The sequence below is a fragment of the Heteronotia binoei genome, chromosome 9 (genome assembly GCF_032191835.1).
Source record: "Heteronotia binoei isolate CCM8104 ecotype False Entrance Well chromosome 9, APGP_CSIRO_Hbin_v1, whole genome shotgun sequence".
Taxonomy (NCBI): domain Eukaryota; kingdom Metazoa; phylum Chordata; class Lepidosauria; order Squamata; family Gekkonidae; genus Heteronotia; species Heteronotia binoei.
In genome coordinates, this window is record NC_083231.1 from 85,606,769 (window position 1) to 85,678,857 (window position 72,089).

Consider the following 72,089-nt stretch of genomic DNA (forward strand, 5'->3'; position numbering starts at 1 on the left):
TGGGGATCAATCTCTAAAGCATATAATGGAGTGCCCAGCAGACATTTCTCCCCGCCCCCCGCTTCTGCTAACCATGAAGCTGGGGAAGGACCTCCAAACAGGGGGAACCCCTGCCCTCAACTGGGGGTTGGCAACCGTACTTGCTAGTGAAGTTTGTCTGACACATCCAAAGGTAGTATGATTTATGTTGTGTTGGATGGAAATGCCAAATGTAAGTGTCAAGCTTAATATTGCTCTTTGCTAGGCAAGAGGGATCAAAACCAAAGAAATCATATAAAGACAAACAGGTGAATGCTGGGAAGGCAAAGACCTTTCACTGTAGCATCCAGTGCTACTTCCCACCTTATGATTTTCAATCATAGGAAAACATAGTCCAAAATATATATGCAGAGCTGAGCCAGATTTTTGGCTGCAATTTTCTTGTGCATTATTTAAATACATTAATATATATTTAATTTATTTATAGTCCATCTTTCTCATTGAGACGCAAGGAGTCAAAAAAGAGGAGAAAGTGCAAGTATATATGAACATATGAAACTGCCTTATACTGAATCAGACCTTTGGTCCATCAAAGTTAGTATTGTCTTCTCAGACTGGCAGCGGTTCTCCAGGGTCTCAAGCTGAGGTTTTTCACACTTATTTGCCTGGACCCATTTTTGGAGATGCCAGGGATTGAACCTGGGACCTTCTGCTTACCAAGCAGATGCTCTACCACTGAGCCACCGTCCCTCCCCAATATATAGCTTAAGACATCCAATGAACAGGGCTAGGAAATGTAGGCAAGCAACAATTTGAACAGCAAAGTGTAAGTGCAAAAAGTAGGATTACAAAAGCAAGATGATACCTACAATGATTGATAATGCCTACAATAATAACTGCAGAGGAATTACAGATGTATTCACATATGAATGTGCCCTTCTGAACCGTTCTACCTTACTATAGCTCTAACTCCATTACAAGAATGTGCTCCTGAACATCTCTGTTTTGCACATGTTGTTGACTGACAGAACTGTGGAAGCCATCCTGACTTTCTCAGGCAGTCCTTTCTGCAAGGTGGGAACCACCACAGAGACCAGGCAGTTGCTGATCTTACCCAATTGCATGAATGAACCTTCATAAGGCTTTTCTCAGATGCATAAAGCTGTCGTGGTAGATGTAGCAGGAAAGGTGCTTCCACAGCTATGAAAGTCCCAGACTATCAAAGGCTTTGTAGATGATAACCAGTGCCTTGAATTGAACCCAGCAACTGATTGGTAGCTAGTACAGTGACTGCAGGATGGGAGGCCTGTGGCTGAAACAATAAAATACTTTGACACTTTGATTGCAGGATGGGTGTGGTATGTCCAATTTAGCACCTGCAAATTGGGCTGCTGTGTTCTGTATCAACTTGAATGTCCACATTATTTGCCCCCATGAAATACATGCTATATCTAAAGACTTGAACCACAGTTATGATTAGTTCAGATGTCACTCAAAACCATGGTTTGTTTAAATTGATTATGGTTATTTGAATGTGAGACATGCTTCTACTTATGGATTCCAATCCATTAAACTAGGATCTAAATCCATGATTTTAAACTGGTGGACTAACCATGGTTAGTCTTAACTATGGTTTCATGTGACATATGATCATGGACATCTTGGCTTAGGGTTGGATTCTAGACTAACGTTTCCATAGGTGTAAAGATTTCTACCCATGGAGCATGATCCTGTTTCTTTCTTTCTATGGCAGCCCCTCTCCCCCAGTCTTGGTCCTGGAGGTACTCTTTCCCACAAGGACAGTATTTCAGGGAGCATTTTTGGCAGCTGAGGGAGTGGGAAAGGGGGAAATCATGCTCTGTGAGCAGAAGCCCTCACTCCCACAAAAACATCTAGTTTGGATCTATGCTTATTCCATGTTTACATATCCCAGACCTATAGAGACGTCCGGTCACAGTAGATCAAAATGCAAGCCCATCTCACTTTTCACTGCCCCTCATTTACAGTCTTCCTGAGAGATTAAATTGGCATTTGTTGATGAAAAGCAGTGTTATGTGATCGTCTGTATTATGAATCCTTGTCTCATAAACTAATCATAGTGAATTGTGGTTTTGCATATCTGAACCAGGGTTAACCATGTAATCTGATGTGGGGTGGTTGTCAAGACAATCCTCAACATCCACTGGAGTGACTTTGTGACCAACACTGAAGTCCTCAAGAGGGCGGAGGTTACAAGCATCAAAGCACTGCTGTTGAAGATGCAGCTGTGCTGGGCAGGGCATATTTCTAGGATGGATAACCACCGCCTTCCCAAGATTGCTCTGTATGGCGAACTTTCCACCGGCCATTGAAATAGAGGGGCACCAAAGAAGAGGTACAAGGACTCCTTGAAGAAATCCCTTGGCACCTGTCGCATCAACCATCACCAGTGGTCTGACCTAGCCTCAGATCGCAAAGCATGGAGGCACACCATCCACCATGCTGTCTCTTCCTTTGAGAACGCACGCATAGCTGGTCTTGAGGACAAAAGGAGATTGAGGAAGAATCTCACTGCTACAGCATCAACCCCAAATCAGACTTTTCCCTGCAGCCACTGTGGCCGGATCTGCCTGTCCTGCATTGGTCTTGTCAGCCACCAGCGAGCCTGCAGCAGACGTGGACTACTGCACCCTTCCTAAATCTTCATTCACGAAGTCAAGCCGAGAGAGAGAGAGGGGGGGGGGGTAGCAGAGAGAAAGTTAGGTTAAATCACAAAGATTTGGGTTGCACATAAGTGTGAGCTTTGCCCAGTCTATCTCACAAGATTGTGTTGAGGATAAAATGAGATAAACCACTTGTGGACCACTTTGTTCTTAAAAGGATAGGCTAGTGGAAGATGGGGCTATGGTAGTAGGAAGGGGAATTTAGGAACATTGCTTTGTATCCACCAACAAGGAACCAAATATCAGTGTTGCTGGCAATGCTCCTGCTTCTGCTTTCCTGTATCTGTTTTTTCCCCAACCTACTGCCATGGAGCTAAAGCACCTGTTTGCTTTGGATCACCACCCTGAAACACCTTGAAATGCTCCCAGTTACATTAAAATCCCAAGAAAAGTCGCATCCTTATAAACTCATTACATTCAAACTTTAACGATCTAGAACATCTGCTTTTGATGAGCTATGGAATATTACATGACAGCTCTGATTTTTTTTAGATTACAACTTATATCTTCAGACACTGCTGGGACCTGATCAGAGTCCTATGACAAGTTCAAGAACAACAAAGGTATTTGTGCAGGCTCTTTCCATCTTGGCCTTGATATTGAATGCAAAGGCTTATTTCCTGCAGGCAAGACTTCCACTCACCCTAACAAGACCCAGAACAGAAACTTCTTTTAAAGGTTAGCTATCCATCATACAGTTTAATCGATGCAGTGCTTTTCAGCAAAGCGCAGTACAATTATATGATAGCAGTTAAGTGGTTGTATTTTACCCTGATCAATTCCACTCAAATTGTAAACACATACAAATATATAACATTTAACCTCTAAAATAATAAAGGTTGTTAATTATTGCAGAGTTAAGGGTGCAATTCAACAAAAAAAACAATGCTGCTTCTAAGATAACAAATGTAGGAAAACATAAAACTAAATCTCTGTGTGCACTGATTACATCATACTTGATAGCACTATCCAAGATGCTATTGTTTGCCCTTTAGATAACTGTCTCAGTCAATAGATGCACATAGACAAAAGAAGAGCAATTGAAAAAAATGCATATGCTAGGAAACTGCAAAGTAACTGTTGGATGCAAATCAGTTTTGCATTGGCACAAACCACTCTCAGAAGCATTTGCAGTGCATTGCAATCAATTGATCTGAACATTCTGCCTTGTGAATATGGCAGATATAATGGCCTTGCTTAGCAGGTGATAAGGGTTATAAAGTTAGCTAAGATATGACATTGCAAACAAAATATTTTAGATTGTCAATGCCATTTTTGACCTGAAACACATCAGCCTGAACGTAGTGGGCAAAGATGGCCCGTATTGTTGGCAAAAACAGAAGAAAAGACATCAGTCCATGGCTAAGAAACATGACAATGAGGGGAAATGGAATTCTTTAGTCTTGATTGAAGTAATACATAATGACCTTCTTTAATATGAAATTCAAATAACAGACCACTCCCAAGTTTCTCTGAGGTTCAAGCTGGAACTCCTGACAATATCATCATTCCTGGAGCAGCTCAGTTATGGACAGTCAGGACCCCTGAGGTTGAAGAAAAAGGGTGTTGTTTCTCTGGCTGCAGATATGCCCCCTAGGGCAACTTTTTTTGGGGGGGGGGTTGGCACCAGGGCCAAAATACCCATTACATGCTGTAATGAGTCAGGTCTAGTATCTCCAGATCCAAATTGCTTTCCTTACCACTGCAGGGGAATGGCATTTTAAATGTCTTCAAGGACCTAATTTGTCTTGGGATTGAAGCATAGGGGGAGGAGGGACTCCTAGCTTCCGCCATGCCATTTTCCCAAGCCAAAGAGACTCTGGAGAGAATTATTTGCTTCATTCTGGAGCTGCATATGTACAATATTTTATAATGTGTAGTTTGGTCCTCAGTTGGACTGGTTAACAACTCAATGTTTTATTGTGGGTCTTTTTTTGAAGGTGGTGGCAAGCAGTTGCCTGAAAATGCAATGGGAGAGTAATCCTTGCCAGGCCAAAAGTAGCAATCTGGGTATCACATCTCACATTGCAGTTGTCCTTAAAAGCAAGATGTGATAGTTACCTTAATGTTTTTTTTTTTCACAAGGAGGAGTTACTACCAGGTCAGAAGCACCATCTTCAATACTGTGAGGAAGGATAGGGGACACACATAGGCATAACCACCTTGGGTGGCGGATGTGCTGCAAAATATTTTAAAATAATGTTAGAGTTGGATGTAGTTGGTATGAAGGATGGCCCAGACAGAGTCATTGTCTGTGCACATGTGGTAGCTTCCTGATAACCTTCTTTGCTAAAATACTAAAATTGTTGAAAATGTCAAACTTGAGAATCAAAATTGTACAAAAAGTCTAATCTTATTGCATAATTACATCTACAACCCCTTCCCTCTTCATACAGAATTTGAGTTTACTTGATGCACAGCTAGGGCTTTGTTTCCTGGAAGACTGTCATGTTTAGTACCAGAAATATTGCACAGTATTTTTTGAACTCATTGACTCTTCAGAAAGAAATTTTCTGAAGAAATAAGAGCCAATGAGGAAGGTTAGTAACATACTTAACATCTGAACAGTAAGGCTGAATATTGGAGAGACCCATAGCATTGTTGGTCTTTTAAATGGTCTGTTTGAGAGCAACAGAACAGAAACATCTGACTAGAAGTTGGCTTGTAATGTTTCAGCATTTGTGTGTAGCTTTGTCAGAGCCAGGCAGTACAGGGATACTGTACATCTTCAGCCCTTGAATTGTACAGTGATAAGACAGACGCATGGGATTAACAGCCCTGTCAAGGGGAACCTCTGAAGTGCTTATTTGTTTAGATGAAGAATTTCATTCATCATTAGGGGAGTGATAGAATGGAAGCTCTCCAACACAATATCCAAAGCCTACCTGGATGTATGTTGAGAGTGAGGCAGATAAAAACCTCTCCCTTCTGGTTCCAAAAAGAGCATTTTTAAAAGAAATGCATTACTTGGTGTTAAAAACGTCAAGCGTCTGAACTATTTGCTTTCTTTTTTTCATGAAAATATTTGTTCCATTTGAAAGAACAAGGGGTTTACATAGACAGCAAGATAATAAATGGTGTTACAATTTTAAGTACCATATTAAAGTCATAAACTAAGATAAAAATACAGCTTTATATATGATACAGGGTTTTTTTGTTAGTTTAAACAATTCTAATGAAGCAGTTTTTAATTGATAAAACTGGCATTTTAAATTTAGAATTTAAACATAGAAAATATTTTTATACACTACATATGGCCAGTAAACTACCGTAAATCACTGTACACACACACACAAACATTTAAAAAATAAACTCAGGATGCAAAGTATTATTCAAATCTGTTATATGGGTTTAAATCAATTGCTTAAAGTGTTAGGATAGTGGGATGTGATGCTCTACTTTGAAGTTATTTTGAGCCATTTGGATTATTTAATTCTGAAATAAAAGCTGCAGCAAACATAGTTTAATTAGGTGGGACAAATTATCTTGATCTCCCTTTGTTTATACATGTTATTCTGTGTTTGCAGTGTGTGTAAAATGGCATGAAGGGTAACGGCAGCAAGAGACTGAACAAATTCTAAAATGATGCAGAGGGTAAAAAAGGGGGTTTCATTTCTACTGTGTTGGTGGTCTCCCAGATATTGGACCTAATTGGATGTTAAGAAATTAAGGTCATATCCCTATATCTTTTGACAATGTGTGCAGTGAAGCATGTTAATGATCTTGGTTTTTCCAGCAGAAATAAAGTAACTGTGCTGCTCATTCTTGTGTGTCTCTGAATGGTAAAACAATGGCTGGAATGTCCATTTTGGATACTTGTCAGTTCACTATTTAATATTTTTGACATTGGTATTTTTAAAATCAGTACTAAAGCGGAATGTGACCTTAGGGCTACTTGAAGTGCACTTAAACTATTGCATTTAACAACTCTGGTTTTATTTATTTATTTATTTGCATTGATTTATATCCAGCGTCTCCTGTGAACGGCTTGGGGCATCTATAAAGACATTCATTTTGAAGACACATACATGGAAAACAAGATTCTGCTCAAGACACTTTTGGGGTCATAATGACTACTTGAAGAGGTGTAAGTGCAGTGCACCTGAACTTCCTATATAACACCACACAGATGACTGGCAATGATCATCCGTTTGGGGTAAAGAATGCAAGCAGCCCTTATTCAGCAACAGTGAAGAAGGGGTCTTTACTGCTAGGTCTCATTCTCTGTTTTGATGGCATGAGGGTCACCTGCTCAAGGAGAGATGCAAAATGTGCTGTGGAATAAAGAACATGCAGAATTGCTCTGATTTGGGTAGCCCAAGCAAGCCCTATCTCATTAGATTTCATAAGCTAAGCAGGATCGACTCTGGTAAGTACTTGGATAGGAGAACTCCTTGGAATACCAGAGTTGGGAGGCAGGGGCAGACTTTATTCAGCCACCGCTCTGAATATCCTCCATGCCCCCAGTAGGGGTCAGTCACCAAAGGTCGGCATGACTTCCAGGTGCACACACACATAAAAAAAGAACTTGCAGAATCAGTGCAGACTGATATGCAACTCTTATACTTGTGGTCTTTGTCCCCAAGAGCAAAGTCACTGAGAGAAGGATATTAGAGGTACAATAGTCTTGGGAGAGGATTTGGTTTGGGGTCTCAGGAATCAGGAATAGATATGACTGTCAACCCACAGTACATTCTTGCCAATACCATCTTCCCAACGCTCTTCACCATCATTCCATGTGATAGCACATATCAGGAGGACCCTCCTTAGCCTTCACTTGTCTTAAATGTCCTTTTATAGTAGCAGGGACACCTGCAAACAGCAGCCAAACAGCCACTGAAATTAGGGTCCTGCTCTCTAAACAATTATGAATCTATTTGTGCTCACAGAAGGTTATTTGATTCCTATGATGAATTTGTGGGTGTGAAGGAGACTCAGAGTGAGGTTTTGGGTGCAAATGTTGTGGTGTTGGCAGCTTCGGTATGATAGCACCCCAGACTAGACACTGACACATGCCCCCACCCCCCCCACTGGCAGAGCTTATAAAAATGAATTGATGATACATCGTCTCTGCGACACTATAGCGTAAATTGGAATCTGTTTTAAATCCTGCTGTGAGTTTTGCTTTCCCCCCACCTGCATTATTTTACAACTGATTACCGCTGACTGCTCAACACCCAGCTCCCTTAGAAAGTGCTAATTAAGACACCAAAGAAGCTCATCTAATATTTATACTGGTGGTGTTGCAGTAGATCATTTTGCAGTGCATGAACAGCGTCATGAAGAAGGAATTAGAAGCGGTATAGCTCTGAGCCCTAGATAATCCTTCACTGATTAGTGAGATTCTCATTGCCACCTATTCTGAATGCACTCCTCTCAGGATGTTGATAAAGCCTTTCAGTATCGCAAGATGGACTACCAAGCACAGCTCCAGCTTTTCTACCCAATCAAAGTGAAGCCCTTGGTTCACCTGGTTAAGCTATCCTAATCCTAAATCGGCTTTTAGATTGTCACTTAACAACTCTGAGGTACTCCAGAAGGATCCAGCACAAATCCAGCAGTAAATGAGGCCTAGGCTGAGTGAAAATGAACAAACAAAAAGCTTTGAGGAGAAAAAAAAAGATATATTTTTTCTAAGTTTTTTTTTAAAAAAAACACACAATTCTTTTCAATGAGAATTAAAATGTCAAAACCAAATGGTTCTGTGAAGTTGACCTTTAAGCAAAGATGATGGACTTTCTGTTTTCAGATGATACATCAATGGATCTTAAAACCAACAAAATAATGTTTTGGTATTTTTGTCATGTTTAGATGGAGGAACGACTGATAATACAGCACCGAAGAATTTAAAAGTGCAATTATTCTGTGCATATTTGTTGATGACCACAACCCTCTGGGCAGCCTGCCTTATTATTGATTAGATCCATATCCTAGAGGGGTTTTTTTTTGCTTCTAATTAACCTTTATGCTAAGAGAATCTTTTTGTGGTAATGAGATCTTATTGCCTTATAGGAAATGGTACATTTAAAAGTATATACTTGAGATACGTTATATGTGATATAACACTAATTTCTGTACCCTTTATTAGTAAAAACAATTTTGACAGATTGGAGTGGTGCTGCTAGATTATTCTGCCTTTTGTAATTAAAGAGGAAGAAAGGGAGCCAAGTTAAGCACAATGGCATAAAGGCTTAACGTAGACATGCAGTGATGTTGTCGTGGTTGCTTGGTAACCACTAGACTTCAAGAGATTCTTGCATGGATGAACAGAAATGTTGGCAGTAGTTTCAAGTTGGGTTTACAATCCGTTTGACTCCTCTGCTTAAATAGCAATGTTAAAAAAGAGCTCCCCTGCACACATCAAGCTTTGAAGTCTGGTGCATTATTGGGGAAAATTAAGATAACCTTGTTCAGTAACTTGAAAGCTTCTGTTCCATTGAAACTGAGAGCTCTGGAGCCTGCTGACTGCAGTTGGATGCTGAAAGAATGAAATTTCTGGCTGACTGGTGGTGCATTTGGGATTGGCAGCATGCATCTGGTATTATTATGAATTCCAGCAACAAATATATGGGACATAATCCAGCCAGTTATGGACTTTCTGGTTCCACTGACTTTGAGAGACTTAAACACATGGTTAGATCTCTCACATTAAAATAATTTAGCTCAAATAGTCTGTATTTTGTGCCCATAATGTTTATATTGGATACATCTCAACAGATGTTGCCATATTAGTAATGAGACCAGAAGTTTCTAAAATAGTTTTCTGTCTCTGTTTTTATTTGAGTCCAAGGAGTCCTCCTGCGGGTGACAAGCATACCTAAAACCATAATAGTTAGAAGGCTTTATACTTGTGACCACTTACCGGAAAGATAAGGATGTGTCAAGTTGGACTCAAATTCTAAGAATACATAAAACATTCCTCTAAATTCAAATATGTATAAACTGTCTAATTTTAGTGATATGTAAAATGCCCACGTTTTTATTAACAGGGAATTTGTGGCCTGATGATTCCATCCACAACAACGTATAAATGATGATGCATATGGTATTTATAATTTTGTACAACAAATTTCTAGTCTACATGATTTCAGAGATGTTTGAACAGATGGTAGCAAAAGTTCACAAGGAGTCCTCTCAGCTAAATAATAAGACTACTCTGCATTCATTTTTTTTTTAGATTTAAAAAACTGGTTTTTTATATAAAAGAAAATGTAAAAAGATGGTAGATGCTAAAGAATTTTAACTGAAGAAACTGAGTCTAAAACAGAAAAGTTTTTACCTATCATAAGTTTTAAGATAAGAATCCAGCATCATTTTCCTATTCTTTCTCCTCATTTCCCATTCATACAGTCTTTCTGTGGAATGAACAAAGGTTACCAATCACCTGGCCAGCAATACCAGGAAGAAACATGTGTTTCATGTAGACACATTAAGTATCCAGCCTCATTGATGCTAAATGAAACGAAACTAAATAGCTATCCTCCTTTCCTCCTTCCATAGAGATAGAAATTTATTATCTTTCATAGAGAAGTTGTTTAGAAATAATAAATTGAATACACAAACCCTATCTGATGGTGGTTTATTTTGTCTTGTGGGAAGTTTTAGCAGTACAAGGATTAGCTAGCTTTCCCCTTCTGTGAAGGGTGTGATGTAAACCCTTGTACCAAGAGCTTAAAGTCTTAAGGCTGTTAGAAATTTCCATCAGTCAAACAGTATGTTGGTGAATAAAAAGTTAGTTGCTGATCTGACCCGTTCATTGCTCCCTGGAAAGATGCCATCAAATGACAGGCATTCAGCAGAACGAAGAATGAGGCCAGTTGGTAACAGAAGCTTGTGGGGCTTTGGTCAAGAGACTTACATGTGTCTGTTTGAAATCACATGCATTCCTGTAGATGTGGGAATCCCTTGTCCATAAATATTAGCTGGTTTGGAAACACTATGAAATTTGAGGTTGCAGTTAAGATCCTGTATTTTTAAAATTATAATTAGTTTGCAAATCTACATGGGCACAGTGTGATCTATAAATGCTTACGACATTGAAGCTGTGTAGATAATTCTCATTTTGAAAAATGGGCATGCCTCCATGATCCTTTGGTTGCAAAAGATATGGATATCTCCTCTCCTAGTGGCACTATTGCTGCTGGAAACCTGTACTCGCCATTAAAGGGTGGCGTTTAAATGTGATCTTTCTCCAACGCTAAATATTCTAAAGAGCTCCAAATTGCCCCAATCAGCCTAAATCCTGTAAACACCAGTTACCCTGGACCTCAGCCATCAAGTATCCATCTGATCGCTTCTCCAGTTTGTCCCACTAGACTTCTAAGCCACATGGTCATTACCAGATATTAGCCTTTGTATGTCAATATTGCCTATGTAGAACACAGTTCTGTAGTCAGCTGTGAACCTGGGAGGGAGCTGGGATTCACACTGAAGATTTGAGAATTTGCTGTGAGTTTTTAAATGGTCTGTCTTCACCTGAAGTCTACAATGCATTTGAAGAACCAATATTTTTCTTTCATGTGATTTACAGCTTCTAGGATAATGGCCTTTCATTGAGAAATCTCCTCCAAACAGAGGTGGGCCTACATTTTTTGGATCCTGAAGCTTGAATTGTTATGGGGGCCCCTTCTCAACCAGCAACAATGGGGCAACATCCAACAAGGACCCCGAGGCCCAAATGGCAAAGGTGGGGTGAAGCTCTTGAAAATTAGTTGTAGAACTATTAAGCAGTGCACCAATGAAGGATTTGAGGATCCATCTGCCAAAATGTAGGCTGTGAATAGATTCTGATGAGCTCAGCAAGCACATATAGCTGGGGGTTTGAATGCTGCAAGCCCCTGTGAAAAATTTGAAATTTTACAAATGACAGGGACATTTTGAGACCATATGAAACAGGTGATTCTAAGGTCAATATTAAGTTCTTCAACCCACTGGCTTATGATTCTATCACTAAAATAGCCTTATTTTAATAACAAACACTTAAAAAAACTCCATCAATTTTGTTGGAGAATTCACTCATTTTTTTTAAAGGTGCTTCAGGGCCCTTCCTGGATTAGGGGCCCTGAGTCTTAAGCTTCATTAGTTTCAAAGTAGATCCACCCCTGCCCCCAAAGCCAGACCCACAGATGAGAAACCCTTGCTTCATTTCTTTTCCTAAGTGGTATTTAGAGGTTGGTGCTGAGTTCTGTTGACATGATCACATGTTGAAAGTCTGTGACAAAAGGGGCCAGGTCAAGGGTGCATCTCATTCCTTCTGTGTTTGTAGCCGAAACAAACAAGCCAATAAAAGTTAGTTTAGTTAATTTTTACAGCTCTATTAGCAAAATTCTGAGTTTATCATTGAGAAGGGAGGTAAAATCATGATAGATTTTCAAAAAACAAACAAACAGTGTACCCAGGCTGCACAAACACAAGTGAAGTGTGGGTCACCGACTAATCAAAGCTGACAGCAACAACAATGGGTTGGGAGTGACCAAAGGGCAGAGTTCAAGATATGGTAGAAAAACCAAGAAGTGTAAGTCAGCTTAAAGGCACATGCTTTGGCCCAACTGCATTGTGGATCTTGATGTAAAAATAGGGTTGCCAACTGAGTCTACAATGGCAGGGGAACACCTGCTGTTGCTTCCTGACCCCTGCCTTCCTCAAATGAGCAGCAGGGGAGAAATGCTAGACCCCTGCCATTCCTCATTGATGTCTCACTGTCACTTCTACCTACAATCTGGGAGAGATCTCATTGATATTATAGGCACTATGGGGCTTTAGTCACTTCTGGGTTTTAGCTGGAAGTGATGACAACACACCAATAGCATCCATGCACCACCCACCAATGTCTCCCAGGGAATCCAGCCATGCACCTGGCAACCCTATGTATGAAACGTAATTGTGGGTAGCCTTTGACTTCAGCCCAGATCCATTCCTGCCCCTCTTTGATGTATTGCTCATGTGCCTTAAACATTCTGAAACAATCTTAGGCAATTTCATATTGACAATTTAAGCACAATGAATTGCTTCTTTATGTGACCCAGCCAATCTACCTATAATGATAAGCATTTGGCTGATTTACTGTATAATTGTTGGTTTGCTACACCTTTTCAAGAGGAGCTCATGGTTCAGTGATATTTCTGCAAGCTTTTGTCAAAACACAGTGAATGCCATACTTCCCAACCTAGGATAAAGCAGAATATAAAGAAAGTGATTACACAAATGAATAAGAAACTATAGGGGAGCTTCCTACTCTCACCCATGGTAGAAAAGAGGCATCTCCCTTACCAAGTATACAAAACAATACATGGTGGGATTTCAGACTGAGGCTGATTCCACATTAGCCTTTGCTCCGGCTCCAGCACTGTGTTTTCCCCGGGGCAAATGTTGATTTCCACACATCTTGACCCAGGGCGGCAGTTTGACCTTCCTCCAAAGTGGTGTCGCCCCGAATTTAGGAGATTGGCAAAATGCAAGAAGTTTATTTTTTGATGTGGTTCCGGGGCTTGAAATTTATGTCCTGAACTCACACCAATGCGCTGTCAAACTACTTGCATTAGTAGAACACACCCACATAACTCCACGCCCATGATTCCGCCCAGTTATTTCATCATACTTCCTTAATTTTACTCCCTTTGAAAATTATCCAAATATTTTCCTGAAACAGAGTAATTTTTTTTAAACAACTCACGTTTCGCGTTACAACGCAAAAAATATATAACGATGTAACACAATTTTCTTTTACTGAATACATCCCTTGCTTCCACCCGCCCCCATTCTTTATGGCATTCCACGTGATCTTGATAATGTGTCATTGCATTGTGATTACTTTCTTCCCTTCTCCGATAAAAATCACTCCTATTATAAATTTTTTTTTCAAATAAGATTGTTACAATGCAACTAAATACATAGCGATGTTACACGGACTACTTTAAAGATGTGTGATTGCCACCTTTATTGACCCCCACCCCCGGTATGGCCTCAAATGGGAACGGGAATTTGATTATGTTTATAGGCTTATATTTTTGATAGGTTGAGGAAACTTTCTCCCTTAACCCCTCTGCATAAATCTCCCCCCCTCCCCACCTTCATGCATCTGTTCTTAATTTGTTATAGCTTTTAATGGAAAACTGTGTGCTTAACATTCAGCGTGTGTGGATAAAAATGGTGAATTGCCGTCTCAGATTTCCCGGGGCTTAGATAACCTGCCAATGGCAGGGCGAAAGGAAAACACGTGACTTTGCCAGTATTATGCCTCTGACATTATGTTGTAACGCAAACAAAGATGATTACGTTGTAACGCGAACACGCATGCGTGTTAAAAAAAAAAGGGAAATGTATGAAGGAGGGGGAAATTGCTATGGTTGTGGGGGAAACTCCGGGAGCAGCAGTAATGCAGAATCAGAACACATGGAACAGATTGGGAATTGAATCCGGGATAAATCCTCTAGTGTGGAATCAGGAAATCACACCCACATGGAACAACCTCGGAGCGAAAGGGAGGCAAACGCCAAATGCGGAATCAGCCTAAGATTCTGGAAGACTCAGGTTCTAACCCCCACTTTACCATGGATGCTCATTGACTCAGTCATATTTTTTGAACCCAGTCTAACTCACAGGATTGTTGTGAATAAATCAGGAGGGTGACAATGATATTCTAAGCTGCTCTGGGTGCCCTTGGGGAGGAAAGCATGATATAAATAAATAAATGCACATGCATGCATGCAGTCTGCACAACTAATCTGCTGAAAATACCTGTATTTGTGCAAGAGGTCTTCAGTTCAGTTTGTCTTGGGAGCAGGCACACACCCAGTCTTCTCTCTGATACCTTCCTGCCCCTTGTGCACAACCTTCAAACCAACATCATCTTTTCCTAGGAAAGAAAATGGTTGTAAGCAATCATCTATATTTTAGTTCAGTACTCGCTGTCATCACTAGATAGCATCCAGGGATTCAAACAACAACAACAGCAAGGCCCTGAGCTGCTGCGCTCCTTCCTCTCCCATCTGCTTCCGATCAAAATTCACATTTTTGCCATTAAGAGAAAGCAGCGATGCAGACTCTTTTGGTGATGTTCTTACATCCACAGACAATGTTGTCTTATTACATATACTGGAGTAAATTGAAGTTATCTCCTGCTAGATATTTATTTACCCCTCACTTCAACTATCTTCAAACACTGGTTAGCGATAGACTTACTGCTACTTCAGGGTATATGCAGCTGTTATTCTATGAGTGAACACTGAAGAGTAATGTGTGCACAATCTCTGTAGAATCTTGGCAAAATCTAGGCCAGAGGTCTTCATGTTTATCTGAATTATAATGTTTCTGAAAACTGCCAGTAGTACAGTTTAGGAGTGAGTCATTTTCCCCACTGTCCAAATGCCATCATCCCATCAGTAAATTTGGCATCAATACTTGCCAAAATAGTAAGGTTCAGGTTGTGCAAATGCTAAAAAATCACCCACACACAATGACATCATATCCAGGTCATGACAGAAGTGATGTCATTGCATCAGGGAGACAACCCCCCCCCCCAATATTTCTCCTGATGTTTGCCAGCCCTAGACAGCAGCTTTTTGAGATCTCAGGGAGAAGTCTTCTGCACCTGCTATCTGATCCTTCTCAGTAGAGATGCCACAGAGTGAGCCTGGGACATTCTGTATACCAAACAGATGCTTAACTATTAAGCTACATCCTCTCTGCAATGTGTCACTTTGAAAGCAGTGTCCTCTCCTATTAGGATAGTGTAGCCCATGAACTGTTAGACATAAAGTGCCTCATTCAATGTTCAGTTAAACCACAAACTCTCTGGCTGAGATTAGGCAAACTGGGATTTCAGACTCAGCTCCATATTGGCAAGAGAAAGATGATAATGGTCCAGCCAACAGGATGCTTTAAGTATGACTGATGGTCACAGTAGATGAGAACACTAGGAGCAGGGCTAGTGCCAGCATACCCTCAGGTAAGGCAGTTGCCAGGGCCTGGGGCTGCTGGTGGGGCGCACTCCTGCTGAACCTTTCTCCAGCTGCTCACTTGTGAATGCCCTCCCACCCATGTTCCAAGCTGCACACAATGCTCAGTGCCACCAGGGAAAGTGCTGCGGGCAGTGTAGATGGCTGTGAGCAAGGCACAGGAAGGATGCAGAAACAGGTAGTAAGACAAATGGGTAAACGGGCATGAAGGGAGCCTCTGCAAACTCTCTGCCTCCCCCACCAGAACCAGCCCTGACTAGAAGTTCTGTATTTGGACCTCCCTAAGCATTTTTTCTTTTAAAAATGGCAGCCTCATGGAAGCTGAATTTGGATTAGGACAGCAAGAATAGATTTTTTTTTAAACAACCCCTCCCACTGTATTATTGATCTGTCTTGTTGAACTCATATTTGCCTTGGTAGGACAAAGATACAATCAACAGAAAGAATGCCAGCATGCTTGGGGCAAATAACTGGAGCTTGTGGTCCTTTCCCCCAGGAAAACAGCACCATCCCCTAGGTCAGAGTCCCCATCTGAATCTGGTGACTACTTACACACAAAAAGATGTTTGTGAACTCCCGAATCTCTTTTGACTTTATCTTTAGATTATGAAAACTTTTAAGAAGGAGGAAAGCCCTTAAACAAGTTTGAAGAATTTTTGCATCCCATTGGAACAAAGCTATGCATATCCCAATGACATCAATAGTACTTTAGCATTTAACAACTGCATACCCATTTTATTACTAATAATATGTTGAAATATAGCAATGTCTGGGGAAGAAGAAGAAGAAGAGGAGGAGGAGGAGGAGAAAGACCATGCAGGGGGCAGCAAGCCCTAGATACACAGGATTGCTGAGACAGTATTTTCTTTCTGAAGGAACTTCTTCCGTGTTTGTGGAATGCTACTCCTAGCCTTTTCTTCTAGAATGGTTAGCAAGGAAGCAAGGCTTCTCTCTTCTTTTTCCAATTCAGTTTGTCAATTCTTAAATAAAGCTTTCTTTTCTGTCAGTTCAGTGGCCTGCTTGATGCATAGGCACTCTGTCAACAAAATATATAGAGATGGTAATGACAGAAGATATATTAACAAATATTTAGCACAGGTTTGGGCTGGGGAGAATTTGCTTGCGGTGGCTTGTTACCAATAATGAGAGGATTGACTTGGGGCAAATACCTGAAGCCTGTGGTCCTTTCCCCCCAGGAAAACAGCACCTTCCCCTGGGCCATGAAACCTGACTCTAGTGACTGTTTACACACAAAAAATACTTGTGAGCTCCAGAGTCTCTTTTAGCTTGATCTCAGATTATATATTAACAAATATTTAGTGCAGGTTTGGTCTGTGGGGAATTTGCTTGTGGCAGCTTGCCACCAATAATGACAGAATCAATTTGTTTTGCATATCAACTTTGAAACCAACATATTTTGATATAGTTTTAAAGAAATGTTCACAGGAGGGCTTCTTATCAGAAAAGTGAAGTATCCTCAAATAGGCAACAAATACGATTGCTGCCATAGTCCACACACTTTCCTCCCTGCTGTGTTCATTCAACTAGGATGCAACTCTAAATGCATTGGAAACACATATCTGTTAATCTCTAAAGATGTGAGTAGCTTTGCGGAAATCGATGTTCTGAATGTTTGTAAAGATTTGTGGATATAGAACTATTTGCAGGTCCAGGAAGTAAATGATAAACCACACAGCATTCAGTAGTTCATAATAAGTCATACTGGCTGTGCTCCAAGACTTGTTGCTGGTAATAGAGTTTGGGAGAAATCTATCTAAAAAGAAATTCCTTTTACCATTAAGATTTAGTGCATGGGCTCATCCTTTGAACAGAGCACGCTGTTTATTTATCTGTATGTGTGCATAATACATTGAGACAAGGTAAATCCCCTGCTTTTCTTTCTTGTCTTTCAGGTATTTTCCATGGTTTCTTTGTGTGTGCCTGTTTGATTTTAACAGGTCTCTATCTTTCAAAACCAATTGGGAAGTAAACAAAGCCCTTTTGCATTGTGGAAAAGGCAGTGGTCAAACAATGGACACAGCAAATAACACTAACTACATTTGGCACTTCTTGCTTTAAACACAGTAAATGATTCTTTGCATTTAAAAACAATCCTTGCCCCAGGCCCCCAAAACTATGAAAGGGCTTGAAGAATCCAAGAGTGCTCCATAAACACAGACCAAAAATATGAGAATCGGTTTCTTTTGTTTTCTTGTTTGGAAAAAAAAGTATGACAATTACCTAGTTGTGCTGAATGAATTGCGGATAAAGAGGCATTCCATCTATGAGTATCACTGCTACTGTGCTTGATTCCACAGATTCCTGCAGATGTTCCCTAGAAGAAGATGGGTAGCCATGTAAGTCTATCTGTAACAGTAGAAAAGAAAAAGTCCAGTAGCACTCATAAAAGACTAAGAAAATTTGTGGTAGAGTATGAGCATTCATAAGTCACTGGTGACTTCCAGTGAATTGTGAAAATCATACCCTATCACAAATTTTCTTAGTCTTTTAGGTGCTGCTAGACTCTTAATGTTTTCTACACCTAGAAGAAGACATTGAAAAGTAAAAAAGGGAAACCCTCTCACTGTTTTTCTCTAGATGGCAGCATCTACCCAATGGACTTGTTAAGAACTGATATTCAGGCACAAAAACTGATAACGGAACAGAACTCTCTGCATTTTGGATCAGTTTCAAATTATTGGCTCTGCATGGTTCAAGTACATCATTTGCAAAGTTTATTGCTCATTCTTAAATCCTCCAGCTGTCAAAATGTCCATCTAGCAACCTTTTCTGATTATTCCTTCCTCAAATACAATATCGTCATGCCCTTAGATGGCTATGGAGCAATAATCTTGCTATTGGAGGCCATACTGCTTGTTCACTCCTTTCTAAAAAGTCTGTAGGGAAGTGTAGTGATGGTTAGGGGTAGGCATGAACCACATTTTTGCAGTTCTGCTTGTGGCTGAACCACAAACAAAAACACGAACTCATGTGAACTGGGAGGTTGGTCTGTGAACCAACCTGGTTTGTATAAGTTCACGAGCCATTTAAAATTTAAATGCCAGCTCCCTGCAGCTGTTTGTGGGGACCAGAAAGCAGGGGTTTTCAAACAGTTGAGTATCAGGGACTGCCACTCAGCTGTTTGGTTTAAATTGCAGAAAGGAAATAAACAACAGGGAATAAAAAGAAAGAAAACCTGAAGTAGGGTTGCCAACTCTGGGTGAGAAAATACCTGGACATTTTTTTTGGGGGGGGGGGAGTGGAGCCTGGGGAGGGACCTCAGCAAAATAGAATGCCATAGTCCACAGCAGTCATTTTCTTCTGAGGAACTGATCCCTGTAGTCTGGAGATCACTTGAAATTCTGGGAGATCTCCAGACCCCACTTGGAGTTTGGCAACTGTACTCTGAAGGGAGAATGCCACATCAAGTTTAGACACTTGTTCTCCTGATCATCCAAAGGCGGTTGTTGCTATTGCATTCATGGAAAACACTTTCATCTGAATGAGGGCAGCCAAAACAAGCCCTATCTTAAAAACCCAGTAATACTAGCCAGGGAAGTATTGGTGGCTACCATGGTCCCCAGTTGGGGAACCTTGTTACACAGCATTGCATCAAGGTAGTTCCTGTGTATACTGTAGACATATGCAACATATTTTCATATATGTGTCCATTGTTTAATTGTGAATAATTTTGTAACAATGAATATGCTAGAATGTGTTTTCAATGTTACAATGTTTAGCTTGATATGCTGGTAGTCTTATTGACACTGAAGGAGACTGTTTCTGTCCAAAGTTTTAATTCTGCTTACTACATTTATTCTAATTTTAACTTTCAATTTTCTTACTTTTCAGATGGCAAAACTTAAAATATATTTGCTGAAGTAGCATGGGCTGCAGAGGTTTGCCATTAACTCTCAAACATAGGGACAGTTGCGATTTTAGAATTTTAGAATCATAAGAGTTGGAAGGGATCTCCAGGGTCATCTAGTCCAATCCCTTTTACACCTTTCAGTTCCATAAATATGTCAAACAGTATGATTTTATACAGTAAAGTACAAATTATGTTGTTAAACAAATAAAATAAGTTTAAGTTTGATAGGAAAGCATTGTGGGCCATAGTATTGGGGGCCTCCCAATGTTGTGCTGTCCCGCAGGGTTTGGGAAGGCCTGCCGGACTTGCCCAGGGGCCTCCCAATGTTGCGCTGTCTGGTGGGGCTTTATCTCTCTTTCTTTAAGCACTACACCATGCTGGCTCTGTAGTAGTGTGTTGGAATGTGACTTTTTTTCCTGGGATTGCTACATATTTATGGCTTTGTGTGTGTGTGTGTGTGTGTGTGTGTGTATATATGGCTATATATTTCTGTACTTTTTCCAATGCTAGAATATCTTTTTTGAGGTGTGATGACCAGAATTGTTACCACACTCCAAAAAAGACATTATACACTTTTGGTGATGTCAGAGGTGTGGCCTAGTATGCAAATGACGGTAATGTCAGAGGTATGACCTCGCATACTAATGAGTTCCTGCTGGGCTTTTTCTACAAAAAAAGCCCTGGATAGATAGATAGATAGATAGATAGATAGATAGATAGATAGATAGATAGATAGATAGATAGATATAAAACTTTGATTTTATTTGTTGTATTATACATATTATATACTTTTATAATGTTCTGTTTTTCATCGTTAGCTGCTTAGATGGCTCTGATTGGGCAGAAAGGTATGATATAAATTTTGTAAACAACAACTGTAATACAGCACACTAGATACAATACTTTTGGGATACCCTACTGGCCCTCAGTGTGTCTAAGCAATTCGTATAATGGACTCCCCAGGCACATGCTAGCTGAAGAGAAGAGAAGAGAAACAGAGGCTGTGTTATGCCTGACTCAGGACCAATTCAAATCACCTATGTGCTCTTGTGGGCCTCATTCCCACCCACATGGAAATGAATTTTTCCAGCCGAATGCCTCATGACCATGCAGAATGATGTGGTCACAGGATTTCAAAGGGCATAGAAGTGATGTGCAAGGAACAGAAGCCGGCAACCCAAATGCTAAGCAAATAATAGAGAAGGAGTAAATGTGCTGCTGAGTGTGAAAGATTGGGGGGGGGGGGGGGTAGGGTTAAAACCCAGAACTTAGAGCCAGGAAATAGTTGCGAAACACCAGACCCACTGGAATAACATTTGAAGATAATAAGAAATACCTGTATAAATGGGTTGTGACTCAACTCAGCCGTGCCGTTTATAACGTTAAAAGAGCAGTGAGCCTTTCTCAAGCCAAGAGGAACAGAGAGGTCATGTTTAATATAATAATCAAGTAATCCATAGGCATTAAAACAAATGGCATATTCCAGATACACTTTCAAAGGAGAGGCGAGCCGTCATATTGAAATCAGATGCCATGTACACCACACATAATTTCTTCCCGTGCTGTACTTCTGTCGTGCTCTGCTTCTTTCTAGCTCTGGAGATACATCTGTTTCTTCTCCCTCCATTGATATGATCCAGTTAAATCCAAGCTTTGGAGACATTTGCATGAAACATTAGTGATGGCTTGATTTTTCAGAACATAAATCTTGCAGTGAGCCTCACTATGTAGGGCTCTGTTATGAGGTAATTCTTCCTCGTGAAACTTTATTTTTGCCTTTGCAGCTATCTTGAGACTCCTACTAACATAACACTGTCAAAACTGATCTCCATATAACACACTAAACAATTGTTTCACCAGAATGCAGAGGAAGAGAGTGAAGAGGATTAGAAAAGAAAAGCTGCTAGCTGAGGCCCTTCTGTATATCAGCAAACAGCTCTGGCATAACTTGAGATCTCCAGAGAATACAGGCCCTTTAAAAAGGCTCAGAGGGCTTCACTCAAACAGAAATTCTCAAACAGTCAACTTCCTTTAAGTAAAACCTGGGCTACATGCAGAGCAGAATAAGATAGTAGCATTTTGATATGAGAAAAGTGAGCTGTATCATTTCAGGCTGTCAGGAGTGTAATGCTCCTTCATGTAAAAACTCATGTGAATAAACATAAAGGACATCTGGGATTGCCAACCTCCAGGTGGAGCCTGGAGTTCTTCTGGAATTAACAATTGATCCCAGACTATAGAGATCATTTTTCCTGGAGGAACCTGGGGGCATAGGAGAAATGGAAGGCCTAGTATGCCTAGAGAAAGTGGATTCCTCAGAATTTCCATCTCCAGAGAGTATGAGAAACTGTAGTAACTTGTAAGAAGCTAGAGTCTGGATGGAGATTGGGAGAGGAAGGGAAATGCTATTGGCTGGCATCTTCTTATGTCTTCAGATGGGATTTTTCGCCTGAACACTAAGAAAAACATAAGGTTGCCAGGTCTGTGTTGGAAAATACTTGGAGACTTTGGGGGTGGTGCTAGCAGAGGATGCAGTTAGTTATTTTCACTCTATTCGGCATTTGTGGCTTCGCATGTACAGAGCATGCTTCCTATGTCAACCACCAAGTTACCTGCCATCCTATTACCATCTAATAGTATCACCATCTAATTAGTTATCATCAGCTAATAGTACATTGAATCTGGCATTCTTGGTGTGTACTGCACTGTATTTTATTATGTAATATTGTATATTTTTATGTATTTTATTTTTATGTTCTATATATACACATGTTGCACACTACCCTGAATCTCACTTGTGTGAAATGAAGCAGGATAGAAATTAAATATATTATATATTATTACAAAAGATATGTAAACAGTCTTCAATAATAGCAACTAGAACATAGATTCACATGAAAGCTTATACCCAGAATTAAACTTTGTTGGTGTTTAAGGTGCCACTGGACTCAAACTTCACCAACTAGAACAGCATATATTAAAAATTAACAGTGTGAAAATTCTGACTAATCAGACTAAAGACCCAACTCAAAACTAAGAGTCCTGCTATGATTTTACAAGTTTCATTCTAAACTTTCTGTGCAGTGTTTTTTGTCAAATGGGATTTGTGCAGAAATAAGCTTACCAGGGAAGTGGGGAGAAATAGAGCTAGTAGTAATTTATAACATGGTATCTCAGCATAGCCTGCTTCTGAATAAACTGAATTAATTAGGTTAATGAAATTCAAACCTTGAAGGAAATTAGAGAAGCAGACAGAGGCAAGATTCTTCTTAGATTTCAGAAACATTTCTCTTCTTTTAATCTTACTCTTCTACTCCCTTTTATACTGACAGAAGGAAGTCATATTTAATCTCTCCTAAAAGCAAACAAAAGGTTATAATATTTTAGTATTCAAGCCTCCAGGATAATAGTTGCCAATTTTTCCTGATGCTCTGAGGATACTGATATATTTTTTTATGGGGTCAGTTTGCATGAAGCATATAGCAACATTGGGGTCAGTTTGCTTGAAGCATATAACAACATTGTTTCATCAATTGTTTCGGTTGTCTGTTTGCTCCCAGGCCCAATTCAAAGTACTGGTCAAGTACTTTGCAGCTTGGGACTCTGTTACCTCTGAAACTGGGAAGTACAATTTTCTGAGGCAAAGCTAATGATTTCAGAGAGAGAACACAGAGTATTTTTAACTTCGGTAATATAATAACTAGTGATATAGGTTTGTAACATAACTAGATCCCACGTTTCTCATCTTGGTGAGCGGGGCCGAGCAGGGCCAAGTGGTGAGCAGAGCATTGGGGTGCCGGCAGCAGTTGGTCGCCGGAGAATGTGGCTGGCTGTGGGGCATTGGACAGAAGGCATCAGTGGCGGCTGGGCTGCCAGACGAGGCATCGGGGAAGCAGTAGAGAGCTTCCAGACAGCTGTGAAGCAGCGCTTCTATCCGCTGCAAATTGATCAGCGTTCCTCCGGTGGTGGTGGCCGGCTGCGACTGTGGCTCCAACCCGGGCTGGGAATACCACAAATAGCCATCTGGGCGCTGGCTAGACCCACTGTTATCACTGCTGGTGGAGCTCTGGAGACCCTGACTGTGTGACGAGGAGGCATGAGGGGGGTCTTATCCCCCCAGGTCTACTGAGCTGTGCAGGGCGGTCGATGGGCCAAACATCCTATGCTGGAAAGGATGGAAGAACCGGGAACCCTGCTATGCACAATCACACTTTTGAGGACATTCCACATAACATCTGCACTAACAAGGCACAGCAGCACTTTATCTGTCACAACATCTACCTCCAAACTCTCTCCAACCTGCTAATTTATGATTGAACTGAACTGTTAAATTGATGGACTGTTTTAGTTAACTAAATTTGTAGATATATTTATTGATTAACTAATTAGCTATCTGATAAAACATAATATTTTTGGCAAATTAATTAAGGGGTTTATTTTGGAGGAGGGCTTTTGTAATTAATACGCCATTAGAATTAATTTAAATATTTTTAGCTAATTAATTTAAAAGGGAGATTGTGGGTTGGGCATCATTAGTTAACTTTGGATTTGGCAGATATTGATAAATGAAAGGGGATTTGGATTGGCAAGGATGGAGAGGGCTGGGGAGTTAATTAACCACGTGTGAGCTGTGCCCTTCTACATTTGGTCTGAGGCTGAAGCAGAGAGCAGTGGGAGATGACTGGCCTGGGGATTCCAGTACTCCTGCGGAAGGGAAGGTATGATGGTGGGAACAGACGTCGATATAAGGGAAGGACACTGAGACGAGGTGGTGCTTGGCTACCTTCCAGTCTTGAGTCCCATCCCGACGGTGACAGGTAGTGGGATCAGGTTAAATTAGTCGCCTCCGTCATTGGTCTTATGAATGCCAGGTCCATAAATAATAAGACCTCAGTCCTCTGAGAGTTTCTACTTGAGCAGGGCGTGGACCTGGTTTGTGTTACTGAGACCTGGGTGCAAGAGGGAGAGACTGTAGCTCTCTCCCAGATGGCACCCCCGGGATACTCAGTCTTTCACCAATCATGGACTAGTGGGCAGGGGGAAGGGGTGGCTCTATTCATATGAGAGGCTTACTCCTTTCGGGCTCTCCCGGCCCCAGAGATCAATGGTATTGAATATGCCGGTTTGGTGTGGGATGTTGGGGAGGGGTTGGCGATATGGCTGATGTACTGTCTGCCCAACACACCAGTCAGCGCCTTACCATCCCTGATGGAGGCCGTAGCAGGCTGGGCATTGGAGTACCCAAGGCTTGTGATCCTGGGCAACTTCTATGTCCATGCTGACAACATGGCCTCTAGTCAGGCGATGAACCTAGTGTCATCCATGGTGACACTAGGGCTCTCCCAGTTTGTTACATCACCCACTCACCAGGCGGGGCACATGTTAGATTTGATCTTTGCAGCTGGGGTTTTGGTGGACGATGTTACTGCTGAGGTGGTGCCATGGTCAGACCACTTTGCCCTTAAGGCTCATGTGGATGTCCCACCTCAAGCCCGTTTGGGCGGAGAGCTTATTTGGGCTCGCCCGCGGAGTCTGATGGACCCTAAGCGGTTCCAAACGGCTCTGCAGGATCCCTGCCCCCCTGGAGATTCTCTTGATGACCTGGTTGAGTCTTGGCAGGGCCAGCTCTCCAGAGCCATTGATGAGATCACACCTCTGTGCCCCCGTGTTAAGCTGGCTTTGTGGTATACCTCGGAGTTGCAGCAGCTGAAAAGAGGGCTCAGACGGTTAGAGAGGCAATGGCGGTGCACTTGAGATGAAGCGACTAGAACATCTTATAGAGAGTTTATGAGATCCTATGAGATAGCTATCAAAGCCACAAAGAAGATTTACTTTGCAGCCAAGATTGCGTCTGCAAATTCGCGGCACAATTGTTTAGGACAATTCAGAATCTTACAACTCTGCCACAAGGCAGGCCAAATGCTAGGAAATTGGAGATAGGCTGTGAGGCTTTTGTGAAATTTTTTGCAGATAAGATCTCATCGCTCCGCCATGACATTCCTGCCACATTGGATACAGTATGGGAACTCGAGGCCCCGTGCCTGTCTTCTGGATTAGTTCTGGATCACTTCGACATGCTCAGCTTGGAGGAAGTTGACAGAATCCTCTCCACTGTACACCCAACAACTTGTGATCTGGACCCATGCCCCTCCTGGCTAATTAAAGCTTGCCAGAGGAAGCTTAGATGTCCTATACAGGACATCGTAAATAGATCCCTCTCGGAAGGGCTTTTCCCAATGCCTCTAAAAGAGGCCATGGTCCGTCCTCTCCTGAAAAAGGTTACATCAGATCTGACTGAATTGGCGCATTACCAGCCGGTCTCAAATTTTGGGCAAAATTATTGAGAGGGAAGTAGTGTTACAGTTATAGGGTTTTCTGGATGACGCTTCCGTCCTAGATTCCCACCAGTCCGGCTTTTGTCCGGGTCATGGGATGGAGACAGTGCTGGTCACCTTGGTGGATGACCTCCAGCAGCATCTGGATCAAGGCAGTTCAGCGGTACTGATGTTGTTGGACCTATCGGCTGCGTTCGATATGGTTGACCATTGGTTGCTATCCTGCTGCCTCACCAATGCAGGGATTCAGGGATTGGCCTTGCAATGGCTTTCCTCTTTCCTTGATGGTCGGGGACAAAGGGTGGCGATTGGGGGTGAACTGTCCCAGAGGCACCCACTTAATTATTTAACATCTACATGCGCTCCCTTGCCCAGATTGCCCAGAGGTATAGGTTGGGCTGTCACTAGTATGTTGATGGCATCCAACTCTATCTACTGATGGACAGCCTGCCTGACTCCATCCCAGAAAATTTGGACCTGGTATTGCAAGCTGTGGCAGGGCAGTTCATGCTGAGTAGGTTGAAGTTGAATCCAGCGAAGAAGAGGTCCTTTGTCTGAGCTGTGGCAGTCTGGGAAGGGAAATCCCCCTACCAGCTTTTGAATGTGTGCCATTGAAAATGGCGCACAAAGTCAAGAGCTTGGGGGTGCTATTGGAGCCTGCCTTGTCAACGGAGACCCAGATAGCAGTCACTGCTAAATCCACCTTTTTTCATCTTAGGCGGGCGAGGCAGTCAGCTCCCTTCCTGGAGTGCGATGACCTGGCAACAGTGATCCATGCAACTGTCACCTCAAGGTTGGACTACTGTAATGCACTCTACATGGGGCTGCCCCTGTGCCAAACCCGGAAACTGCAGCTAGTGCAGAATGCGGCAGCCAGGCTGCTGTTGGAGCTCCCTAAATGGGAGCACATACAGCCGAGGCTGCGGGAACTGCACTGGCTGCCAATAGTGTACTGGATTCGTTACAAGGTCCTGGTTATCACCTTTAAAGCCCTATATGGCCAAGGACCTGCCTACCTTAGGGATCATCTCTCCCCATACATTCCCCAGAGGGTACTGCGATCTGGCTCTCAAAATCTTTTGGCAGTCCCTGGGCCGAAGGAGGCCAAACTGAAAGTCACCAGGGAAGGGGCCTTCTCATTTACAGCTCCCCACTGGTGGAACCAGCTGCCAGAGGAGGTGAGGGCCTTGCAGAGCCTTACCCCGTACCGCAAGGCCTGCAAGACTGCCCTCTTCCAGCTGGCTTTAGCCTAATACGGAATTTACTGTAGAAGAAAGCCATCACCACAGAACAACTGTAAGATGAACAACACCGAGATTTCAGTACAAAACTAATCTGTTGGATTTAATTAGTTGGATTTAATGTAAGATAATAATATGTATTTATGATTTGTAAATTGTTTTGTATACATCTTGTTTTAACTGTTGAGATGTAGCATATTATGTTATGACATGTGAGCCACCCTGAGCCTGCTTTGGCGGGGAGGGTGGGATACAAATTAAAGTTGATTATTATTATCTCTACTACAAGATTCTCAAAAGGAGCAACATTTGGAGCAGATATTGCACTACTGGCTGAAGGACAGCATGTTCCTAGATGTGTAGTTAGACTTTCTTATCTGTGGTTGCTGCCACTGATTGCCTGTCAATCCACAACATCGACATTCCTGTGTACACACGCAGTGTACATTTGAACTGCTGTGTATATAATGAAGCGTCTGGATTGTATTGCCCAAATTGCAGTTGATGTGGACTGTACCATTAAAAAATTCCAAAATTGTTTTGGAAAATACCCAGCAATCCCATTTTCATTATTATCTCATCATATTTTATTTTATTTTATTTTTTTGCTGAAGTGCCAAATCATGTAACTTAGACCAGATTAGTAATGGAATTTTTTTTTAAAGAAACCATTTCCAAAACACACTGGATGGTAACTGGTCTGAGGAAACTCAAAGACAAGTAGCTCAACACAGAACTTTTTACATTTTGACATTAAGGTTCCAAATAACTAAACAATTAAAGTGATTTTTTTTCTTGACTTCAGCACAACCATTACATTCGCTGAATGCTGAATGACCATACTATGCGTTCTTTGCTTACTGAAGAGATAACCCAGTCAATCCCCTGCATGTAAAATTAAATGATGTATTACAGTGCAATCCTAGACAGAAATATTTCCTTCTAAGCCCATTGACTTCAGTGAACTTAAAAGTGCATTCTAATTTTTAACAGAATAACACGGTGGGGCTATCTTCCGAGTAGACCTGCTTAGATATGTTCCCAAAGTCTCTATGTTCAGAGCAGGAGGCATGAGAAGAGGCAGGGAGGACAGAATGGGGCAGTCAGCAGTTTTTAGAGTCTGTTAGAAATAGCTTTTTGTCAAGATAATTTTTTCATTAAAAGGAAATTATTGTGTAACAATTTCATATCTGAGTAGAGTTGCCAATCCCCAGTTTGGGGCAGGGGATCTCCTGGGTTGGAGGGTTATCAGAAAGTGGGAAGGGGGGGGGAGGAAATGTCCACTGGGCTTTCCATTATATTCTATGGAAACCTGTTCTCATAGGGTAGGGTTGCCAGGTCTGACTCAAGAAATATCTGGGGACTTTGGGAGTGGAGCCAGGAGCAAGGGTGTGACAAACATGATTGAACATTGAAGGGAGTTCTGGCAATCACATTTAAAAGGACTGTGCTCTATTTATGCCTTCCCTTCATTGGAAATAATGAGACAGGGCCAGATCGGGGGGGGGGGGAAGAGGGGGGTGCTTGCTCCGGGTGCCAAAGGAGGGGGCCACCAAATTGGGTGTGGAGTCCATTATATTCGATGGAACCATAAGATAGAATGGCCCATAAGAGGGGACCAATTTTTAATTTTGCCCCCCCTCAAAAAACATGTCGCTCCGGTCCTGTAATGAGGGATAGGGGCACCTTCTTTTGGTGCTCATAGAATTGGACATCCCAAGAATTTGAAACTTGGGTGGTATTTTGAGAAGAGGCACCAGATGTTATGCTGAAAATTTGGTGCCTCCTCAAAAAACAGCTCTCTCAGTGCCCCGGATATCCACAGATCAATTCTCTATTATACTCCATGGGAATCAGTCTCCAGGGTATAATGGAGTGCCCAGCAGACATTCTCCCCTGCTTTCTAATAACCCTGAAGTGGAGGGAGGGCCTCCAACCCGGGGAATCACCTGCCCCTAACTGGGGATTGGCAATCCTACCATAGGATATAATGGAGAATCTACTACTACTTTAATTTTACATCCAGCACTCTCCACAAGCGGACTCAGGGCAGCTAACAGTAAAATACATAAAATATATATTCTTGATTCTTTGGGTATCTGAGACTCTTTGGGTTGCTTTTTGAGGTGCAGGCACCAAATTTTCAGCATGGCATCTTGGCATCTCATCAAAAATCTCTGAAGTTAAAAAAAATGGATTGGGGGTCCAATTCTATGAGTCCCAAGAGCTCCCATCCTGCCATCCTGCATTATTTCCAATGACGGGAAGACAGAAATGGGATGCAGTCGCTTTAAATGTAATGGCCAGAAATCCCTTTGGAGTTCAGTCATGTTTGTCATAACCTTGCTCCTGGCTCCACCACCAGCTATTTCCTGAGTCAGATGGTCTAGGGTTGCCAACCTCCAGGTTTTTACAACTGATCTCCAGCTGGCAGATATCCGTTCCCCTGGGAAAAAATGGCTGGTTGAAGGGTAGGCTCATATATGGCCTTGTGTCCTGCTGAGGCCCCTCTCCTTCCCACATGGACTAAGCCAAGTAGGCAGCTGCCTAGGGTGTCACCTGGCCTACAGGGCGCACTAGGTGCCACCTCTGCACACACACTGTGTGTGTGCTCCTTGGAGACTGCCTTCCCAATGGAAAGCAGGCTCCGTGGAGTGCACACGCCACCTGGCCACTTTTGTGTTCCCTGGGTCTGTTACAGGTAGTATAAATGATAGATCCAAGTGGGCAACTATGTTGGTCTGAAGCAGTAGAAAAAAGTAGAAGACAAATAGCACCTTTAAGACTGACAAAGTTTTATTCAGAATGTAAGCTCTTGTATGCATGCATACGACTTCAGATGACGGGATGGGGTACAGTGAGCTGAAATACATATAGCTTGTGGGTTAAGAGTGTAAACTGATACAAAAGTAGGATCAAATGGCAAAATAGTATAATAAGTTGGAAGACCATTTGGTCTGGATAGCATTTGCTAGGAAATACATGTCCTTTTGCTTCACCTAGACTTGTAGCAAAAGCAATTAACAGGCAACTTTTATTACCTTTTATTAGTTTCCCATGCAAATGCTATCCAGACCAAATGGTCTTCCAATTTATTACACTATTTTGCCATTTGATCCTACCTTTGTATCAGTTTACACTGTTAACCCACCAGCCATATGTATTTCAGCTCACTGTACCCCATCCCCTCATCTGAAGAAGTATACATGCATACAAAAGCTTATATTCTGAATAAAACTTTGTCGGTCTTAAAGGTGCTACTTGACTCCTACTTTTTCTGTAGCATAAATGAGTTTATGAAATCTCAGTGTACGATAATATTCATGAATAATAGGCTCGCCAACCTCCAGGTGGCATCTAGAAACCTTCCTCTCCAGACAACCAAGATCAGTTCCTTTGGAGAAGATGACTGCTTTGGAGGTTGGACTCTAAGGCATTATACTTGCTGAGGACCCTTCCCTCCCTAAATTCCACACTCCCCAAATCTCCAAGTATTTCCCAACTCAGAGCTGGCCAAATGAATAAATAATATTATGTTGTTTACTGTCTGACTTACAGGGGAAGCTTTATAGCTGCCCAGCTGATTATGCTATTTAAGAAAATGATAACAGATGTATGGGATGGAGTCAACATGACTAGCAAAGAGTCATAGCACAGAAAGAGAACAGAACTGACCTATTCCCAGTGCAGATTCTGATACACTTTTGTGCTTGTTGGTATTATGCTTGCCAAATCTAGATGGTTGGACTTGTTCTATGACTCTGCACCATTTCTGTTTATAGACAGTACTCTTAAGAATGCAAAATAATATTATCTTCCATAGGAAAACATGAAATACTGTATCAGAGAACTTGATCTTAGTCTGCAAAAGAATCATTAAATGTAACCAAGGACTATGCCAAATGCAGTCACGATTTAGGAAAGACTTTAAGTCTGTGAAAACCATTTGGAGTCACTATAGAATTGATAAATGGAGGAACTCTTACCCACAATCAACACAATAATCCTAAAAAGCAACACTATTAAGCCCTTTTTGGCAAACAAATCACTTTTAAAGGGACTTTTAGAGAGGCTTAGATTTTTATAGAAAGGTGAAGAACAGTACTGGAAGGACATGCTTTAGAGAGAATATTCCTGCTCACTAATGAAAATAAATAGAGTTGTAATGTTAACTCCTGGAAATTCATTTTGACAAGTGCTTGTGCTTCGTGCTTTCTAATGTCTACTTTAGCTGCACATCTTCTTCTGCATTTTTCCAATTCTGCAATTTCCAATTCAGTCTATACCAGGTCATTGCTAAAAAGTCTTCACCGATCAAGGAGGTTATAGGTGATCTATTATTAGAGATGCTGGGATTTGTAAGGAAAGCAATTAGGCCTCAGAATGAATGTGAAAGAGACCAGAAATGACTGGCTAGCAAGAAGCTAAGAAGGAATCTTTTTGGAATTCTACAGATGTTTCTTATAGCAGTGTCCCCCCCCCCCTCAAGAGAAAGCAACAGCTATATTTTGAATTTCCTCCATGTGATTAAGAGCACTATGACTTAATCCTGCTAGTTCTAAAGCTTCTGCACAGATAATGTGACAGATTGTCCACATTTCAGAGGTGGACTGGCCATTTAACTGCCAGGAAAATTTTCCATGGACCACAGCCTGAGAGAGCTGCTGCCAGTTAAGAGCAGGTAAAGCCAAGCCGCAGCAATTCTGCCAGACCCGTCAGCAGTGATGGTGATCATCAGCATCAGCTCATCAATAACCTCTTGCCTTCCTCCCATTGCTACCAATTTCTGAGAGGAAGAGACGGGTTGGCACAGTTGGGCTCACTGGCCCTGCCGCATGAGCTTGTAACACCACAGGGATGCTCAGCTTGACTTGTTTCAGGGCCATGGAAACTTCACCGTCTGCTTCTGCCAAAATTGATTTCATTATCTGAAAATTTTTAGGGCAGCAACTCAAAATGTATCTGACTCATTTCACATACAATCTGAAATGTACCCCCAAGGTTAAAAAAAAATCAGATAGGTATGAATTCAGAATGTAAGAAGTCAAAGACAATTTGCATATCAGAATCAGCATTAAAGGCAGGATTCATAATTTTAAGAGTCGCCAAGATAATTTAATAAGACAGTTGCTGCTCTCAAAGCCAAAGTGCATTTTCTCAGTCTTATCTGAGTTCGGATAAGTAGGTCTTTAGATATTTGGTGTAGTTTTTGACTGAACCTGCTCCCCTCCCCCCAGTGAATTTAATTTCTGGTACTTGATTCTGTTTTGGCTTGCTCTTATTAGCATGTTTTTATTGTTCTGTTCTTATTTATTTATTCTACAGGATTGGCTGTTTTACTGGTTTGTTTTACTATCTAGATTGATTTTGTATTTTTGTTTCAGCTGTGAGCTGCCTGGGGAGGTGGGCAGGTCTGAGGAGGTGGTATACAAATTTCCTAAATAAATTAATAACTAGGTATGCTCATATAATGTTCTTTTTACATGAGAAATATTTTTATATAATGCTCATGGAATGGTTGTCTTTGGTATGGGTATGTGAAAACCATTTCATTGGAAGGGGAGCAGGTGATAGGTTAATATTATATATATTATAATATTATAAGAATTATATGTATGATCACCAGGGAGTGCTCAAGGATGTGGGGAAGGACAAAACTCCAACACCTGCTCCAGGTGGAGAAGTTGGCAGAAAGGAAATAACTGCCCACTATTTCTCTACTCTAAATACAACTCCCCAAATGTTTCCTTTACCTCAGGGGGTTTCTAGAATGTGTTTTCTTAAGACAAACAAAGATTCTCCCTCTCTAAACTAAATTAGGAAAAGATTAAACATGGTCACAATACTTTGATATTAATAAGCTGAAATAGTCCCCCCCCCAACTTTCAAAGGTCTGTATTATGAAGATGGTCCATCATTTTCTGCTTCTCATCATTTCTCTGAGTCATAGAATATGAAAGACTTTGTTATGACAGAATAGCAAAATAGCAAGGTCTTAAAGGTACCACTGGACTCCAACTTTGTTCTACAGCTTCAGACCAACATGGCTACACACCTGAATCTAGCAATAATCTAGCATAATAGTGTATGCCTTTAATGTCAACATTGCCTTCAGTTCTCCACATAGGACAAATAGACCCTACACCAAAGGATAAATGGACACAAATCTGACATCTGACATCAACAATCACAAGACTGAGAACACCTGTAGGAGAACACTTCAACCTTCCAGGACACTCAGTGGGGGACCTTAAATTAGCTATTTTATTGGAAAGGAGCTTCAGAAACAGATGGAAATGGGAAATTGCTGAATGAGAATCACAGAATCATAGAATTGGAAGGTACTCCCATGGCCATCTAGTCTGACCCCCTGCACAATGCAGGAAATTCACAAATACCTCTCTCCACAAGTTACTGTAATAGCTTGTAACTTGTAATTACAAGTTTTTACAACACTCAGAACAATGGAACCCCCAAGACATAACAGAGATATTGGCTTTTTGTCTCACTACATGTGCTAAGTCACTCAGATCGCACTTATACCTGGAAAGCAATCTTTGTTGGACTTACAGGTGACAGTGGACTCAAACGTAGTTCTCACATCTGTTGTTAACTGCTTTATTATGTGTATACCAATTTATTGCAATTTACGTCTTACCTAATCTGTTATTCCAATTTTAGCTGTATTTATTGCTGTACTTAGACATCTTGGCTCCAATTTGCTCTCCATGGCAACTAACACTCTCTTTACCTATATGTAATATTTGAGAGAATCTGTGTACATGCTAAATCTCTCAGTTCTTGCTTGTACCCAGAACTGAACTATTTGGCTTGTAGGTACCACTGGACTCAAACTCCAATCCCACATCTATTTGTTCTCTTGTATTTCTTTGCTAATTTACTGCCATTCACAGTTCTTTCACACATCCAATCTCAGCTATAATCATCTATTACTTATGCATCTTGAGCTTCCTGACAACCAACTCCCCCCCATAAGTAAAGGGTTGAGGACATTTTGTTTCACCTGTATCTGAAGAAGTGTACGTACACATGAAAGCTTATACCATTGGTCTTAAAGGTGCCACTGGACTAAAATTTTGCTTAGCAAAACAGCAGTTTGTACTATCCTTATTTTATAGGTTACTTAGCTAAGGCACTGACTCCTATTAAACAGCATGTTAAACTAATTGCTGTAGTGGTTAAGTGTACAAACTCTTATCTGGGAGAACCAGGTTTGATTCCCCACTCCTCCACTTGCACCTGCTAGCATGGCCTTGGGTCAGCCATAGCTCTGGCAGAGGTTGTCCTTGAAATGGCAGCTGCTGTGAGAGCCCTCCTCCTAATATGCAAATGAGGCCCTGCTGAGCTTTTTCTACAAAAAGCCCTATGTGAAACAATGGTGATGTCAAGGGGTGTGGCCTAATATGCAAATGAGTTCCTGCTGGGTTTTTTCTACAAAGAAAGCCCTGACAAGATCAGTTTTACTTAGTATATTAGTTTTGCTGACAAGCATCTACAGATATTTTACATGCTCTGACAAAAATTGCTATAATTTAAATAGGAATGTTGTACATTTGTAAGTATACTTTAAAACAATCTATTATTAGGGATAATATTCTGCTATACTGCAACCTCTCTAATTAGGAGGCCAGTTTTTCATTGCCGAGTTAGAAAACCAGTCCTAAATTTGAGTACCTGTAGGGTTGCCAGTCGCCAGGTGGGACCTGGAGTTTTTCTGGAATTATAACTGATTTCCAGACTATACAGATCAGATCCCCTGGAGAAAATAGCAGCTGCAGAAGACGAATCTATGTTATAATGTATCCTCTAGTTGAAATCCCTCCCAACTTTCCCCTCCACAGCCACTGCTCCGAGTCCCTAGCAAATCCCTAGGCTGGAGATGGCAACTATGATGGCCCCAACCATCCACTTCCCTCCCTCGGAGGCAAGATTTGCCCTCAATTTTTCTTTCCCTTTACTGACTGAGCCATCCTGGTAATGTGTTTTCTTCTTTGCCGAAGAACTCTGGTTGTCCCACCCTGTCACAGTATGCTATTTTGACTGTTGGCTCTGCCCAGGAACCTGAGGGAAGGATCAGGAACCCTTTTAACTCAAACAACTTAAATGGCACTTTAGGTGTTTTGAAATTCAAAAATAACAAAATATTTTATTCAACATAGAGGGGAAAGGTCAGATGAAATCAGGGGTTGAAATTTCTGAGGTAAAACATGCACAGTACATGCACGGACTTTAGTTCTTATGCTGTAATGAGCTTCTAACTTAAATCTTAATGCTGAGAGGTTTTTGTTACAGTGTTTTCCTCAAACACTCCAGTACACTTTCTGTGAGTATTCTCTGACTCTTTTGGTTTTTTGAAGGTTGGTATACTCTTTCCAGTACCCAAACCCCTTATCTTGAAATACCAGTATTCTTCTTGAGTTTTTAATTGGCTCTTAAGGTCTTCAAAAGTAGTTTCTAACCACACCAGACCAGGGATCTCTGTAGACTACAGAGCTATCACCCTATTTAGACTGGGTGGGGAAATTCTTCTCTCTCTAGAAGCTCTGTCTCTTTTCCTTGTCTGAATGGGAGTCTTTACTCGCTTCCCAAATATGGTTGCCAAGCCCCTGGGCCGGGCAGGGGTTCTCCCCCCTTGGAGGTTTCCACCCCACCAGCCCACATTGGACCAGTGGCATCTGGGGAAACCATAGAGTTTTCCTGGAAACACTTAGAGTGGCCAGCATGTGATGTCACCAGCACAATGATGTCACTTGTGAGTGATGTCATCACACCAGAAAAAAAGTGCCCCACCAGATGTCCTTGCCAACTTCCCAAATGTCCTTGCCAACTTTCTCCCAATTCTCCTGTCTGTGTTAAGCTGCTCTCAGCTAAGGCTGAATTCCAAAACTGCAGTACAACTCCAGTTCGGCTGAAGTCAGACACAGGGTGCATTCACACTACATTAAATAATGTGTTTTGAATTTTTACTATGTAAGAATAACCATAATCCACTTGCAAAACACATTATATAGTGTAGTGTGAATGCACCCACAGTTCATTCAAGACAGAAATCTGACTGAATCTCTCCTCAGCATGCATCTTTTTCAGGACTTTCTCTGCTTAGCTGGTGCTAACAATCAGATTGCTTGGAACAGCCTGGCACTCAAGGCTCTCTGGCTCTGTTAAGAATTAACACTTCACAGTCCTTCAGCTGTTTGTACAGCACTTCTAAGATTCTTAAAAGTGTAGTCCATGACATCAACCTTATATCTACAGCTGGACTGCATCTTTGGCATAAATGACACTAATCCGCTAGGAAATCTAGAATTTCATAATTTCACAACTTTTAAAATGTTTCTTAAAATGTACTCTTCAGAGAAAACTAGCAAATATTTTGTCCAGAAAGTAGTTGCTAGAGCTATTTCTTGACATCATAGTTTAAGATAACTGGTTGCATTTATCTGACCATGCTTTCATAAGATACCATGATCACTGGCTAAGAGTCAGATGCCTCTGCATTGTAAGCCTTTCTTGATTTCTGGTTCTTGATTTCTGGTTTTGTGACTTGAGTGATTTGTGCAAACAAGATGATAACTCTACCAATGTGCTCAAGAATGTAATTCTGAACTTTGGAGGGATGAGAAATTGGTGCTACTTTAAAAAAAAAAAAACATGGAATGAGGTAGCTGATGATGTTGGACATTGTGGTTGGACTCTCAAAGTGCTTTGTGTACAGTAAAATTCCAGTTTCCTGCAAACCCTCATTCAGGAAGCTGATTAATTTAGAAACCAGCCTTGTGGTTTTTTGATCTTTCACATCTCATCCTTTGCTTTCCCTCAGTGAAAAAGCTGCCTTTCCCCCTATGCGGCAGAAATAATTCTTTTCAAATCCCAGGCTTTCAGAATCTGGAGAGTAAACTGGCCACATTGGATATAGGGATGAGATTAATTTATGTATGAGCTCCTGAATCTAATGCCACATCTATCAGTCTTGATACCCCGTCAACTCAAGAGAGCAATATTGTTTCCCCACAAGGTCCCTCGGAGCACCCGTACATTGTTGGAACAGAAAGGGGAAAATATTAGAAACTGGAAACAGATCAAGAAATGAAGGAAAGGCCAGCACTGTTTGTTAGCTTATTCATTAGAATCAGTGCTTCACCAGTACTGGCGCCTGTTGATGCAAAATATGAACTTATTAAAGGTAAAGGTGCAAGCACCAGTCGTTTCCGACTCTGGGGTGATGTCGCATCATGAGGTTTTCACGGCAGACTTTTTATGGAGTGTTTGCCATTGTCTTCGCCAGTCATCTATACTTTCCCCCCCAACAAGCTGGGTGCTCATTTTACCGACCTTGGAAGGATGGAAGTCAACCTTGAGCCAGCTATCTGAACCCATCTTCCGCCGGGATCAAACTCATGTTGTGAGCAGAGCTTGGACTGCTTTACCACTCTGGGCCCAGGGCTCCTTATGAACTTATTAAATACCATTAAACCAGACAGCATAGAAATAAGTGTAGGCTCAAAAAAGTACTGGAAAACCTAGAAAGGTACTTATGGATGAAAACGTTGTGATGTTTTAAAGATAGGTTGCCAACCTCCAGGTGATGGCTAGAGATCTCCCACTATTACAACTGATCTCTGGGTGGCGAGGTCAATTCATCTGGAGAAAATGGTCACTTTGGAAGATGGACTGTATGGCATTTTACTCCTTTGAAGTCTCTACCCTGCCCAAACTCCACCCTCAAGCTCCACCACCAAAATCTCCAGGTATTTCCCAGCGTGGGGCTGGCAACCCAATTTATGAACCTAGTCTTCTGTAACTGAAATTAGTTGTAAAAAATCTGAATGCTGAAGGATATGACTATTTTAAACATTTGAGGCAACTTCTACACCAGGGCATTTCATGGAGTGTTCACATGACTTTTTCTACTATATGCACATTTTAGTTTGAGATGACAAATAAATAAATAAAGTTGGCACATGGAGTATGTGACCCCAAAATGAGTTGCTTAAATCTTTAGGCTGATGTTTGAAAAGATATCCCAGACATTCAGTGTCTAGCAGTGAAAAGAGAAATAGAGCGTTTATTATAAATTGTTTACATTTAGTTTAGGGAGCTTGTCTGGATTTTCCTTTGAGCCCTTAGCAGGCTGGCAATAAATAGAAGAGGATGACACAACTGAAATATTTGCTAACTAATATTGACTTAAAGGATGTTAAAATGAGATAGAATAATGGGCAACCATTACCTGATACAGAGACCTATTAGACTATATATACATAGGCACAATGTATTTCAAAAAAATTAAAAAATAATATATACCAGAAAGGCAGACTCAGTGATATGTTTTCAGAAGGCTAATTTTTCTTAGGTCTGGGCTGGCCTACATGTTACTCAGGAACACTTGAAATTATCTTCACAGGATGATCTGTGCCTTTCCTATAAATGTGTAGAACCAGTTGCCACAATGTTCTTTTTCATAAGAAAGAGTGCCTCACTGTCAGGATCAGGAACCTTCTGTGCTGTTGCTGAAATGCTCAATGACAATCTCTTGGGAAATTTATTTCCTGGGTTACCTAAAGGTAGTATTTGTGAAGCACCATGTATCCCTTGGGGAGGTGAAATGGATTCACCTGGAACCCACCTTTGCAAAAAAGTGACAAGGTTAGGATTGTCACTGTTATTTCCTAAACACATTTTTCTGGCAACACACTTTAGTAAGCTCTTTGGGAATGCTTTGCCTTATCAGTGGAGGGTGGGGTGGGGTTGGTAGAAAAATAGCAGGAAGAGCCCAACATTTTCATAAGAACATAAGAAGGACCCTGCTGGATCAGACCAATGGTCCATCTATTTCTGCATCCTGCCTCACACAGTGGCCAACCAATTCCTCTGAAAGGTCAACATAGAAGTTGAGGCCTTCCCCTGATATTCAGAGGTTTATTGCCTCTAAATGTGGAGGTTCTTTTTAGTCACCATGGCTAGTAGCCACTGATGGACATGAATCCACTTTAAATCCCACTTTAAAGCTGTCTAGCTTGTGATCATCGCTACATTTCCTTTTTCAACTCTATATTCATGCACAAGTGCCTGCACAGAAGTGCATGTCGAGGGGGGAGTGGAGTTGAACATTGATGTGAATAAGGTTGTGAAGGGTGGCTTTGGCGGTTTCAGGATGGTTGATTACTGCTGTTGTAAATACAGTAACAAACTAATGGGGGGTGTCAAAATTTAGTTAACACCCTCAGAAACCAATGGTTGAAGACAAAGGCAGGCTATTTTTTTGTGTGGTGAAATGTCTGCTACATTTTGTGGCAGTGTCTGCTAAATCCCTATAATTAGCATAGCCCCCTGTTAAATGTCATGGGGGTATTTGATGAAACAGGGCATGAACTCTGTAGCAACACTCAGGGGATCTGTAATGCTATCCAGCATGACTTTTGGAATTTAACTATTAGACAGGGTTTCCTTATCTAGGAAACGCAGGAGAGAAAGGCATTTGTCCAGTCTAATGACCCCTGTTAACAGATTTATGCCCCTCCCTCAATAACAATCCCTGTCCTCTCTGCCACACACCAAACACATACATTACTTGAGATGATCAAATGCAATTTCTAAAAGCCAGGAAGAAACATTTAAGAAAATAATCTCCTTTAATTTGGTCATATTTCAGAGTTGTGCCTATATCTAAACCTCAGTACAAACTGCAGTCATTTTGATATGAAATGTAATATATTTGCTGTGTAGTGAATTTCAGTAGAGAACAGTTCATTAGGCTTCATCAGGGCCACAAAAGGATTCATGGTGATGGAAAGTGCCATCAAGTTGCACCCACAGCATTCCTTAAAAGGCAAACATCAGTCATTTCCGACTCTGGGGTGACATTGCATCATGACGTTTTCACAGCAGACTTTTTATGAGATGGTTTGCCATTGCCTTCTCCAGTCATCTACATCTTACCCCCAGCAAGCTGGGTACTCATTTTACCAAACTTGGAAGGATGGAAGACTGAGTCAACCTTGAGCCGGCTACCTGAACCCAGCTTCCGCTGAGATCGAACTTAGGTTGTGAGCAGAGCTTGGACTGCAGTACTGCAGCTTACTACTCTGCGCCATGGGACACCTCACTAACCACCCTTTGCTCGATATGCTTGATGTTGTCTGACAATCAGAGTACAACAACCAGAGACTCTCATAGAGCCTTAAAGACTAACATATTTCAGAAGGTTTTGATGAGCTGGAGCCAGGAAGGGCTGCATTTTGTTGTTGCAAGTGCAGTAGCCAAACACGGGTGACCAAGTGGCTTCATCCAGGGGAACCCAACAAGCCCTGCCTTAAAAAAACCTGCTATGGTCAACAGACATTGAAGAGGGGAGAGAGGTGAAGCAGCTGCATAATCCCACACATCCTACTGTTGAAGTCCCACATTCAGCAACAAGCCAGAACCACAAGGGGAACTGCGATAATCTCCAGCACCACAAACAATCCAAAGATTCCAACTCCACTTAGTTGCCTTTTGCAGACTGTTATTTCCTGCTAGCTCCATAGCATTATCCAATAGAGTTGCCACGTCCAACTCAGAAAATACCTGGGGACTTTGGTGGTGGAGCCAGGAGACTTTTCCATTCCCTAAAATAAATAAATAAAAATACAGCAGTGCAGTTCCCCTGAATATAGCCTTCATTTCCTCATCTCCCAGAAGCTGCACGTTCATAAATGAAAGTGAACTCTCTCTCTCTCGCTCTCTCTCTCTCACTCACACACACCCACACACCCACACACACACACAGCAGCCAAAATAAACAGTTTGCAAGCACACACTTTTGTGATTTTGTTATCTCACTGGGACAATTTACTCACGGGAATTGATGAATGTAACCATCTGCTGTATTTCAACCAACTTCAGACTGACAGGAAAATGAAAGGAGATCTCCCACCTTTACAGCTGATCTCCAGCTGGCAGAGATCAGTTTTACATGCTTCACACATTCACCTGGAACAGCCACATGGCTCTGCCTGATTGCCTCACTGATACAGCTTAGTCTTGCTGAAATTTAAAGGCACATACACACCTTTCAAAACACAAGAGGTTTCCAAGCTTCTTCTAAACCATCTGAGATTCAAAGGCACATGGTGGCTGTTGGGGTGGGGCTTCCCCCTACTAACCAACAACAACAAAATTTTATTTGTATCCCGCCCTCCCCGCCGGAGCAGGCTCAGGGCGGCTAACAACACAGTTTAGGTTTAGTTATACAGAAATAGATAAAAGTACATTTAAACATTATAAACATTTTAATTAAAATTCTACGTAGGCTTTAAAAGTTGATTAAATTAAAATTAATAAGTGCTAATGCTATGTTTGCTGCTTATGTTTATGATGGCGGTTTCCTTAGCAATTTCCGTTTTCATCAGCGAAGGCCAGTCGGAAGAGGAAGGTCTTGCAGGCCCTGCGGAACTGTTCGAGGTCCCGCAGGGCCCGCATTTCCTCTGGAAGTTGGTTCCATAGGCTCAGGGCTATAGAGGAGAAGGCCCGGTTACGGGTACTTTGCAGCTTCACCTCTCTCGGTCCGGGGATAGTCAGCAAGTTTTTCCCGGCTGACCTCAGTGCTCTCTGGGGTTCATGTGGGGAGAGACGGTCCCTAAGGTAGACAGGTCCTCGACCATATAGGGCTTTAAAGGTAATGACCAGCACTTTGTAACGAACCCGGTATATGACTGGCAGCCAGTGCAGTTCGCGCATCCCAGGATGTATGTGCTCCCATTTAGGAAGCCCTAGCAACAGTCTAGCTGCTGCGTTCTGCACCAGCTGCAGCTTCCGGGTTCGGTACAGAGGCAGCCCCATGTAGAGGGCATTACAGTAATCCAGTCTCGAGGTGACCGTTGCATGAAGCACCATTGCCAGATCTTGGCGCTCTAGGAAGGGAGCCAACTGCTTTGCCCGCCTTAGATGGAAAAAGGCTGACTTGGCAGTGGCTGCGATCTGGGCCTCCATTGATAATGCAGGCTCCAGTAAAACTCCCAGGCTCCTAACCCGGTGCGCCGCCTTCAGCGGCGCCCCGTTGAAGATCGGGAGAGGTATTTCCCCTCCCCGAGCGCCCCGACCCAGGCAGAGGACTTCTGTCTTCGCTGGATTCAGTTTCAGCCCGCTCCTCCTCAACCAGGTTGCCAAATCCTGCAGGGCCCGGTCTAAGTTCTCTGGGACGCAGTCAGGCCAACCGTCCATTAGCAGATAGAGTTGGGTGTCATCTGCATATTGATGGCACCCAAGTCCATGTCTCCTGGCAATCTGGGCAAGGGGGCGCATATAGATATTAAATAAAATTGGTGAGAGAACTGCCCCCTGAGGCACTCCACAATCCAGTGTGCGCCTCTGGGACCGCTCGCCCCCAATTGCCACCCTTTGTCCCTGATCCTCGAGGAAGGAGGAGAGCCATTGTAAGGCAGACCCCCTCACCCCTACATCGGCGAGACGGCGGGTCAGAAGCCGATGGTCGACCGTGTCGAACGCAGCCGACAGGTCCAATAACATCAGCACCGCCACACCGCCCCAATCCAGATGCCGTTGGAGATCATCTACCAGGGCGACCAGTACTGTCTGCGTCCCATAACCCGGGCGAAAGCCGGACTGACAAGGGTCTAGGATGGAAGCGTCATCCAGAAAGCTCTGCAACTGTGACGCCACTGCCCTCTCTATGATTTTACCTAAAAACGGTAAATTAGAGACCGGTCGGTAGTTTGCCAATTCAGCCGGGTCTGCTGTACTTTTTTTCAAGAGGGGACGGACCAGGGCCTCTTTTAGGGATGGTGGAAAGCATCCCTCCAAGAGGAATCTATTTATGATGTCCCGTAAAGGACATTCAAGCTCCCTCAGGCAAGGTTTAATTAGCCAGGAGGGGCATGGGTCCAAATCACAAGATGTAGGGCGCGCAGAGGAGAGGATTCCGTCAACTTCCTCCAGGCTGAGCGGGTTGAAGTGATCCAGAGTTAAATCAGAAGACAGGCACGGGGCCTCGGGCTCATGTACTGTATCCAAGGTGATGGGCAGGTCCTGGCGGAGAGACGTGATTTTGTCTGCAAAAAATTTCGCAAAAGCCTCGCAGCCTATTTCCAATTCTCTAACGTTTGGTTTGCCCTGAGGCAGTACGGTTATATGTCCAATTATTTTAAACAATTGTGCCGGGCGCGAATTTGCAGACGCAATCTTGGCTGCGAAGTACTTCTTCTTCGCTGCCTTGACTGCCATCTCATAAGACCTCATAAACATTCTGTAGGATGTTCTCCTTCAAGAGGGGGTTACCTTCAAGAGGGGGTTAGATAAAAATATGGAGCAGAGGTCCATCAGTGGCTATTAGCCACAGTGTGTATGTGTGTGTGTATATATATATATATATATATATTTGGCCGCTGTGTGACACAGAATGTTGGACTGGATGGGCCATTGGCCTGATCTAACATGGCTTCTCTTATGTTCTTATGTTCTCGCCTCTTCGCCACGAGTGCACCGCCACTGCCTCTCTAGTCGTCGGAGTTCTCGTTTCAGCCGGCGTAGCTCCAAGGTATACCAAGGAGCCAGCCTTGAACGAGGACGCAGAGGACGTCGGGGTGCGATCTCGTTGATTGCCCCGGATAGCCGATCTTGCCAGGCATCAACCAGGGCATCAAGGGAGTCGCAAGGGGGCCAAGGATCCCGAAGAGCCGTTTGGAACCGTTCCGGGTCCATCAGGCTCCGCGGGCGAGCCAAAATAGGCTCTCCGCCCTTACAGGGTTGTGGTAGCGTCTCCATACGAGCCTTGAGGGCTAAGTGATCTGACCATGGTATCGCCTCCGTTGTGATTTCGTTCACTTGAATCCCGGTCGCAAAGATCAGATCCAATGTGTGCCCAGCCTGGTGCGTGGGAGTCGTGACAAATTGGGAGAGTCCCAGTGTCTCCATGGAAGACACTAGGTCCATCGCCTGAGTGGAGGCCGCGTCATCGGCATGGACATCGAAGTCGCCCAGGACCAAAAGCCCTGGGTACTCCAATGCCCAGCTGGACACCGCCTCCATCAGGGATGGTAAGGCGCTGGCCGGTGCGTTAGGTGGACGGTACACCAGCCAGATCGCCAACCTCTCCCCGACATCCCACGCAAGGCCAACGCACTCAATACCGTCGATTTTTGGGGCCAGGAGAGCCCGGAAGGAGTAAGCCTCCCGTATGAGTACCACCCCCCCGCCCCCCCGCCTGCTAATCCACGACTGGTGAAAGACCAAGTAACCTGGGGGGTCATCTGGGAGAGTGTTGTCGTCTCCCCCTCTTGAACCAGCTGGCTGGTGGTGGGAAGGAGCCTGCAAAACCAGGGGATCCTGTCATGGATTAGGTGCAAGAGAGACCAGTCTGGAGTCAAGCCAAAGAGTTCAAACAGAAGCCAGGTCAGATAGCCGAGTCATAGGGTGGAGAGCGAGGTCATCTGGAGCTGGGAGTCAGAAAGCTGAAGAGAGCAAGCAAGACCGCAAGAGCCAGAGTGGATGTGGGTCATCACGAAAGTGACTTGTTGCTTCCATGGAGGGCACAGCCCTGAGCCAGGAGCTAAATGGGTCTCTGGTGATGCTTCATTTAGTATGTCGGGAAGCTCCTGCTAAAACTCAGGACTCAGTGACCACCTTCCTTGTAGGTATGCATCCTTTCAATGGGCTGCTAAGTTTTGGTGGAGTCACTCCCTCAACCGCATTACCCATGGGAGTGAGCCAGGCGAGCTCCCTGCTTGCAGCTGTGCCTCCTCCTCTGTTGCTGTGTCAGGTGCAGAGGATGATGGCTCAGGCAGCAAGCTGTCAACTGGAGCACTAGAGGGACCAGCTACCGGCTCGGCTGCCAATTCAGGCAGGGTATGTGTGTGTGTGTGTTCCTGCCTGGTCATCATTGCCCATGACAGATCCCCTGCCAGGACCTGGAGGCTGCCAAACCTATTATCCAACCACCCCAAATATTGCTCCCAATGTGCAAGTGCACAGTTGCACAACCAGGGCCTGCTTCTGCCATATGCAAACCCAGCGAGGTTTTCTGAATGTTTGCTTCCAACCAGTGGTGTAGGGAGGGGGGGCGGGGGGGGAAGGTCGCCCCAGGTCTGGGGGGTCTGGGGGGCCCCTTGGCAATGCCAAGGGGCCCCTCAGAAGCCGGCTGCCTGGCGTCCCCGCTGCCGCCACTCACATTGCTACCGAGATGCTGGAGCGCCACGTTCATGCTGGCGATCATAACGTAGAGTGAACCTTTGCAAGGAGACTGATCGATCTACTCGGCACTCGTGCCGTTCTGTCTAGCTTGAAAGAGAGAATGAGGCAGCATCCGTACTGTCGGAAGCGTCGTTGTTTCTGCCATTCTGAAGGTTCGGCGATAGATTAGTCGAGGAGGCCGTTGTGGGTTCGCGCTAGACCCTTTCAAACAACCAACTCTGCCGGACCGACGGCCTTTCATCGCACCAGGCATGCGCGCTTCCAACTGTAACAGCAGGGATAGGTTTCGCGTGTCAGCTGACTGACTGAGTGCGAAGGATCTAGGTTAGCCTTTCAGTGCGAGCCCAGGACTCCCGGTTTCGGTCGTGTGGACTCCGCCTCTTGCAATGCTACGCTGGCTGATAGGAGGGGGGCGTGAGCCGCAAGGATTGGCCGAGGTAAAAGCGTTTTCGGTCATGTTGGTGTGTGCGGCTGCCTTCCCACGCCAGTTGGTGGAGAGAGAGATCTGCTTTCAGGGTGACGAAAATGTCACTTCCGTCACGAAGAAGCTGAAGTGCCCGGGTTGGGCACTCGTGTTTCTTATTTGCGAGATCTTTGCTGTGGAAGCGCTAGGCAGGCACGGCTTTGACATCGCCTGATGTGCCTCTGGCGGGTTACATTTTGACATAATGATAAATACACGCATAGCAGGAGCGATAGAGATGAACAGCTGTCAAGGGGTGCGTGTGTGTGTTTTTAAGAGGAACTTTGTTTTTAACTTTGAAGCTTCTGCTTCTATAATGAAATTGAGACTCCAGTCAGATGAGACAATGTGACATACCAGAATGGCTGTTCCGGAGCATCATTATTTTTAGGGGCGGGATCTTTCTCTGGAGCCACTGCAAAGCCTGTCGCCAGCTGTGTCAAGTGACCCAAAAGGATACAATGCTGGGTTGATAGTTTTGAAAACATTCGAGGGGCCAGGAAAAACAAAACTTGAGCATACATAGGCTGTCTTTTTGTATAGATCAGTGCAACTAGTACAGTACCCCCCTCAAGACTAAACACTGGATTGGAATGAGTCCAGAAAATCAGCCTTTTCCAAAAGAACCTGGAGCTATCCCACTCCCCACTGGCACTAGTACTTTATCCAAGAAGTTATATATTCAAAAGCTGGCAGTTTTCTAGGTACAGAGAGTTAAGGGGTGTGTGTGTGTGTTTTTTTATTTTTTGCAGCATGTTGACCATGGCCTATTTCAGAGGCTCAGTAACTACTTCTTTGCTCAAAGAGACCTCAACCAGTTTCTCCCAGCTCAGGCAGGAAGAGCTAGTCACACTTCTCGAAGGACTTATTTAGATTCCCAGGCAACAGCAAATGAAATGTGCCATAACAAAAGTGTTAAGACAATTTTGAGGGCATCTCAGATAAAGATTTTATCTGGATTGGATGTGACAGCACTAAGCAGATGAAATGGTGGTAGAAAACACAATTATTTATCATCACTCCATGGAGCAGACTATAGAATCCAAATCTGCCCTGAACCTTTTTTTACTTGTACTCTGGCCTTCATCTGCACTATTTTTTTTGATGCTGCTTCTTATTATACTAAAAAGCAAAATGGGCTGCAACTAGAGGGAGAGCTCTTTTTTTAAAAAAAGGTAAAGGTAGTCCCCTGTGCAAGCACCATTTTTAAATTGGTATTTTAATGAAGGCATAAATATTATTATTACAGTTTTTTTTCAAGAGACCAAACCAAATAACAGAGAGACAGCAATATTTCAATATAGGGGATCATATACCAGGAGTGGCCAAACTTACTTCATGTAAGAGCCACACAGAATAAACAGATGTCTGAGAGCCACAAGACATGAACATCAGATGTTTGAGGAGCCACAAGACAGGAAGGAAGGAAGGAAGGAAGGAAGGAAGGAAGGAAGGAAGGAAGGAAGGAAGGAAGGAAGGAAGGAAGGAAGGAAGGAAGGAAGGCAAATCGATGGAGAGAGGGAGAGAGGGAGGGAGAAGTGGAAAGAAAGCAACTTTCACTTTGGATGAATTCTCCCAAGTCTAAGCTGCCTGCTGGCTTGGCTTGGAGATGTGATTTAAAGAGACAAATGCCTTCTCCAAGCCAGCCAATAGGTCAGTGGGGGCTTTGAGAGCCACACAATATGTGTGAATGAGACACGTGGCTCCTGAGCCGCAGTTAAGCCACCCCTGCCATGGCCATAGAAATCTCTCTCCAGGTCCTTCCCAATGAGGAGCTGTTAACACTGCATGGGCGGAGAGGAAGGAGCATGTTGAAAACCACATCAGTATGCCTGTTTTTGTTTTCCTTGTTTTTCTTGTAAGCTTGCTTAATATAGAAGTCCCACAAGTTCAGGGCACAAGGGGAACAGCTGGGCCAGCAGGCTGCTTGTGGCATTTCTCCCTGTCACATGGTGTGGTGGGGTAATCAGGTTATCAATCACATGACCTAGATCACACCAGCAGTGCCATCTTGGGGGGGGGGTGCCACCCCCAAAGTGACACCACTTCCTGTTTCCCCCCCAAAAAAGTGGTGGCCATTTGGGGGAAGTTACATCACTTCCTGTTTCCAGCAGGGCTCCCTCGCAAGTGGTGGCCATCTTGCGGAAGTGACATCATATCCTGTTTCTGGCGGCGTGCACACAAGTAGGGGGGCCCACATAAATCTTGGGCCCCGGGCCCCCAAAGCCCTAGCTACGCCCCTGCTCCCAACCCTGACCTTTGCTTTACCCCCACCCCCAACTTCCATTCAGTGCTTGTGTGCAGGGAGCCCAGGGAGCACATGTGTGTTTTGACTTTGCCTCCTATTTAACCCTCCCCATGCCACCGAGGGAGGCAGGCAGGATAGGAGCTGTACAAATTTGGGTCAGCAGGTTAGCAGGCTCCAGCTCACCCAACTCAGCAGGCTTCCTCTGCCCCCAACCCTTGGCATTCTGCATGAGTTGTACCCCTTACATAAGCATGGGGCTTTTCTCTTTCACCTGGGCTGTTGCACACAGTGTGCCCAGCATGGCCAGTTGCTCTATTCACATGGTTACATAAGTGGGTACATTTGGTGAGCAAGCCAGTGGCTGTCCAAAAGCACAGGTGCCCACAGGTGCCTTCCCTGGGCTGCCTGCTAGTGGAAAGCCACTCAGCTGGGTTTGGGGAGGGAGGGCCAAAGAGATTCTGCCTGTTGCACATGTACAGTCAACAATCTTTACAGCAGTTTGGGTGGCACAGATAAGAGCCCAAAGCACCCAACAAAGTCCCGGGGAGGGACGGTGGCTCAGTGGTAGAGCATCTGTTTGGGAAGCAGAAGGTCCCAGGTTCAATCCCTGGCATCTCCAAAAAAGGGTCCAGGCAAATAGGTGTGAAAAACCTCAGCTTGAGACCCTGGAGAGCCGCTGCCAGTCTGAGTAGACAATACTGACTTTGATGGACCAAGGGTCTGATTCAGTATAAGGTAGCTTCATATGTCCATACTGGAAGAAGGAGCTGGTGCCAGACAGTGCATCCCAGACTGGTGCCTTGATCAAAAGTAGCAAGCCAGCCCCAAGGGGAGTTGCTCCACAGAGCTTGGGGCCAAACCAGCCTTCCTCACCCCTTATGGTTGCCAACGTCTGGTTAGGCAATCCCTGGAGATCTGGGGTGAGACCCCAGGGAGTCCCCATATTTGGGGAAGCGAAGGACCTCAGCGGGGAGTATAATACCCTAATATAGGTGTTACTGGCCCACATTGAACTGATTTCCCCCAGTTGCTCATGAATAAGAGACTTGGATAAGCCAGTTCCGGCCCCTGGCCATATGTTTGATACACCTGCTCTACAACATGACTGTCTGAAATGGGAGAAAATTTCTCTTCCTATTTAGTAGCACTTGGCTCACTTGTACATCAAGAGGCAGAGCCACCATCATACCCTGAACAACTCAAGGCTCATCTGTGGCAGTTTAGAAAGAGGATTATGCATATACTAACAGCAACTATGTATGCTTAATTGTTTTGCACATTTTTTTTTTGCATTGCTTGTAACTTCTGGTGGAAAATGTATGCAAACTAAAATGTCCTTTTCATTATGCTTTCTCTGTTGCACTGACAACATTTTTGCAGGGTTTAGGTTACAAGATGAGAGGCCTTTGCCCACTAATTGGATCTTATGGGCCGTATGTTTGATATGCCTGCTCTACAACATGACTGTCTGAAATGGGAGAATGGCCATAAGGATTCACATGGATGTGTAATCTCCCAGCCTTCCCTTTGCCACAGCGGTACCCTTGTTGTTCAGTCACACAGTCGAGTCCGACTCTTTGCGACCCCATGGTCAAAGTCACGCCAGGCCCTCCTGTCTGCCACCATCCTCCGAAGTCTGCTCAAGTTTGTGTTTGTTACATCAGTAACACTGTCCAGACATCTCATATTTTGCCGTCCTTTTCTTCTTTTGCCTTCTGTCTTTCCTAGCATCAGGATCTTCTCCAGGGAGTGTTCCCTTCTCATTTGGTGGCCAAAGTATTTGAGTTTCAGCTTCAGCATCTGACCCAGTGAACAGCGGTACCCTTAGACATCCAAAATGTGGATTCAAAGGACAAAAAAGCCTGATAAGATGAAGGCTGCAGTGAGAAGTAGACCTTTGATATATTTTTAGAGGTAATTTCTGTCACCCAAAGAATCCGATCTTCCAGTTTCAGAGAGATAGTAGAAAAGGCCCAGTTTTACTGGCAATTAAACACAAACACATTTCTGATTCTATCCTCTGTATGTTTCATGCAATTTTGATGAATTTATTGGGACTATATATCTTTCCAGGGATCATCTCAGCCAAATTTCAGAGAATAGGAAAAAGAGTTCCAGTTTTATAGGCAATTAAAATAAAGCTTGTGATTCTGAAAAAATGTGGATGAACTGGAATCAAGAAAATTGCTTATACAATTTACTAGGATGTGGATAGACACTTGTGCCCCCAAGCAGACCCTTGTGTAAGTAGGAAGTATTCAGTCAATTATTAATATGAAACAGATTTTTCATTTCTAGTTTGTATGTTCTAAAGGGGAGAGAGAAATCCAGATATATGAATGAAACTGACTGATACAAACTGTTAAATAGAATAATTCAGCAATGATCAAGCATCTTTTATTTTCATTTAAAATATTACTCTAAATTACCTATGAAATTTAGAAGCAATTCTTTGAACAAACAATATATCTGATGAGAAGTTCAAAATTACAGCTAGAAATATATTTCCTATTGAAACTCATAGAACCCAAGCAATAGCAACCATGAATAAAGTTAATGTTAAATGAGAATTAGCTATCCCCCCCTCAAAAAAAATCTTACCCATTTGTTGACTGAGTGAAATAACTGCAGTGAAACATATTCAAATTTCTAGAGCAGTCCCCAAATGTAACTTTTAGTAGACTTCTGCTTTTTTTAAAAAAATAAATAAATATTGCCACTGTTTATGGTCAAATAAAGCTTCTTCACAGAAAGATCTGGCTTGGATCACACTTACTCCTTCATTATAAGGTACTGTGGTACAGTAAGTGAAAGAATTAGATAACATTTCAGGGACAGTCACAGTCTAGGAATGGACAGACCTAGAGGGGAAGACAGCCCTGGAAAAGAGCCCCACCTCTGACCTAACCCAGCTGCCCAAAGAAGGCATGGAGAGAGGAAAAGAGCCAGTTTGGTATAGTGGTTGTGTGCAGACTCCTATCTGGGAGAAGCGGGTTCGATTTCGCACTCCTCCACATGCAACTGCTAAAGTGACCTTGGGTCATAAGCAGTGTTCCCTTTAAGCTGAGTTAGTGTGAGCTAGCTCACAGATTTTTAGCCTTCAGCTCACACATTTTTGTCTTAGCACAGGAAAGAGAGCACAATAATTTATACAATAGCTCACAACTTTAATGCCAGTAGTTCACAACTTTAATACCAGTAGCTCACAAAGTAGAATTTTTGCTCACAAGACTCTGCAGTTTAGAGGGAACATTGGTCGTAAGTTGTTCTGTCAAGAGCAGTTTCTGTCCAAGTTCTCTCAGCTCCACCTACCTCACATGATGTCTACTGTGGGGAGGGGAAAAGAAAGGAGGCTGTAAGCCACTCTGAGACTCCTTTGGGTAGTGAGGTGAGGTATAAATCTGATCTCTTCTTTTTCTGCTGCTGCTTGTCCTCAACCTAGCTCACTCCCTCAACGTTGGGAGGAAGGGAAGAAAAGGTAGCTAGTCCATCGAATTGGTCAGATGCTGCTTCCATGGCCTCACATGGGGATCAGGTAGGCTGGCCAGTGCTTCCCTTGCCTTGAACAGGCTGGTTGGAGACTTGGGTGAGCTGACTGACACCTCTTTTGCCTCACACAGGGCTTAAGTAGGCTGGCCAATGCCCCCTCACATCATGCTGGGTTCAGACATCACCTCCCTCACCTCACACGAGGCTCAAGTGGGCTGCCTGACAAATGCTTCCCTTGCATCATGTATGGCTCAAATGAACTACGCATCACTTCCCTCAACTTGTGTGGGCTAGTTGGCTTTTTCCTCACCTCCTTACCTCATGGCTTTTTCCTCACCTCACAAGATGCCTTCCTCATCTTGTGAAGGTGGGTGCTGCTTCCTCGACATCACATAGAGCTAGGGAGAATGGGTGCAAGCCTTCTGTCTTGCATGTTGTCTAATGTTTAAGAGGGCCCATTTGCCATCAGAACAGAACCAGCCCAGGATGTATATTATTCTCTTTTTCTTTCTCTGTTTTCTTTTTGAGGGGGGAGGAAAAGGTTGTTTATTTAGTTCAATTGTACCCTTGTGATCCACTTTAGATAAAAAGGTAACCAACTATACACATGCTGTATGATTTTTATACAAAAGGTATATGCCCAATATATGTAATCTATGCATATTGTTACAAGATCAGTTGGTGTGAGGGAACAGAATATGACATGAAAACAAAGAATCACAGGTTTCATTCTTGTTAAGTGAAATCAAAATGGAGAGGGTTGGGGGTTGAGATGGCTGAGATGAGAAATTTGAAATCATCCCTCCCATAATCCGCTCAGGATGTTGCTTATGGGAGTCATTTTGTAATGGGGATTGCACGGGAAAAGTTCAGACGAATTGTGCCATCTGTCAGTACAAAACGCTCACTTAAAACCCAGGTTTTCAACCTGGCTTAAAAAGAAGATGAAAGTTACCTATTTTACTAAGGACTTATTCCTAGATTAAACGTAGCCTCAAAACAAATAACTCCTGTGAGTTTATGCTAACTATTCTAATTAATCTTCATGTTTGATCTTTGTGTTAATATATTGAACTAATTTGGGATTAAAAGATTACAAGTAACATTTTGAGCTGAAAGCCGTAACATGCCTCATGTCAACACAGTGGTGGTAGAATTAACCCTGGAAGCCCTTTTGATTTTGCACTCTTGACGCTGCTACTTGAACAGAGTTAAGGCAACTTATTAATGAGGGCATTATAAAGTGCTAAGAATGAAGCATTCTCAGACAATGGCATGCCATTAAAAGTCAGGTACTTTGAGTTTTGCATCTCACAGTGGTTTCATAGTAAACTGTTACATTGTTCATATGCAGGGCAGGCCTAGGAGAAAATGCTAGCTCACAATGAGTCATACAAATCAGGAATGCATTATTTTGTTTTTAAAACCCAGATAAGTCTCATGGGCTTGGAGCCAAAATGTCTCTTGTGTGAGCAGAAGGCTCTGGTCCTTGCACAAGAGGATGGTCACTGATTTCACTTCTGGCAGGTCTCACTCCCTTTGCCGTGTTGGCAAGTGACCCCCTTAAACATTAGACAATATGTTAAAAATGTTAATTACCTTTTAGTAGCATGAAAATATAATAGAAGTTTCAATATTATTACTGTAATGCGACTACAAAATACCCTGCTCCTGTGGTGCAGTCTACATTGGCACTACCCAACACAGTATCAACACCTGTCTCACCGAACACAAGAGACACTGTCGCTTGTTTCAGCCAGAAAAATCAGCTGTAGCTGAACATGCACTTCAAGAAGGAGACCACTTTGAAAGAACTGAAGTCCTTTCTACGGTCTCACATTATCATACCCACCTGAACAGAGAAGCTATTGAGATTTACAAACACCAGCACAATTTTAACAGAAAGGAAGAAGGCATTTTCATCCACCAATCTTTGTACCCAGCTCTGCAAAACACCCTACAGACTATAAATTGCAGAAAGTCTCAGAACAACCAGCAAATTCCACAGAACAATCAGCACAGTCAACAACCATCTTCCTTATCTTCAAACCCCTTCCAACCCTCCCAGCAATTCCCAGCAATTAACACGGAACAATGGTCACATTCAACAACCAGTTTCCTTATCACTACCCTTCCAGGAAGCCCCACCAAACAATGGGCACATCCACAAACTAATTGCCCTTTCATCACACCCCCTCCAGCCTAGAAATAGCAGCTCTCCAGCAGCCCTGGCCCCACTCAATGCACAGCAGCCAAGAAGGTCTGAGCGCCTGCTCCGGCTGCAACGCCACTGAGGATGTTCTCCGCAGCTGAGAACGAAACGTCTGGAAGGAAAACTTTCTCCAGTAGAACACGGCACTTGATCCCGAAAGATTCTACAAACCCTAATGATGTTACCAGCCATGAAAACCTGAAATCTTTGACTAAAATTTACATTGTATTTAGGGTTGCCAGCCTCCAGATGGGGCCTGGGGATTTCCCGCTTTTACAACTATCTCCAGCTGGCAGAGATCATCTCCCCTGGAGAAAATGCAATCTGTATTTACATTTAGTATCTACTGTATAATGCCAGTAATATGTACAATATATGTACACTGTAATTACTAATTGTTCCTTTTCTCTTCTGGTTCTGGTTCTTGGGGGGGTGCTGCTTGGCCTAATTTTCATTGTTTAAAAGGCCACTTTTTAAACAGTTGAGTTTCCTGGCCTTCTCCTGTTGTCTCTTTTCCTGGTTCTGTTTTTTTTTTTTTGGCGGCGGGGGGAGCTGGCACCTGGGTGAGAGACCCAGAACCAGCAGGCTTGTTGTGCTTGGCCAAATCTCCCCGTGTTGTTTGGGGCACGGCTGGAGAGCTGGCATCTGGGTTTGCTGCAGCCAGGTCTGCAAAGCAGACCTTGAGCAGATTGTGTTTTGTGTGGCAGTGACGTTGGCAACTGGGTTTATATTGGTTCCAGGACTGCTGGGTTCATAGAGTAGATAGAGGGATGCAGTGCATTTGGGTCCTATAGAGATTATCTGGTGTGAAGTTAGGTTTGGCTTTGGGTGCCCCAGGAATTGGACCCCCTAGTCCAATTTTTTTTTTTTTTTGGCCTTGTGGGTTTTGTGTGGGACAGTGCCCTGAAGCTGCACAGCAGTTTGGTGGGGCGCTCCTCAAAACCTTCTGCTCCCCAGAGCCACTTTTCCCACGACAATTACAGTGAGGAAGTGGCTCTAATTGTTTTTTTCTCACCATTGGGAGCAGTGTTCCTTTTGGGGTGCCCACTGATGGGTGCAGTCTTTTTGGGCCAGGGGGGTTTCATGCTGGGGAGTCCCCTGAAGCTGTCCTGCAGTTTTGGGGCCTCTTCCTCAAACCCCCCCTCTGGCCAGAGCCACTTTCCCCACAGCAATTATAGTGGAGGTAGGGGCTAATTGGGCTTTCACAATCATTGGTGGCAATGGGCCTTTTGGTGAGCCCAAAGACAGGGACCCCCTGGCTCAAACTTTTTGGGACTTGGGGGTTTTATAGGGGAGAGTTCCCTGCAGTTTTTGGGGCTCTCACTCAAACCCCCTGCCCCCCAGTAGCCTGTAATTATGCCCTACATTGCCATTGATTTCAATGGCCCATAGGGTATAATGGTGGGATAGGGGCACCCTCTTTGGGTGCCACTGGAATGGGGCCCCCTGGCCCAATCTTTTTGGGACTTGGAGGGTTTGTAGGGGAGAGCCCCTTGAAGGTCCCCTGCAAATTTGGGGGCTCTCCCTCAAACCCCCTCCCCTCTAGGTGGCTTCCAATATACCCTATTTTGCCATTGATTTCAATGGCCATAGGGTATAATGGGGCCATATATTCGGAAATAGCCGCGCATCTACCGTATATGCGGCTATTCCGAGTACGGTAATAGGAAATACACGGTATTCTGTATCTTTTTGGCCCCGTGTATTTCCGAATCCGTGTAATTCTGTATTTTTTTTTTTGTTGCACACCCCTATACGGAACAACCTCCCCAGGAAGGTGATCCTGCCCCCCTCGCTTTCAGTCTTTAGGAGGCAGTTGAAATTGTTTTTATTTAGGACTGCATTTGGTCAAATTTAAAAGCAGTCCTAAGTAGTATGGTTGCCAGCCTCCAGGTGGGGCCTGGAGATCTCTCACTATTACATCTGATCTCCAGGCAATATAGGTCAGTTCCCCTGAAGAAAATGGCTGCTTTGGAAGTTGGACTATATGGCATTATACCATTCTGAGGTACGTCCCGTCCTCAAAGCCAGTACGCCTCAGGTTCCACCCCCCAAATCTCCAGGTATTTCCCAACCCAGAGCTGGTAGCCCTACTGAGCAATGTTCCCTCTAAACTGCAGAGTCTTGTGAGCAAAAATTCTACTTTGTGAACTGCTGCATAAATTAGTGTGCTCTGGGGTCATCCTTCCTGAGCTAAGACAAAAATATGGAGGCTAAAGATCTATGAGCTAACTCATGCTAAATCAGCTTAGAGGGAACACTGCTACTGAATATTGATTTATTTTGATTTTTGTTTTTAATATATTTTATCCTATGTGTTTAATCTATGTTTGTAAGCCATCTTGAGCTCTGTAAGGAAGGAAGGCAGCTAATAACAAACCATAGAGTTTTGGCAAATCCTAGAATGTTGCCCCTGATGGCATGACATCACTTCCCTCCTGCACAGCCTCGCCGCCCCCCTGCGTAGCCTAATTCCCCCCTGTTTTCACAATTTTATGGCCAGGGAAGGGGCTGTGAAGTGCCTCCTAGGCTGACCCCACCCCCCTGTGGCCGATCAGATGATCAAAGGGGAAAACGCGGCGGCAGCAGCAAGCACCCCACTGAAAAAGCATTGCTCCCAGCGTCGCTCTTTCACTGCTGCTGGTGCTGCTGCATTTTCCCTGCCAATCACCTGATTGGCTGGGGGGGGGGGTCGGCCTGGGAGGTGCTTAATGGCCTCTTCCCTGGCCTTAAAATGGTGAAAACGGGGGGTGGAGGAGGCGCCAGGGGGCAGGGCTGTGAGGCTGCGTGGGGGGAAGCAGCAAGGCTGCATGGAGGAGAAGCAGCGAGACTGTGTGGGGGGAGTGGCAAGGCTGTGCAGGAGGCAGTGGCGAGGCTGCACAGCCTTTTGGAAACAGGCTGCATTGGCGCATTTGCTTGGGCATTGGGGATCCCTGCCTTAGCAGGCCAAACTAACACATCTATTTAACCATTTATAACAGTACTGGTAGAACTAGAAAGATCTAGGTACTTCTGAAGAATGACCCCATGTGTTCCATCCCTAAATGACATATCTAGAGTTTGTTGGGAAGCTAAAACAGGAGATACTTCCATATTTTAAGACCCATCTGCCCTGACCTGGATAGCCCAGGCAAGCCTGATCTCATCAGATCTTGGAAGCTAAGCAGGACTGATGTAGTACTTGGATGGGAGACCTCCAAGGAATACCAGGGCTGGGACACAGAGGCAGGTGATATCAAGCCACCACTTTGAAACGTGTAGCCCTGCTAGGGGGTCACCAGAACTCACTCTCTGTTCCTTTACTTTTCTCTTTGAATGTCTCTTTTGATCAAAATGAAATTGATTAGAAACAGATTTCAAGGTTCTAAAAAGTGGAAAAGACGCATTTCATGGAGAAATTGAGTAAAAAGGAATTAAGAAAATCTCATGTAACAATATTGCTTTTAGGACAGTTCCAAAAGTTAGGACTGTGTTGTGCAAAGCAATTATTAGACTGCTACATAGTCAAGAAGTGAATTTTGTCATTGTGCAAGAAAAGGACCAAAGTTAAAAAAGAAATAAGCAATAGAAATGCTTGTTTATCTTTTGTGACAGACTACTATAGCATATATAATTTCTTTGCATTGAAATGTTTTTACTTCATTTCATAGCTACCCAAACGTTTTCTATAAATCATGTCAGACTTTACCCTGTAAATCAAATGGACAAATGGGTAGATCTTACGCACTTATTTCCATTAAAATCATGGGTCTTCCTGATAATTTATTGCTTAGGTTATTTCTCTGAATTGCTGCTTAACCTCCCTTATATTAAAAAAGGGACAGGATATTGGAGTTTTCGTAATGTTGATCTCACTAATGGCCAAGAGAAGACAATTCAGACATGTGTTATTATATTTTGTCATGAACCATGCATTTTTAAAAAGGAAATCAATGACTAGTCCAAGTTAGGTCACATAACTTGGCCCAATCAAGGCAGGTTCTGAAAGCCAGCTAACAATATTAATAGGAATTTCTTATTTTATTCCTCTGGATAAATGGATTGCTGCAGTCATTATATGGTGATTCTCATAATTTCTTAAAAGAGAATCAGGGTAGGAATAGGCCTCTCTACTGAAGGGAACCCTTGAGTACTTTATGAGGTGATTTTAGCAATTTAATACTAGATGCTCTTTGCAACTGTAACGTATGGAATCATCATTCTTCTGCAAAATTTCCTAGGGGAAGGGTAGCACATCTTGAAAGGGATCTTAGTTTGTTCAACCAGAATTCTATTGCAGCACAATCCTGGACACATTTCCTTTGAAGTAAATACATTGTATTCATTGGAATTTACAGTTACACTCTTCTGTGTGTAAGCTTCTTAAAATCAATGGACTTAGATGGAATAACATTGTTTAGGGTAACACTAGATAGATTTTTGCAACAGTGTTAGTCCAAAAGCAACATGCAAAAAATTTAAACAAACCTATGAAATAATGTTATTTATGGTCACCATATTTCCTGACTGAAAAATTCAAACAAGGGATCATTATAAGAAACCTCATTTTGAATATCTATACTAATTAAGCTGTGATCATTGCTACCAACTAGGAATATTCCCAGCCCCAAAAGAGAAGATTTTCATCAGTTTTAAAAAAAGAACCCAAAAGAAGGCAGACATCCAAAAAAGAACACATCTGGTAACCCAATGTTATTAGCACTAACCTAATGACACACAACAGTGTGCAAGCTTTTGAGTTCCCTGGAGCTCTTCATCTAGGGTGCACAGGTCCTACCTGACAGCTGGTGGGCGATTCCTGGATCCTTTCTGGGATTTTTTGCGGTGTCCATGAAGTGCATGCAGTGCAACGACATCACCCGTATGTGCTGTCATTGTCTCACCAACGTCAGGGGGGTTACACTCTAGTTTTGGGGCAAAACTCTATGGTTTCTTGTGTGTTTGGGGGGTGGGTTTCCCCTCACTGGCAGTGGATCAAAGCCTTCTAAAGCAGAGGAACTCCACTGAGACCTGGGAGATGAGAACCCTATCTCCATCAGACCAGATTTTATAAAATAAAAAGAAGGGAAAAAGAAGATGGGGATTACACTGTAATGTAGGAAAATGATTACACAGAAGTGCAGTCATTTTTTTGCTGTTGTTCAGTCGCACAGTCAAGTCTGACTCTTTGTGACACCACGGACAAAATCACGCCAGGCCCTCCTGTCTTCCACCATCCTACAAAGTCTGCTCAAATTTGTATTTGTTATCTGCTCATAAAACTGCATATTTTTCCTCAGCTAGTACCTCAAATATATTGCTGTTTCATTTGGATAACAGTATCACTACTGAATATTCTAAATGCCAATATTATGTGCCTTCAGATTAATAACTCCTATTTTCTTTCAAAGCCCCATATGTATTCAGTGGTTAACTTTGAATCACTCAGAGAAAAAAGGTCAGAACGTAAGGAGCCCTGCTGGATCAGACCAGTGGTCCATCTATTCTAACATCCTGTCTTAAACAGTGTCAACCAGTTCCTCTGGATGGCCAACAATAGGGTATAGAGGCTGAGGCTTTCCCATGATGTTGCCTCCTAGTACCGGTATTCAGAGGCTTACTGCCTCTGAACATGGAAGTTCCCTTTGGTCACCATGTCTAGTGCATATTAATCATTTTTGTGTTGTACTGTAATGAAGCTAACTGAAGTACTGATATTCAGATATTAGGCTTACAGACATGTCTGGGGTTTAGGGGCCAGAACTGAAACCTCTGCTGCTTTGTCTCACTGCTATTGCTGTTGTTGCCACCTGATCATATTGCCCATCTTTCACCTCCAAGTAGTAACCAGAGCAGATGATGCTCTTTCACCCCTAATTCCACAGGCATTTTTAAAGATGGGGCAGCAAGCTATACTGTCTTTAAATATGCAAAGAGAATTATGAGTATGAGCTGCTCCATCTCCTGGGTGGAGAGAGATAGAAATGGTGAAAGGTGGCCTAGGGATGAAAAGGCGGTGAGCACCAGAGGTGGGACCAGTAGTCAAATGTAGAGGTAGTGAGAAGTGGCAGAGATGGTATCTGGGAATCTGTAATAAGCTGTCACTGCACACATGGTGGGATCAATTTAAGATTCCATATGAAGGTTTCATTCTACAAATGGATGAGAACAACGTTTGCTCATAGCTGAGCATCCTTCAATATGGTTCCCACCTTGTGGAACAGCCACCTGACAAGGTCATTTCTCCGAAGGTATAAAACAGAAATTGTTTAGGGAGGCATTCTTATAAAGGGAATTGGAATGTGGAAAAATGGAAGTCTGCAAGAGGGCACCACTTGCATTGGGAACAGGGTTGTAGCTTGAATTGTCTGTTGACATTCTGAGGCAGTATTCTCTTTTTTTCCTGCTCTCCTTTCCTACTGCATTGTTTACAGCATGGTATGTTGTTTTATTTCATTTTTCTTTTAACATTGTAATCTAATTCATGGGTAGCCATCAAGCAAGTGCATACACACTTCATCTGTGAGCCAATGTGACTTCATATTTATTGCCTACTGGTTCAATCTACTTTCATTGCTCTATTTACTATATTTATTATAATGCTTTTTATTTGCATTGCTTTTATAACTGTGATTTTCACTGAGTTTTCTCAAGAAAGGAGGATGATAAAATGAAGGCAGTAAGCTAGCAAGCAAATAAATACCATTTTGATAACAGCGGTAGTCAGAGTTCAGTTTACTTGCTTCACATTTCAGTCTGCTGTAGCATCATTTGGTACAGTAGAACAGTTGGTACAGCTAGAGCCTATTGAATGGTAGTTTAGGATTAAAGTGAACATCTTTCATTTCAAATACATTTAATTTTTCAGTACAGGGCAAATATGATAAATTATGTACAACATTTGTGATCTAGAGCTTAATACTTTGGAGGTTCCTGTTCTCTCTGTGAAGAACCACACATTGCACATAAATATTTCCTTCATGCAAGTGAAGCTTTCTTCTATTCATAGACGACAACAATGATGTATGTGAACAAAACATCCCATCTACATTGGGGCTAGATAACAGCCATTTTGTTATGACATCCATACTACTTTATTCTGCTTCAAGGATATACAGCACCCATAATCCCATTTTTAATGGCCACTTTACTCTTCCTGGTGACCTGCGATATTGCGGGCCAGGGTAAGAGGAGAGAAGAGAAATTGTATCTTTAAAGAGTGATTTGAGAAAGTTTCACATTTATTGCTTTGTATCTTTTAGGTATAATAGTACTTGTTTTTCCCCTCATGTGCCATTTAGAAACTCTTAAATAAAGGACACTTATGCTTGCTAAGGGAATTGATGCAGTTCACCAAAATAATTCCATTCCACTGGATAGCAAGGAATGAAAAGCTGTAGTTCATCTTTTCATTCTGACCACATTCTGCCAGGGTATTACATTAATTCCCCTATGTCTTCCATTAAGTGGCCGGCATTTACTCAGTTTCCAATGCTGAAGTTACTTTAAGTACATGTTGAGTTATTAACTTTCCCCTTATTTGGATTTATGTCAAAAGTTCTCATAAACTATTGCAAAGTTGAAAAGTGTGTCTGGAGCAACCTATGTTGAAAACATTACTTTTCTGAAGTAGTCATCATTATTCTTGATCTGAAAGAGAATCCTCTGAAGCCAAGAAGGAGTCCTCAAAAACAAAAGAAATCAGCTATGATAAAATTACATCAAGCAAGTTATTATTTTAACACTGCAGGTTTGCAGACAAAGTTTGGTGGCTTATTGTTGATCAATACATGAAATTTAGCCCTTTTAGTATTTCTGCAATTTTGTTAACAGCACATAAAGCCATTCCTCCTGTCCCTAAACCATGGATGATGTTTCGACCCAGTCTCCCCTCTGATTCCTTGACAGTCTTTATCTTCTATCTCCACTTTCCCTCAAACTCTATCAAAGGGTTTTCCAGTGTAAATAGTCTTCACAAAATTCAGTAATACCCCTCATGAGTGCATGGCATCATGTTTGCTGTGTATCATCAGTGTGCCCCACAGCGCGTGCATAAAATGTGAATGGATACACGTCATTAAACACTCATTTTTGCCTTAGATAAAAGTAGTCCAATGAGGATTCTCAGGCATATGCGTATGAGTGTTTAAGGACACATATCTGCCATTTACACTATGCATAGTATGTTTTGTTAAAAATGAGAATTTGAGAGAAGTACACCAAAGCTACACATCCTGGCAGGCTAGAATCACAAACAACAGATACATGCTAGGATGATGTTATAATTTTAGTTTTTAGCATGTGATCCTGGTTGGAAGAATTGCTTCAGTTGCACATATGTGTCTCTGCCTTTGTGTATATATTTTTCAATCAAGCAAAGACACTAGGGATGCCATGACATTTTCTGTGAATGAGTTCTCCAGTCCAGCTTAATGTATTAAATGGACGGCAACTATGGTGAGCTGACCTCAGGATTAATTCATTGGTATGGCAAATGTCATGAACTCCTTGCAAACTGGTTGGCAGCTGCCCAGTAGCTTTTTTCCTGCTAGCTGTACTGTTTAGTTGGACTGAAAGATGGACCTTGTATCCTGAATCCAGGAGGGAGAGTGTAACTGAAGGGCATGTGTTGGAAGAAATTCATTCAGAGACAATGCTGAAATTGAACACAAAGAGAAAGCCTTGCAATAATCAGTCAGTGGAGCAGTGGAGCTTTCCACTGCAGCAACAGCACCTCACAAATGGAAAAAATTCATCCTGTAAATTGATGCACATTAGTGGCAGGGGAGTTTTCATTTGTTGAAATGGAGCCTACAATTAGAAAGAGATTCATAAACCAGCTACTTGGAGGTGATTTTTCCACAAAAGAAACAGAGCAGCCAAATAGGAAGAAAGTCATTTTTTTTAACCAACAACACAATCTTTATTATAGAAAATTGATAGATACAATTAAAAAAGAGCAAAATACAATTTGCAAAATTATATCCTATCATTACAGAGTTCAAAGTACTTAACAGATGCATTGCAAATAATACTTTGGGAGGAAGAAAGTCGTGATAGGAGGAGCTTTCCACAGCAGTAATGAAGCCCTCAAACTGGAAGGAAATCCTTGGCATTAAAGTGGCCATGGAGAAAAATACAATTCCCATGCTCCTTTGCTGAGTCATGAATGCCAATCATTCATTCATGCATGCAAGCATACTGGTGTGTTAGATGTGCAGCTGCCCAGTGAACTCCGATGAAGAGTCCAGTGAACACTCAATACAATCATGAATCCATCCAGGGGGTATTCATTACTGACTATTATGATGCAAACCAAACTGGCAGAAATGTGGTGACACTCCAATATCCAATGGTGTCACTCCAAAATCCAATGGTGACACTTCAAAATCCAGTTATCCCCTTTCCAACCAACATTATCTCCTTTCCAGTTATTTTTTAGAAAGTTACTCACATCGTAAAAAATTGCCCTTAGGTATTACAACTGTGAGCATAGGAAGCTGCTTTAAGGAGGTAAGGAATAACTTCAGGAAAATATTTGTTTAAGAAAGGGGTGGGAAGAAGCTCCTGAACATTTCAAAAGATGCTTATTCAGTTATATATTTATGACAGCAACAACTCATAGAACACAGCCTTGGACTTAGTGTGGTGGTGACAGAAACTTCTGTAAGCTATAAAGAAATTACTTTTCCCTTCATTCATTTATCTGATTCTCCATCAAGAAATATGATAATGCTCAGAATAGGAACTTCTGAGCCATGAAGCCAGTTTGCCCCCCCAGTCGAAATAAAGAGGCTGACACAAAATATTGGGAAACGGGCCACATTATTAATACAACTAACACGGCAAGGGCAACCTGCAGTTGGACAAGCCCTGGGGTCTTCCTCCAACCCCGCCAAGTCCAACAAAGGGGCGAGCCACCCTGCCCCCCAGCACAAGCCATAAGTCTATGGCTAATGCTGGGCCGGCCAGGCCAAAACTACCCTCCCCTAAACTTCCGCCCCGATACCCAGAAGGAGGCGAATCTAGGGGGAGGCACGACTACGATCCGCATTATACAGCATTGAGCTGTAGAGCCCATCTGCTGCTCATGCGCATCGACTGCACTAACAGGTGCAGATGCCTGGGTGCTCACCTGCAAGGTATAACCCCTTGCTCCTTCTACCAAGTGACCAAACTAAAACCTCCCTACCTAACTACCACACCACTGTCAGCAGTACAAGGTAGGTGAAAAACACCTCACCACAGGCCAATCAGGTGAGATGAAAAAATTCCTACCTGGCCTCTAATAACATGACCGGTCAAGCCTGTGCTATCACAGGGCGGGTGGGTGGGCCGAGAGCTGAAAACAAACTGCATTGGCTGGGCAAGGCCGGGGCTATAAATAGCCCCGACGCTATGCCCGCTCGCAGCACCCGGATGGGCGGGAAGCTCTTCAGCCTCCCATCCTTCCGGGGAGGCAAAGAGTGGCCCCGTGGTGCACAGCCGTTTTGCGGCGTGGCCAGAGCAGGGCCAAATTCTTCACTCATAGTAAAAGGAATAAGATAGAATCATGGCTTTGGAAGGGACTTCCAGACTCATCTAGTCCAACCCCTGCACAATGCAAGAAATTCACAACTACTTCCTCCCTGATTTCCAGTGATCCCTGCTCCATGCCCAGAAGATGGGGGGTGGGGACGACCTCTCCAGGATCCCTGGCCAAACTGGCCTGAAGAAAGTATTTTTCGCTCCATAAGACGCACCTGAGCATAAGACGCACCTAGTTTTTAGAGCTGTTTGTGTGAATTTAGAGGCATTTGTGTGAATTTTTTGCAGTATTCGCTCCTTAAGACGCACACACTTTTCCCTCCACTTTTTTGGGGGGGGAAAGTGAGTCTTATGGTGCAAAAAATACGGTACTTCCTGACCCCAACATGATGATCATCATTTCCCTGGGCATGTAAGAAAGGGTCATGAAAACTAACAACTGATGCAACCCTTCCTGCCCTCCTTCTCATGATCTGCATTGCAGTCAGATGGCCATCTAGCCTCTGTTTAAAAACCTCCAAAAAAGGAGAGCCCGCCACCTCCCAAGGAAACCTGTTTCACTGAGGAATTGCTCTAATTGTCAGAAAGTTCTTCCTAATGTTTAGTTAATAACATTTCTGATTTATTAGACCTATTCTGCACTTAGAACTTTCCTTCCTTTTGTGGGGGGCTCCTCACTATGGCTCTTTGCCCTGGATTCTGCACTGGCATCTCTGGAGTGGAACTGTTGTTCCCTGCTTGCTTTCTGCCCCATGCAAACTTGAGAGTTGAGGACAAGACGAGGACAAAGGCTAGTGCAGAATTTTAATTTCAACCCATTGGTTCTGGCCTGACTTTCTGGGGAAACAGAAAAGAACTTTGCAATGTCCTCTATATGACAGCCTTTCAAGTACTTCAAGATGTAATCATATCATCTCTCAGTTGTTTCCTCCTCAGGCTAAACATACCCAGCTCCTTCATCCAGACCACTCACCATCTTTGTTCCCCTCCTCTGGATGTATTCCAGCTTGTCTGTATCATTCTTAAATTGTGATGCCCAAAACTGAACATAATACTCTAGGTGAGGTCGAACCAGAGCAGAGTAAAGTGAAATCAACACTTCATTTGGGCTGGACACTATACTTCTGTTGATACAGCTGCAATTACATTGGCCTTTTTTAGCTAATGCATCACACTGCTGACTTATGTTCAGTGTATGGTCTACTAAGTTCACTAGATCCTTTGCACACATACTACTGCCAGGAGAAGTCTTCCCCATCGTATAATTATGCATTTAATTTTTCCTATCTAAATGCAGAATGTTACATTTATCCCCACTGAAATTCATTTTATTTGTTTTAGCCCTGTTTTCCAGCCTGTCAAGATCAACCTGTATCACCATTTAGTATCACCTGCAAATTTAATGAGGTAATTTAATAAAATGACCTGTATTACTTTGAGGCAGAATTTATTTTTTTTTGCTTTGGGTGTTTTGCAGAATTTTCAACAATTTCCTCTTAAAACTACAGAGAGGCTGCCTGAAGACTTGCTCTATTTATTTTCTTATTTTCTTTGTTTTGAAAAAAAAACCCCATACTTTCCTAAGTGTCCAGTAGGTCCTGAAACAATTAATATCACTGCTGTAAAAATGGAGCTCATTAAAGAGCTTAAAGATCAGCACAAAAATCAAGGCATCAGAAAGGCAGTAACGGGAAAAAAACAGCAACAAAGAGAAAGAACAAACAGTAGCAGCTTCATAATTTTCAGAATAGGTCTTAAAATTGTTAGTTTGAAAAAGTGCAGTCCCAAATAGCCAGCAAAAATTAACCAAAAGCAACACAAATCAACCAGCCATTAAAAAGAAAAGGTGCTACAGAAACTTCCAGATGGGCAGAACAGCCAAGAACCACTAAGCCAGGCCCACAGCCAGAAAAAATTTGATGAGGGGGCCCAAGAGATAAAATTTTATGTGGAAGGCACACACTGCAGGGAAAGCCCCCAATGCCTGCCAGCTGGCCAAGCTTTGGGCTTCCCTGGGTGAGGGAGGAGTGCGTCAGAGCTATGGAGTCCCAGAGCTGTTCACTGAAGAACCTCATCAGCTTGCAGGCTCAGTGGCAGCAGTAGCAACACTCACTGCACCAGCATCCCAGAGACACTTAGCCGCTTGGGGAGCCCCACTGGTGTGCTAGGGAAGCCTGGCCACTTCCCAAACAGCTGCACAGAGCCAGCTTGATCCCTCCAGGCAGCTGGGGCCATCCCAAGCCATGCTGGGGTGCTTGTGCAAAGGTGCTTCTCCCCCTGCCCTCTCCTCCCCCCACCTCCCTCCACTCCCAAACATGCTCTGCCAGGCATTTCCATGCTGGGGACTTTGCTCTACTCTTCCTTCAGCTTTGGAAAAGAAGGAGGAGGCGCCTTGGGCCCAGCAGTCTTCATGGCCTGGGAAGGCAGGCCTTCTAATGGAGGGGCAATACATATGGAAGGGGAGTAGCTATGGGCCTGCACTAAGCCTCCCCCCTCAAAAAAAAAAAAAAAGATTTCCACCAGTCCCTCCTCACGTCACAAAATGCAGACAAGATCTGATGAGAACCAGTGAAGTGAGTTATCTGGCTTGTTGGATGCCTCAGGACGGCTCCCTGAAGCTTCATCCCCTTGTGCCTCATCTCAGTGGTCCTGAAGGGAGCTCCACCACTGGAATGCCTCAAAACCTCTTTATCAACTGCCTCACTTCAGAAAGTAGGGATACCCATAGAAGGGCTTCTGCTGGAGATTTTGATGGATTGGGTTAAATAGTATTTCAGATACCCTAAACAAGGTACGATCTCAAAACCAGCAATTCAAATAGTACCTAGAAACAAATGATAGTATTTCAACACGTAAGCAACAACAAGCCCTTTAAACTAGCTTAAGTTTTTGACAGGTTTTCAAAGGCAGCCCTGTGCAGACCATGTTACAGAAACCCTGGCTTAAAGTAATCAGTGCATGGATAACCATGAGCAGGTTTTGCCTTTCCAAGACAGAGTGTAATTGGCATACCCACCAAGGTTGGCAAAAGGCATTTCATGCCACAGATGCCACTTGGACACCCAAAGATAAGAGTGGATTTTTAAAAAGCATGTCCAAACACTGAGTTTGGTCCTTAGGGATGGCTCTTGTCCACCCAGAACTGCAATAGCTCCCTAGCCTTGACTAAAACCAAACCACCACCATCTCATTCTATTCACTGTTGTCCAGTCCATTTCTTCCTTCAGGCACATCTTCAACACAACTGCTGGTGTCTGAAAAGGAGGAACAGAACAGGATGCTCTATTGTCATTGGCATATGGATGATACCTTATTCCAAATCCCAATAACCCCAGCCAAGAGTTCCATATTGGCATTTTTTGTCACATTTGTTCTTGTGGACATGTCAAGTAGTAAACATGCCATTTTTCAAGAAACAAGCACGTAGAGATAGGTTGTACAAATGTGTAGGATTGAACTAAAGCCATTTGCTACCTGAAGTAACTGGACACAGATAATAAAGTACTTTTTGCATGTGTTCAGTTCAGAGAAAGCTGCCCTCCTTCTCTCTACCTTCTCCTTCAGCTGGAGAGTAAGTTGAACAGGGGGTTGGATATGGCCTAGGAGAATGTCTTTCAGACTGATCATTTCTGCACCAACTATTATAATCTCCATTGTATTTCCAACCCTTAGTTCTGCACTGTCTTTGCTTCCTGGGGCAACAGCAACTGAGGAAGGGAGAGGATGATAGAAATTTGTAAAAATAAACTATACACATGGTAGAGGAGATGGATAGAGCAGGCTTTTTAACTCTCTCTCCAATAGTACTAAAACCCTATGGGCGTTTTCGCACTGACCTTCAAGTGGCGCGACCACCCTCTTCACACCGGAGGATCTGCGCGGATTTCGCAGAAGAAGCGCCGGAGCACCCAAAAGAGCCGGCGACTTCCGTCGCAAAAGCCGCTCAAACGTTTTCCTGCTTCTTGGCGGTTTCCGTTTGAGCGGGTTTCGCAACGGAAGTCGCCGGCTCTTTTGGGTGCTCCGGCGCTTCTTGTGTGAAATCCGCGCAGATCCTCTGGTGTGAAGAGGGTGGTCGCGCCACTTGAAGGTCAGTGCGAAAACGCCCTTAGGGACTCAATAAAGTTAATGGATCGGGACTGATGAATGAAAGTACTTCTTTATTCAAAGAGCAATTGGCTTGTAGAATTTGCTACATGGGATGTAGCAATAGCCACAAGTTTACTTGTTTTTAAAAGGGGATTAGATAAATTTATGCAAGGCAGGACCATCTGTGTTGCCTCCATGCTCAGAGGCAGAAACCCTTTGACAGGCAGTGCTGGGTGGAGAGGAGCAAAATCAGAAGAGGGTTTTGATATGTGCCTGTTTGTAAGCCTTCATAGGGCTGCCAACCTCCATGTGTGATCTGAAAATCTCCCAGAATTATAACTGATGTTGAGATTACAGAAATCAGTTCCACTGGAGCAAATGACTGCTTTGGAGGGTGGACACCATGCATTATACCCCTCTAAGCAGTACCTCCCCTTCCCAAACCCTGCCTTCCCCAGGCTCCAACCTCCAAATCTCCAGTTATTTCACAACCCACAGCTGGCAACACTACATTTCCATGGCATCTGACTGGTCACTGTATGAAACAGGAACATGACTGGTGTAAAATCAGGGATTTTTTAAAAAGCAGGAACACAAAGGAATGCAATTCTGGCTGGCTTGGTGTCAGGAGGTGTGGCCTAAGATGTAAATGAGTTCTTGCTGGGCTTTTTCTACAAAAAAAGCCCTGTGTAAAATTATTTTTTTTTAAAAACGCCACAGGTTAAATTCCAACCCTGCAGAAGTAGAGACACATAGGCTGATAACAGACAGGCATTTTTGGGCAGATGGGTGGCGTCCCAAATTGGGACCGCTCAAAAAGAGCCACCCTGAAGCCTCCACATGCTCCTCCACAAGCCTTCCCCATCCCATCCATGAGGTGATATGTGCATGTTCAGATGGTCATTGTGCACCATTAGTGTCCCCATACATTTTCAGTAGTCACATGCATGTGACTTGGGGCGGATTGGCAGTTTCACATCGCCAAGGCACCTCGCTTGTGCTCTTCTGCTTCCAGATGCCAAGGAGGTGACTGGTGTGCGGCTGAAAAATTTTTCAGTTGCACTGCGGAGGCTGGAGGACGGGGTGAGTATGGGACGAGGATGGGCGGCAGATGTTTGTATGTGGAAGAATTTTTTGGGTCGATTTCAGAGGCATCTCTGAGTCAGCCAAAACTGCTGGTCTGAAATCACCCATACAGTGGTACATCCAGGGCTGGTGCTAGGCTTTCTGGTGCCCTAGGCGAATCACCCACTAGTGCCCCTCCATTATTACAAAAATATGGGAAAAATGAAGAGCAGGTTTTCACATTTTTAATTTACTACTTTTTAATTTTTTTTTAAATGTGATATGTTATTTATTAAAATTGTGAGAATAAGTGCTTGCTAGCCACACCAGGAAAGAGGGTGGTGAGATAAGATGAGGTGGGAGACCAAGTCGCACATGGGGGAGAGGGGGGTGGCTTGGCTTTGTTGAGGGCAGCTTGGTGATGGGGAAGACAAGGCAACAGTGGTCAGGAGCCAGAGTAATGCGTCTGGAAGGGGGCCCTAGGCGACTGCCTACTTTGCCTACTCCCATGCACCAGCCTTGGGTACATCTAATAACAAATCTGTCATGAACAGCAAATCCTTGGAGTGTTTTTACCCATAAGGGACACTTAAATGCCTCTCCTGTCAGTTTAGTTATGCCTGTATCAACTACATTGACCAGAAAGCTCATTTGCATGACATAACACCTGTCCTTCTCTTTCTTACAAATGAAGACAATACTGTAAATAGTACATACCTATATGAACATATGAACATATGAAGCTGCCTTATACTGAATCAGACACTTGGTCCATCAAAGTCAGTATTGTCTTCTCAGACTGGCAGCAGCTCTCCAGGGTCTCAAGCTGAGGTTTTTCACACCTATTTGCCTGGACCCTTTTTTGGAGATGCCGGGGATTAAACCTGGGACCTTCTGCTTCCCAAGCAGATGCTCTACCACTGAGCCACCGCCCCTCCCCTAGTAGAATAACAGGGCCAGATAGTGCCTGAAGTCTTATGTGTGAAAACATCTAGCAATCTGCTTTCCAGTCCTTTTATCCAAAGGTTTTTGAACCTAAGCAGATTATACTTCTTTGTATCTGATCTGAATGGCATCTCAATCCTATCCACATTACTTTGAACCACTCTCCACTGAAATTAATAAGATTTGCTTCTAAGTATGCTTTGTATGACTGAAGCAATGCAAGGATTTCTGCTTAATTTCATTATGGCTTCAACTGTCCAGGTATATTGTCTCTCACTATTCTTTTGCCTGTGAATTGTTTCTAATATATTATGTTTAATTTGTTATACTGCCCAGTGTCAGACAATAGAAAGCTATATAGTCTTTAACAATTTTAAACCAAAGATCATGCATTCAGAAAGTATATTTGCATGTTGAACAGTAAGAACAAATAATATTTTAATTAATAGACTGTTTTAGTTTTTATTCTGTTCATAATTTTATATAATTCATTCCTCCACTTCTACTCATTTTACTCTTCTGTGATTTTGATAGTGTCCTTTTTTATAATTTGCTTTTGCAATTTGTTTAGAAATGGTAAATAAAGATAAATTTGAATTGAAAATGAATATTGTTCCCATTAAAAATCTTGTGGGAAACAGGATCTGATAATAGGTTTATAAATATTTGCAAGAGGCCATTTTTCACTGGTTCCTTTTGTCATCACAAAAGACAAAGATGACCAGTTTAACCGGAGGAAGAGTGCAATAATGTTTGACTGCTGGAAAGGTAAACACAATTTTCATGAAAAATGGTGCCAGTGTTCCATGAAAACAGACACAAGTTTCTTCTGTATATTATTCACATTAGATAATGCAGAACTCTTGTGACTTAATATCCCATAATGAAATAACTACAAGCACCATCATACAGGAAGTAGTTTATTTTGTAATACTATTTCCTCTCTTTTTTATACTAAGAAAAACTATTGTGGAAGGTCTGAGGACAAAGACAGAGCTTTTAAAATGCAAAATGGGCATAAAAATAGCCAGAAGTTGCGTTATTTTCCTAGCACCGTTTCCCCCCAAAGGCGACTACAGGTGCTAAAATTGAGGCTTCCCAAACTTTTATGTACATCTAATGAATCTATCTTACTCTTGCCATCTGTCATCAAGAAGGAACGATACAGAACAGTGGCAAATTCACATTCAAAAAGCTGTCTTTGGGATAACAAAGAGAAAAGTTAATGGACACAGATTTACAAATTATTAATGATTTCTCTTGCCATTTTTGAAAAATGAAAGCTATCTCTCTCCCCAAACAGATTGCATTTTATTCCTCTGCAGTTTGTCCATCAGGCTTCATTCTGACAACATAATCCAAAACTAATCCAGAGCATTCAGTTTTCCTTGTTGGCTCTCAGGCACGCTGCTTAGACAAATCCTGCTACCTGTCAGCTCTCCTGTGTGTGCCAGACAGCCTGCCAGGTTAACCCCTAGGGAAGCTGAGGGACCAGCTGACTTAACCCCTACTTCCCTTCAAATAATCCACTGTAAATACATAGCGTTAACAGGCTAACTGTGCTGATCAGGGCTGGATCCTTTAAAATCTGCTTCATACACAGTTGTTAAGTACTAGGGATCTGAGCATCACTGTGAGAAAAGAAGAGGCACTGCATCCAAGAACTGCAGCCCCCCAAACAGCAGATGGATAGGACACACTGAAAGGATTTAATCCCTTAAAGCAGTGTGTGAAAATGCATGAGTCAAATTGCTAGGCCACCTAGTTGCCTATGAATCCACCTT